Genomic DNA, 72,089 nt, shown 5'->3' with positions numbered 1-72,089 from the left:
CTACTCCACTTTATCATATGTTTGGATCATATCTAGCTTTAGTTCCATAAATCCCTTTTTACCAACTCATTTTTGTTTAAAAGAATGTAAAACCTCATATGCTGGGAGTACATTATCATAAATCAATCTCCCAAGCACAAAGGTACTTTGAGCACTATCAATGCAATCATCAAGCACTCTTTGAAACCTATTAACTATTACTTTTGCTATCAACTTGTAAATCACCGTAATAAACTAATAGGTTGAAAGTTTTTTAGATGCATTGTATGTGGGACTTTCGAGATTAAAACAACGAGGATAAATCCAATGTCATACCTTCATTTAGCGCCTTTAAATAGAGCCAAAAAATTGTCATTGCCTGAGGCTTTTGTTGGCTCCATCCCTTTCAACGCAACCACTATTTCATCAACAATATAACGTTTCATCAACACTAAATTGGATTCATCCAAAATACACCTTTTGACTCCCTTTAAAATATGATTTGTATCCCCTATTCCATTTGTCGTGAAAAGCTCTTGGAAATAAAAACGAGCAACTTCTTCCATCTCAATTACCTCTGCAATCATTCTTCCATCCTCACACTGTAATCCCCCAATTATGTTTGCTCTTCGATGTTGTGAAGCAAAATTATGAAAAGAATATCATGTTCTTATCACCCAGTCTTAAACAATTAGCTTTAGCGCTCTACTTCCAGAAAATTTCATCTTTGTCAATTTCTAAATTTAATTGGATTTTCGTATCAATTAGTTATTCAAGACTATTTTATTCGTCAATTCTCTCTTAATCCCAACCCTCTTCCTTTTGATTCACCCTACTCTACTAAACCTTCCTTCACTTGCTCCAACTTACTCCATGCATCTCCAAAACCTTTTGCCCATAAACTCTTGACCTCTTCAAATGATTCCTCTATTACCCACCAAGGTTCAAATTGGAGTCTTTTCGACTTATTATTCAACTCCTCTTACTCCATAAGAACAAAGAGAGGACAATGATCATAATACGAATATGGGAGATGTAGAACCCTCATATTAGGAAATAAAGTCATCATCCCATCATTTGCCATACCCCTATTCAACCGTTCTCTTATGTTCTTTTTTGGCAAATTCCCCCTCTCTCAAGTAAACCATAGTCCAGAATATCCTACATCCACCAATTGACATTCCTTTAGAACCTCTCGAAATAACTCCATTCGTCTCTCATCCCTCGATAATCCTCCTTTTTTCTCAAAAGAATACATAATTTCGTTAAAGTCGCCACACACCATCCATGGAAGATTCTGCGAACAACCCAAAGTTTTTAGAACACTCCAAGCATGAACTCTTCCACTAGTATAAGGAGCCCCATAAAACCTAGTAAATCTTCAATGTCTGTTATATTCTAACTCTTGAACTTCCACGTCAATATGATGAACTGAATAACTTTTGAGAGCAACCTTAATGTCCCCTCGCCAAGTCAGACTTAACCATCATCTAGATCCCTTAGTTGAAACCTCAATATCATATAAGAAACCACACCTCTTTTGAAAATACTTTATTCTTTTATTATTAAGCTTTGTCTCCATAAAGAAGATTATTTAGAGATTATATATTTTCAGCAAATGTTGAATTCTCCTCATAGCCCGTGGACTCCCCAACCCACGAACATTCCAACATAAAAGTTTCATTGCGACCGGTTGACTTGCCACTTGGTAGCCATCGATAAAATATGGGTTCTCCCTATTGGTCTTTCCTTTCTTACTACAATTGAGTTTTCCACTCCAGAAAATTCATAATTCCCGATCTCCTAACAAGGCCTTTTCTTGCCTTGTCCACTGTCAATCAGTGTCTTCCCCATCATAGTCCATATCATTTTGCCTCCAAAACGGGTATCAAGTCCAAAAACATTTTAAGTTCCCTTTGATCACCATACCTACTTCCATTCCCTAAATTTGACTGTTTATTATTACTCTCATTCCCCTTCCAAACCTCTTCCTCCACTAGCCAAACACTACTCATCACAGCAGCACGTTTTGATGGTGCTCTAAGAGAAAGATCCCAACCCATATCAACCAACTCCTCCCTTTTTGACATTCGAATATGACAGAAAGAATCATTATGACCAAGTTGGACACAATAGAAACAAAACAAAGTTAGTCTCTCATATTTAAAACTCACATAAGTATAATTTTCGAAATCAAACATAAGTCTTTTTTTTTCTCTTCAGAAGCTTCCTAACATCCAATTGGACTATGTTACGAAAAAGATTCCTCACTCCCCTATTTATGCTTGTCAAGTCATACTCCAAAAATTTTCCTATAAAATCCCCCAATTGCCTTGCAATCGTCATGGAGAAACACCTCACTGGTAGCTCGTGAACTTGAACCCAAAAGTTAACAAAAATTAAAGGGACCTTCGTTGGATCTTCCCCTTTCTCCAACTGATGAAACACTAAAAGATTGTTGAAAGTCCAAGGCGCTCCAAAAAAAACCCGTTCCAGATCTATCTTATGAAAAAACCTGAAAAGAAACTTTTTATCCCCTATATTCGAGATCTAAACCCCTCGAACTGGGTGCCACACTTTGGCCATAGTACTTTTCATCTCCAGAAAGTGAACAATACTAGATGTTAGGAAATAACTAACGAAACTATAGTCGTTCACCGCCAATTGAGATCCAAGATCTTTGCTCACCAAGATAACATCATCCTCCCCATCCTCCAATGATAAACTCACCAACTTACCATCCATAATGGAATACCCTAATCACAAACAGATCAATCGCACCACTAGCAAAACCTGTCGCCATTAACCTTAAAAAAGAAAACCCAAAAAATAAAACTAAAAAAAACCTTAAACGCAAGCGTGCTAGAGAAGCCGAAAGATACGTGCTAATAAAGTAGAATTTTTTAAATAGCACTAATATTAATTTTACTATTGAGTTTGAATTAGCACCAATTTTAAATTTATAATTGAGTTTGAATTAGCACCAATTTTAAATTTATAATTGAGTTTGAACCCAATTAATATAAATTATTATTTAATTTTAATTAAATATATAAAATATTAATATTAAATAATCTATATATATTATATAAAACCAATTCTTTTGAAGTCATTAGGAGTAAATAGAGGTAGTTTAAGTATTAGAAGTTAGGAGTAGGGGTAATTTAGGTATTAAAAGTTAAGGACAATTTAAATATTCTAACAGAAGGTAATTAATTATTTCTACTTTTGATTTTTTATTTGTTTTAATTCAGGTAATATTTATTTGTTTAAAATTTTAAAAATTTAAAGAATATAGTTTTGAAAAAAAATTAAAGTGAAAATAAAATTGTATCAATTTAAAACCTATCAATTTTTTTAATATTTTTTCATCAAAAGTAATTTTTTTCTCTTTTATTATATCTTTTCTTTTTTACATAATACCTAAAATTAGGCATGGTCTCTCCCAACTCATAAGTAGGAGAATAATGCACTTCAGCGCACTCGAATCCATGTTCTCCTATATTGACAACAATACTCATGCCAATCGAGCTAAAACTCAATTTATTTTTTTACATCTTCATTTTTCTTTTTTATTCTTATTATATATTTTCGACTCTAGATAGAGTCATTGGAGTTAATCATGGTATATTTATTAAATTTTTATATTTTATTATTTTCTTGAGCTTTTCATAAGCAAAATATTTTTTAACTCTATCAGCACTTATTTCATAACCCCTTTTTCTTTAGTTTATTTTCCTTTTCATCTTCCAAAACTTTACGTTTCATTCTTTCCATAAATATTAAATTCATTTACTTTTACTAATAATATCAATTTTGATTGTAAATATCTGGTAATATAAATTGTTAGCTTAGACAAACCAATTTTGATATGCCAAATTTATGCAAAAAGAAAACCTTTCATTTGTGTTAGCAAGACCTCTCTTGAAGTTTTTCTTATTTAGATCCATTGATTTACATCAAATATTATATATTATATCTTTTCTAATCTTTGTCTGACTTTGTTAATAAAACGACTAAAATTTAAAGATTATTGATTAGTTAGTTGGGAATGTTTTTTTGCTTGGGCTTTAACCAATGTCAATGCTTTCGGATTATTTTACTTGATTTGTTCATGGAAGACTCCAAAGATCAAGTACTATAGAAGAGTTGTATTTCTTTGAATATAAGGGCCGATGTTTGCTTACATATATGCGCACTTGATATTTATTATGTTTTTTTTTTACATTTTGATGTGTAATTTTTATACAACAACGGGTTGATCTGAATAAGTAATCACTATTTAGATTTTACGTTATAGTAAGGGTTCAAGATCTTAGCATTTCGTTTCAGGATATATTTCACCAAAGGCCTCCATTCTTTTACTTTTTAACGTATTAAACCAAAAAAATTACTTATAATATTTTTAAAATAATAATTTCTTTTCAGAAATATTTAATATAAAAAATAACAATAGTACAATACTTTGAAACGAAATATATATAGGTTAAAATTCTTAAATTTCATAAATTACAAAATTATTAAATAGTACCTAACCTATGTGTCCATGCTATAGGATAAGAGGGTCTTGGTTTGCAATTCTATAATAATTTTAAAATTGAAAAATATAAATATTTTTAAAAAGTAAATTCTACTGATGGTATAATAAAAAGGTGGTCGTTACATCGCAATCTGATTGGATATAGGGGTCAGTGCCTTAAAAGGACCTTTTATTGAAGAATCAAAACAGAAAACCTAAGAAAATAAAATGCAATCACAAACACAGCTGAAAAAACAAACAAATTTTCAAGCAGTAAAGAAACCCCCATCCCCAATTTGCAGAAAGACGAAACGGCCTGCAAGTTCTTCCATCCCCGCCTCTCATCAGTCGACCTTCCCACTTCAACAGAAGTTGTATTTGACGATTAATCTCAGTCCCCTTTCGGTTCGTCGTCATTGAAGTAAAAAAGAAACAAACAAATCCTCTAGCGACAAAACCTGTAACTCTCTAAATCTGACTTAGATGCTGTGACCGAATCTTAATATAATTACATTAGCCATGATGATGGCACGAAGAACGTTTAACTATTTTATTTAAAAACTGTCATCTCTTTCATTTCAAAACAGCATGTTGATTTGTTTTGAGAAAATCTAAAATAATCTCTTTGAACTTTCTTGAAAGAATATTATCAGAAACAAAATAGCTTTGGAAAGTCCAGAAAACATCTTAATTTGAAAATGTCGTAGCGGAAAATTGACAAAAATCATATTATTGATATAAAAATAGTTATTTGATACATTTCATAAAAACTAAATAATTGAGTAAATAGATTTGAGTTTTGCAAAAATGTATTCTTGAATTTGAAATAAAATCATTGGGTTGAAATTGTAATAATGTTGAAAATTTCAGTTTTTACCGATTTGATAAACCATTTTCAATAATTGTTTTGAAACCAAATCATGCAAAATTATCCAAAATCTGAAATCAACGTCCCATGCCATAGTCCGTAAATATGTCCGAGTACTCCTTTGTTAGTCGTGATACTTCGTAAATATGTTCGAGTACTCCTTTGTTAGTCGTGCTCATGTCCTAACCTCGAGGATTATCTGAAAAGTCAGAATTTAAATGAGGTGGACTTTTAAAGCCCAGTGTGAGAATTAACTTAAATAACAGTAGAGAATTAAGACATACATTTCATAAATATAGTAGTTTTCCATTCCAACATAATTTCACATATAGCCAAGTGCATGCGAATGTCAATGCAAAGCTTTACAGAAATCAATGCAAGTCTTTTAGAAAACATTCCTACCTATTTCTGTTACACACCAATAAAGACTTTCCCAAAATTCATCCATCCAATAACACACCACGTCATGGCCAAGCCTCTGAATTTTGTAGACAAGTGGCATGTTGTGGTCAAGCCACTGAATAATGTTGTAGTCAAGCCATTGAATATTGCAGTAAAACTATCAAAGTCTTCCTCCTAACAAAGCATCCAACCCAATGCATGTGATATGACATATAAAAAATATTTTTAATGGGCATGCTTAACATGCGAATTAGATTCATAATTAATACAGTGGGCATGCTTAACATACATATCATATATCTCAATTTCAATATCAATGGCATGATTTATTTATTATGAATATCATATAATGCCAATCACATATCATGAGTGTAGAGGCCCGTTTTTATTCGGCCCAAATAAACCAAACCAGAAATAAAACAAATAAATACATTACATAAAAAATCCATTTACAAGCCCAAATACAAAAGCCTAAAACCCAAACACTCGAAGCTCAATAGTCCAAATCCTAAAACCTAAACAAAAAAAAAGAAAACCCTAAGTCCCCCACTCCCTCGCCATGTCAGTAGGCGTGCCATCCGAGGTTGCCCCTTTTTTACCAAAATGGCAAAGCGTGGCTTCCTATCATCGTTGACTGCCACAGATACCTACAAAAAAGAGAAAAAAACAAGAACAAAGACAGAGGAAGGACAGAAACAAAGAAAAAAACAAAAAAAACTAATATCTTGTAATATATTTCGGCTATAAAAGCTTAAACCAATTGTAACACACACACACAAGAAGAAAATAGAATACAAGAAAAAAAAAGTTTAAAGGTATTTCATTTTTTATTTATCTTTTAAATTACAAAAATATAAAAAAGGAAAAAGAACCGAAAAAGTTGTGTTTTTACATGTTCCATCGCGCCGTTGTCGTGGGTGCCCCTTTCTGACTTCAGAGGTCTCCGAATCCTTTAGGATTCATCGAAGGTCTTGTCAAAAAAGGGAGAAATTGAAAGGTTTCTCTACCTTTGGTCGGGTTTTGGTCGAACTTTTTGGGATTCTAACCCTATATTTGTGTTCTACGCTTTTAAAGGGTTAAAAGGGCTGTTTTTTGATATCTCTGACCACTGGAGGCGGCGGCCTCCATTGCCGATGACCGGTGGCCACGGTGGAGACTCGCTAGCTCCAAGGTTGGATAGGGAGGCGCTTCGGAGAGAAAAAAAAAGAGAAAGAAAGTTTTTTAAAAAAAAACACTGATGCAAAAGAATTTTATGAAAAAATTTTAATTTATATATCCCATTCAAAACAGCGTCGTTTTGGGCTTGGATTTAGACGCCCAAAACGACGTCGTTTCAAGCCTAACTCGAATTTCTGACCTGACCCCCTCCAAGGATATGTGTGTTTTTAAAGGGAGGGGCTATTTGTTGTTTTGGCCCTTCCTCTTTTTTGCCCTTTTTTAATTTAGTCCAACATCTTTTATTTTATTTTTACCCCTTTTATTTTATTCTCATGCAATTTTGTCCCTTAGCTCACTATTGACCCACTGAGGGAATGACACATGTAATATGGTCGAGATAATTTCTCTTTTGGTCCCTGTTCATTTTCGTATTTTCTAATTTAATCCTTTATTTTGCTTTATGTTTTTTTATAATTCATACTTTAAATTTTGTTTAAACTTCAATTTAATCCTTCATTTATTTAATTTCACCCCTTTACTTACTTTTTTTTAACACTTGAAATTTATGTTAACATTTTCCTTTTTAACTACGCATTTTTATTTTTATTCTTAGGTGGTTATCTTTTTTCTATTTATTTATATCGGTATCATGGTAGTAATCATGTCATGACCATTGCTATTATCATTATGAATTAATGTTGTTATTACTATTATAGTTGTACTATTATTATTTACTAGCATGGTTTTTTTATTTTTATTTATTATTCTAATATCATCATTTCGTTTTTTTCACCCACATAGTTATTTTATTTTATTTTGCTATCCCCATACCATGTATCGTGTTTAAATATATTTATCGATTTTTATACTATGCCCATATCGCATTAAGTGTTATATTCGTTCTTACCCGACGCATAGAAAAAAATTAAAATTGAGGTAATGTTCTTTATTTAGGGAGTCGAGAAGTTGTGCCCTAACTTACAGGGTTCGACTTCCTTTTTGAACATCCTTTTAAAATTTAAAATGCAAATGATTTAGGTAATAATCAAATGACAAGCATTCTTGCTTTCAAGAATTCGAGGCATCGTGCCCTAACTCACGGGACATGATCTTTTCTTCTTGATTAACTCGAAATAAGAGAATCTCCTCCATAAAATTTAACTTAGATAGTGACATTTTCAATATCATCAAATAACATCATGTAAAAAGGGATCGTATTTTAAATTCTCTTCGAATTCTCAATTTTTAACTCTAAGACATTAAGTAATCAACTAGGTATCAATTTTGGGAGTTATGAGGGTGCTAATCCTTCCTCATACGTAATCGACTTCCGAACCCATTTCTTGGATTTTGTAGACCGAAAATTATCGTTTTAGTAAAGCTAACCTTTTATTTAAATGATCAAATTTCGAGGTAATCTAATCACACTTAATAAAAAGGATGGGTGGCGACTCCATCTTCGTTTTTAAATAAAAAGTCAATTTAAAAAAAAACTTCGACAATGAAAATTGGAATGTAAACATATTTTCTATATCAACTTGTATCACTTCAACATAATCACACGGTCACAAAATGATCTGTTCAGAGTACTTACTTGAGAATCGCCTTTTTTTATGAATTTTGCATCCCTTTTTGAATACATAGAGTATTCACATTATTTCACAATATGGAGACCTTAACAAAGTTTTATAATAAAATACATTTATTTTAGACAACAAATCTCATATATGTTTGCTATTAAGTTAAACCGTACCTTATTTTGTAAGTTCGACAACATCGATTCTGATTATAATTCCAACTCCAAAGGAAGAAATTCGATCTTGAATTTTTTTTATCAATAAAATAAATACCATATGTTAAAATGCTAAAACGTTGCATATAGGTCTCATATCAAAGATCAAGTAAGAGGACTTACTTATCAATCATTTAAATGAATACACTTTTTTTCCTAAAGTGAGAATACGGATCCAAACACTTCACGAGTGTGCAAAATTAGTGTTAGATTCGACCTTAAGAAATTGAAAGGAAAAGATTAATATTGGAACTTTAAATATCACTTACGATAATTCCAAGGAATAGGAGAGTCGTTGATCCCATGGTGATTCAATTATAGAGGAAGATTATTTAAGGAGAATCAACATCCAAAATTCAAAAGAATAGATTAGGACCATAAACGATCTATGAAAATAGGAGAGGAAGAATAATAGTTAAATTATAACCAAAGAATTGAAGAGGAAATGAAAATTGGCGAAGAACGGTGACTAACAGTAGTGGCAGTGCGGCGATATTACGGTGATGGCACGACGGTGGTATGATGGTGATGAGGTGTGAAGGAGGCGTGGAAGAGGGGGAGGTTTTAGTGGTGTTGTGGTAGTGATTTGGTGATAAAGTGGTGGCCAAATGTGGTGATATGGTGGCAAAATGTAAAATAAATGGTGGTTGAATGAGGAGGAAAAGAGAGAAAGGGGGGAGAAAGTTCAAATGAGAAGCAAATGGAATTTTATGGTGTCTAGGTGCATGGGACGACAATAGCATGGTAACGGAAGGAAAAATGGCAGCAAGGGGGACAAAGGCATAAAAAGTGGATCATGAGAGAACCAAGGGAGTGAAAAAGGGATTATTGAGGGAATGTTGACTAGCTAAACAAGAAAAGAATGTTCCCTTGCATGGTAACTACATGCGAACGACACAAGGGGGTTTGATTAAGGTTTAATGTGTCAAAAATTCTAAAAAAAAGTTGTAGGTGAAAGGAATTGACTTAGGATCTTAAGGAATTTAATTGAGGTCCTGACCACTAGGCTACTACTTGCTTGCACATAAACTGACGAAATTAAAAATAAAAATATGTGGCATGACAAAACCCATCTCATCTATTCCCTTGCATGGCTTCTCTATTCCCTTCTACCTCCACTTCCACCATCGCTGGAGCTTACTCTATCCAAATCATGGGACTCACATATATTATTCCCCCTTTAGCTAACAAGTGGGCTGTTTCATTTCCGTGGCGAGGTGCTAAATTAAACCAGTGACTTATCAAAATTAAATACTTGGCTTGAAACCCCTTCATATTCTAAAAAAATCATTTTCATTGCACTCGCGCCCTCTTTACTTACTTCACCGAAAAGAATATTATCATCAGCAAAAAACAAATGAATCATTATCAAACCCCTCCTCCCCACTCTTTCTCCCCTAATTAAACTTTCCCCTTTCGACAAATTAAGCAAGCTCGATAGTCCATTTGCACAAATGATAAATAAATAAGGGCTTAAGGGATCCCCTTGTCTCAACCCCCTAGTAGGCTGAAACACCTCCCCCTAATCCCATTAAAGATAATTGAATATGACACCGTTTTCACACACCTCATCACAAGTTCAATTCACCCATATTAAACCCTAAACATTCTATCATTCTTTGCAGAAAATTCCACTCTACCCTATCATAGGCCTTGCTCATATCCAGTTTTAATGCAAACAACTCCATCAAGCCATCCTAATTTTTTTTGAAAGCATGCAACATGCCATATACAATAATTATATTGTTTGAGATTTTCCTACTAAGAATGAACGCCCTTTGAGCTTCATCAATACATACATTCAGGTTCTTTCTTAATCTATTGACAATTGTCTTAGTTATAATCTTATAAAGCACATAACAAAGACTAATGGGCCTAAATTGTGACATTGTATTTGGGTTCCCAAATTTAGGCATGAGAACTATATTTGTGCAATTTATAACATTAACCTTCCTTACCCCATTTAGAATATCAATGCAATACTGAGATACCTCTTTGCCAACGACATGCCAATATTTCTAAAAAAATAGAGCTGGGAATCCATCCAAACCTACTGCCTTCAACGTCATCATACCTTTCACTGCTTCCCATACCTCTTCTTCCTTAAACGCCACCATTAACTCATTATTCATACTCTCTAAAATACTAGATTGTATATCCGGTAGTACGTGATCATAGTTTCTTATCGAGGAGGCCGTGAATAACTCCTTGAAGTAACTAGTCGCTATACCTGCCATCTCCTCATCTTCTGTTACCCACACTCCATTCTTATCTGTCAATCCTCTAATAACATTCTTTTTCTTACGAGAAGATTCACATCTATGAAAGTAAGTCGTATTCTTATATCCAAATTTGAGTCAGTTTGCTCTAGCCCATTGTTCCCAGAACAACTCTTATTTGTCTGCTTCCATATTCAATGCCAGTTTGACTTCAATTAACTCTATTGAATTTAACTATTCTAATCGGGAATTTAACTATTTAACATTTAGCTTCCTTTGTCGATGATTCTCTTTCGCCCACCTATTTAATTCCATTCCTAACTCCCTCAACTTTGTCGGCACAACCAACCTAGACGTCTCCCAAAATTTCCTTATTTTTTCCTTACATGTATCATCAAATATCCAATTGAAACTGAATCGAATTTGATTTTGTTCTCTTACAACCCATCTCCTATCATTACCTGTAGTATCAACTAACAAAGGATAATGATCAGAAAAATTGAGTAAGATGCTTAACATTATAACCCAGAAAAAGTCCCCACCATGCTGGATTTGCTATTTCCCTGTCCAAACGTTCCTGCACATTATTTTCTTTTAGACGTTTTCTTTCCTAAGTAAACCATTGACCTGAGAACTCCAAATCATTAAGGTCACACTCCTTAAGGGCCACTCGAAACCTTTTCATTCTCTATTCCTTCCTAATTCGTCCCCCTCTCTTCTCGAAAGAATACATGATCTCATTAAAATCTCCCAATACCAACCATGTCAACAAAGTGTCCCTTCCTAACATTCTTAACTGGCTCCATGATTCTTCTCTTCTCCTCTCATCTAAAGCCTCATAAAACCCAGTACACATTCATTTAACCTTCCTATTCCCTTCATCAAGCTCAATATCAGTATGCGAACCCGAGTAGCTTATTAGCAGAACCGTACACCCATTATTCCAACACAATGGCAGTCCACCTCTAGAACCCTCAACATCAAACTCTATACCATTCGGAAACCACACATTTCTCTACTCCTCTTTATTCTCTTTGCACTTAATTTTGTTTCATTTAGAAACAATATCTAGGGCACTTCTTCCGAAATATTTAAGTTGGTCATATTCTCCTCCATTATCCCCCTAGCAAAAGAATCACTAGATCCGAATATCCCCTACACATGGTAAAACTCTAGACAAAATTGAAATACATGCTAACCTTAGCAAACTGTCAATATTATTTAAATTCATATTAAATAAACTATCATTATTTTGTAGTTTTACTACTTATTTGAATAAATAAAGAAATTTTCAGTTAGGAAATATTTAAATATAAAGAATGTGTCTTTTATTAAATTTTAATTATTGTTAATTAATTTTCAATAAAAATTTAACCATAACTATTAATGTTATTATTGGGATAAGTGTTATATTTTATGAAATCAATAATTATAGTTTTTTAAGCTATATTTGATAAATTAATAAATTAAATTTTGAAAAAATAAATACTAGAAAATTAAGTGTTGAATTTAGGTTATAAACTTTTTCGATATATTAATTAAAATTAAATATAAATATAATTAAATTGTTTGACAAATGATAACATAATCTTAAATACAATATAATAAAATAAAATAAAAGTAATTTTTTCTCTATTAAGTTATAAGTAGGTTCCTATCTACTTATCATTTTTCACATTTTTCAGTAGAAAAATTCTATCTAACGACTTTCATTGTGGGTTATAAATGTGTTTAAAAAATTAAGTTGTTGAGTTGATTAAATTTTTTTTCATCACTCTATCAAACATGGCTTTAATTTTAGTTTATTTTGGGATTTCAATTGAGCTTTGTACAAATAAATAGAACGTTGGTAATGACAATGTATCGCAAAGAAAAAGAGAGAGAAAAATAAAAAACACACAGATTTTACATGGAAATCTTTTTGGGAAAAAAATCACGGGCAGAGGAAAAGATAATTCACTATGTTGAATTCGAATTATTACAAGAGGAGTAGACTATGTCTATTTAAAGGCTTGTAAAATCATATTCTAGTAGGGGTGTAGTAAGATTGAAACACCTTATTCTAATAAATATAAAATAGATGGAGTTTAATAAGGTTTAAAAAACCTTATTCTAAAATAAAAAAAAAGAAGTATAGTTCTATAGAGATTTTACTTTTATTTTATTTTACCACTGTATTTTATTTAAATAAGGGTTCGAGTCACTTAATTCTAACAATCTCCACCTTGACATGAATTCTCAATGAACAAATTCTTCATCGCGAACTCTTAACGAACAAGTTCTCCACCTTTTCATAAAACCCCTTAAAGGTTTAACTTCAACAATGAACACAAATCAAGTCTAACCAATGCTCAAACTTGGTTATAGGAAGTGACTTGGTCATTATATCTGCAGGATTTTCATGAGTACTAATTTTGCTCACAACAATATCACCATGAGCAATAATATCACGAACAAAATGATACCGAACATCAATGTGTTTTGTTCTCTCACGAAAGATTTGATCTTCTGTAAGGAATATGGCACTTTGACTGTCACAAAATACTGTATTGATTTGAATGTCTTCGTTGAGTTTACTAAAGAGTTCCTTCAACCAAATAGCTTCTTTACAAGCCTCAGTAATTGCCATGTACTCAACTTTAGTGGTAAACAAAGCAACTATAGTTTGCAAAGTGGCTTTCCAACTGATTGCACAACCTCTGATTGTAAAGACATAATCTGTTAGAGATCTTCTTCTATCAAGGTCTCCAGCTAAATCAGCATCAACATACCCAATGACTCCCTCTCTAGTTCTTTTAAACTGTAAGCAAACATTAGTAGTACTCGTAAGTATCTTAAAATTCACTGAAGTTCTTTTCAATGTTCTTTACCGAGATTCGCCATGTATCTTCTAACTGCACTGACTGCATATGATAAATCTGGACGTGAACAAACCATAGCATACATGAGAGGTCCCACTGCACTAAAGTATGGAACATGTGACATGTACTCAATCTCATCATCTGATTGTGGAGAAAAAGCCGATGAAAGTTTGAAATAGCTGCTAAAGGAGTACTAACAGGCTTAGCATTCTGCATATTGAATCTGCAAAGAACTTTCTCAATGTACCCCTTCTAACTTAGGTACAATTTACTTGTTTTTCTATCTCTAAGAATCTCCATACCAAGTATCTTCTTTGCTGGTCCCAAATCACTCATCTCAAATTCTTCACTTAGTTGAGCTTTGACCTTTCTTATCTCTTATTTATCTCACTGCTATCAACATGTCATCAACATAAAGGAGTAGAAATACAAAAGAACCATCACTATTTTTTTAAAGTAAACACAACTGTCAAAGCTACTTCTTTTGAAATCATGAGAAGTCATAAAGGAATCAAACCACTTGTACCATTGTCTTGGTGACTGTTTCAAATCGTAAAGAGACTTTTTCAGCAAGTAAACATAGTCCTCTTTTTCTGAGACTGTAAAACCCTCTGGTTGTTACATGTAAATATCCTCCTCATGTTTTCCATGTAAAAATATAGTTTTTACATCTAACTTCTTACACTCTAAATCATACATGGCCACAATACCAAGTAAAGCTCGAATCGAACTATGCTTCACAACTAAGGAGAACACATCTGTGAAGTCCACTCCTAAAATTTGATTGTAACCCTTTGCAACAAGCCTTGCTTTATATCTGGGTTCTTCAACTCCTAAAGTCTCCTATTTCTTTTTAAACACCCATTTACATCTAACAACCTCTTTACCTTTAGGAAGTTTCACAAGATCTCATGTTTTGTTTTTGTGAAGTGATTCCATCTCCTATTGCATAGCAAACATCCACTTTCTGAGTCTTCACAACTAACTACCTTAGAATAATTAGATGGCTCTTGGTTTGCATCTATATCTTCAGCCACATTTAAAGCATAAGCAACTAGACCAGCCTCGACATACTTCTTTGGAGGTTTAATTTCTCTTCTAGTTTTTTTTTGGCGATAGAGTATTGTGGTGAAGAAGCAACTCTATTTTGAATTTTTTTACTGACTTGAGGAGTCGACTCTGTTGTAGATTCTAGATTAATTTGATATTCCACCTGCTTTTGATTTTCTTTATTGGAAGAGTCTTTAAGAGATAAGTTAGGTCGCATAGCAGTTTCATAAAAAACAACATCTCTTCTAATCACAACTTTTCTATTTTTAGGACGTCATAACTTATACCCTTTTACACCAGCTTTATAACCAAGAAAAACACATTTAGTGGATCTCAGCTCTAATTTTCCATTATCAACATGAGCATACGCAGGACACTCAAAGATCTTTAAATTAGAATAGTCAGTAGGATTACCAAACCATACCTCTTGTGGAGTCTTTTTTTTCAATGGCAATGGATAGAGATCGGTTGATAAAAAAACATGCAGTAGAGGTTGCTTCGGCCCAAAATGACTTTGGTAAGTTGGCATTTGACAACATACATCGAACGTTCTCCATGATCATTCTGTCCATTTATTCTACAACGCCGTTTTGTTATGGAGTATGACGAACTGTCAAGTGTTTCACGATCCCTTTTGACTTACACAATTTATTAAACTCATAAGAACAAAAATCTAAGCCATTGTCTGTGCGGAGGTATTTTATTTGTTTTCCGGTCTATTTTTCAATCATAGTTTTCCAAGACTTAAATGCGAAAAGCACATCACTTTTCTGCTTCAGGAAGAACGCTTACACTTTTCTGCTTCAGGAAGAACGCTCACACTTTTCTAGAAAAATCATCAATAAAAGTTAGCATATAATTAGCTCTACCTCCCAAAGGCATTCTAGATGGTCCCCACAGATCATAATAAATATACTCCAACATTCCCTTCGTGTTATGAATTCCTCTAGTGAATTGAACTCTCTTTTGCTTCCCAAAAACGCAGTGCTCACAGAACTTCAGTTTGCAAATTCCTTGCTCATCAAGAAGTCCTTTTTTGCTCAATTCTGCCATGCCATTCTCACTTATATGCCCTAGGCGCATATGTCAAAGTTTAGTAATATTATCATCTGACAATAAAGAGGATGCGACAATTGCATCACCAGTAACAGTAAAACCCTGCAAAACATATAACTTGGCAGTCTTTCTCTACCTTTCATCACAACGAGGGAACCTTTGGAAATCTTCAAAACCCCATTTTCAGCCGTGTATTTGTACCCTTTTGAATCAATAGTACTCAACGAAATTAAATTTCTCTTCAATTCTGGAACATGTCGTACATCACTAAGTGTTCTTACAAGTCCATCAAACATCTTAACTTTAACTATTCCAACACCTGGAATTCTACATGAAGCATTATTTCCCATCAAAACAGCACCTTCAGACAATGTTTCGTCAGTTGTAAACCAATCGCGAATGAGAGTCATGTGGAAGGTACAGCCCGAATCAATGATCCACTTCTCGTTCACTTTAAAATTGTTGACAGAAGTGACTAGAAGTTCATCGGCGCTGTAGTCTTCTACAACATCAACTTTACCAAAATTTTTTGGTTGTTTTCCATTTTGATTCACAGCCTGCCTTTTGATCTTGTTCTGTAACTTATAGCACTCAGATTTAATATGCCCTTTCTTCTTGCAGAAGTTACAAGTTTTACTTCTGTTTGAAGACTTAGATTTACCCTTAAATTTACCGTTAGAATTTCGTTCCTGTGTCCTTCCACGATCATCATCAACATTTCAATCTCGTCTTTCATGAACAATGAGACCCTCTCCTTGAGAGTCGATTTTAACCACAAAATGTTTCATCTTATCATACGAGGTTAAAGAATCATAAATCTCATTAACAGTGAGAGACTCGCGGCTATATAAAATTGTATCTCTAAAGGTTGAATAAGACGGGGGCAACGAACAAAGTTAGAGAGAATTTCCTTATCATATTGAACCTCCATGGCCTCCAAATTTGAGAGAATTTCTTTAAACACTGTTAAGTATTCATGCACAGACGCACCTTCCTCCAAACGATGAGCATAAAGACACTACTTCATATGCAGCTTGCTAGTTAGAGTTTTCGACATGCATATTTGTTCCAACCTCTTCCATAATCCAGCAGCGGTCTTCTCCTTTATCACATCCTGTAAAATTTCGTTAGACAAATGCGGATGTAACTATGTTAACGCCTTTCAGTCATTGTGCTTCTTCTCTTCCTCCGTGAATGTTGAAGGCATCTTATCTACCACTAGCAGGGCTTCCTCTAAGTCCATCTGTACAAGAACTGTCTGCATCTTTATCTGTCACAACACGAATCTGATATTGCGATCCATCAGCGGAATTTCATGCTTCAAAGACGCCATTACCATGATTGAGATGAACAACCCGAAAACTCAGATACCAATTTGTAAAAAATAAATAGAACGTTGGTAATGACAATGTATTGCAAAGAAAAAGAGAGAGAAAAATAAAGAACACACAAATTTTACGTGGAAACCCTTTAGGAAAAAAATCACAGGTAGAGGAGAAGATAATTCATTATGTCGAATTTGCATTATTACAAGAGGAGTAGACTATGTCTATTTATAGGCTGGTAAAATCATATTCTAATAAGAGTGTAGTAAGATTGAAACACCTTATTCTAATCAATACCAAATAGATGGAGTTTAATAAGGTTTACAAAACCTTATTCTAAAATAAAATAAAATAAGTATAGTTCTATAGGGATTTTATTTTTATTTTATTTTACCACTGTATTTTATTTAAATAAGGATTCGAGTCACTTAATTTTAACAAGCTTTGTTTAGATTAATTTTATTTTATCAATTTTATTATGTATATAAATAATACTTGATGATTCTTTAATTTTTAGGGTCTCCAAAAATGCAAATTTCTTCCATTTGAGAAATTATGTTTAATTGAATCAAAATTATTTTTGTTCTCTATTTAAAATTTTAATTATGCTAGTATTGCATTTTACATTTTAAATTTTTTACAATATGAATTTATACTTCATATTTAATTATTTATGAAAATCACATCCTTGAAATCATATACATGTAAACGTACACTTTTTAGCTTACCAAGTCCCTTTATGTGCATTAATTGGTAGGACTTGAATTTATTCATTTATTTTTATTTAAATATTAACTATTTGTGTGGACCAATAATTGGGTTCAATTAAAATTTGATGGTGTTGTTAAAATTTATTCCGATAAAGCTGTTTCAGGAGTTGTTTTGCAATATCAGGGAGGTAAGTGGATTTATGGCTACAACAGATGTCTTGGTAAGTGTTTAGTCTTTGATGCTGAACTAGGAGGAATTTTGGATGGATTGAATATCATGCTGAGTAGGAACTTTGAGAATATGTTGATTCAACTTGACAATATGGAAGCAGCTAAAGCTATCCATGAACGTTCTATGTCATCTTAGAATTCTGCATTGATTAGGCGAATACGTCAAAAGTTGGAGGAGATTGGTAATTAGTTTTTGCAGTATATTCCCAGAGAAAATAATAAAGTTGATTGTTTAACTAAAATGACCTTTGATAGAGAAGAGAGATTGATAATCCTTGAAGATCCACCTAAGGGGGTTCCTAGAGTTTTAACTTAGTGTAATCTTTGTTTTCTTTTCACTTAAAATTTTTTTTAACTATTTGCTAAATCATTATAAAACTAAAAGAGTTATGTATAATTTAGACTTGCTCATGGGTCGGGTCACTCGGTCCGGCCCGAAAAGTAGGAGGGTTTGAGCAAAAATATAAGCCCAAAAAATGGGCTTGGGCAAAAAAATAAGGCCCGTTTAAAAAATAGATTGGGCCTTGAGTAAGCCATTTTTGGCCCAACCCGGCCCGAATTCACAAAATGACAAAAAAATTACTATTTTTTGTTGTTTTAATGATATTTTCTTGTTGTTTTCTCTCTATTTTACTACTATTTCACTATTATGTTATTACTATTTTGTTGTTATAGTTTGGATATTGTATAACACTTGTTTCATTGTTAATTTTGTTATTATTTTAAAGGCATTTGCTTGTTAAGTTGCACCTATCTTAGTGTTATTTAAGTATACATATTTTTAAAATTTATTTTTAATTTGTTGGAAAATATTTATTTTACTATTTTTAGCATTTTGATATATTATATATATTTAAAAGTTTTAAAAAATAAATACTGAATAGGGCTCAAATTTTAACATTTTATCTTCATCGGACTTAGGTAAAATTTTAGGCCCATCACCTCTAGTATAATTGAATAATATATTTATTTTTAAAATATTAAGAAGTTTACCTTCAATAACTTTTGCATTGTTTATATTAAGTTGGAGTATTTAGTATGTAATAACAATATACAAATATTTGTTATTTTTCAAAATAAAATATTTTTGTTTAAAAAGTAAACAATTAATTCAAACTAACATTTTACTATTTATTTAAATGATATTATTTACTTTTTAATAATTTAATTTATATTCAAATAAGTTTTAACATTTAATAAATTATATAAAAATAAAGTTTGACTTAAAATAATTTTTATCTCTTAAAATTAAATTTTAATAATTAACTAACACTTCTCTTAAAAACATATTTAAGTAACACTTTAATTGTTTATTAACTAAATTAACATTATAAACTTTCCTTCTTTTTGTTTGCAATGTGACATTTTTATTTTTGTTCCATTTTTCTTTTTGAAAATTGTTGAATTTTAATATATAACTAAAAATTCCAAAGAATTTATTTCTATTCAAGTAAAATAAAAATAAAAATACTTAAAATGAAAATCTCTAAATAATTTTTTTGATATTGTTATGAATATATTTTTATTAAGTAGATGTCCATCAAGATCAAGATAAGTTTTGATGTACTTTAAATTCTAATAGTAATTAGAAAGTAGAGTTCTATTTTATTTATACTTCTTATGTCTATAAATATAGACTTTGGAGAAGCATTATAAATATTTTGATTGATCAATAAAATACGCTATTTTTTTTGCTCTCTCATTCTCTTTTTTCTTTCCTTTCTGTTTATTTATTTTATAACACGTTATCAGCACGATGCTTTTTTAATTATTTTTCTCCATAAGTCACAAAAAATATCCTAACATTTGCTATTGTCGATTGCCTCCTAGAGCTGCTTCTATTTCAATTGAAGCTTGCGTACTATGGGTAATCATCAAAGCCTTTAATCACTCAAGTACACATAAATCTCTAAATTTTTTATGCCCTTTTATGCAAATTTTTTTTATATAATCCTTACATGCGTGATGACAATGATGTTAAAGATTTTCAGGTATATTTGACTATGATTTATTTATTATATCATGTTTATTATAATTGGAAACTAATCATGACAACATGAATAGATAAATTCTGATTTGAAATCCACGTATGTTTGCGATGGTGATTATGAAATAAAGAATCAATGGAGACATTTAGAAGTCTATCCTACTAGATTTGTTGCATTCCCCGAAGTGAATGCAAACATAAAGAAAATAAAAGATATAATTATGGACCACTAAAAGTGGGAACATAGTAATAAATAAGAGAATAATGTGAGTTCTCAAGATAACTCTTTAAGGGTTAAAGATAACTTATGTTATCAATGTGATGTGAAAGATTATTAACTACATATGTGGTGCATGCCCAAATATTTTGTTTCTGTTAATATTCTTTGAGAAAGGATATGAGAATGTAATGTAATTCTATCATTACAGATAGAAAATATTTATCTTATTTGGTATTGAAACAAACTAATATTGTTTCAATATTTGATACTAATTTTATTAAAAGATCAAAAATGTAAAACACAATATCGAGATAATTTTATGATATAAATTCAGTACTAAATAACACTTAATTTATCAAATAACACGGTTGAATGTTTCTCAAAAAAATATATCACCATTTATTTATTATTAAATGGAAAAAGGTTGCATAAGGAAAAAGGAAAAAAGGGGCATTTTACCAAAAAAAGCCTTTTTTTTTTAAATTATCGAAATGGGCCCATTATTTAATTATTTACCGGAATGATCCATTTTCCGAAAAATCACGTCCACGTCATGCATGATGTCGGTAGCGCACCAGAAATCATGACCACGTCGGTAGCGATTTGTTGGCCATGACTTGCCTCACAATGAACAAGGCTCAAAGGTCAAAAATTTGACCGTTGCCCCCCCTAACGGTAAAAAAAAACTATAAATACCCCCACCCCTTTTTTTTCACAAACTAATCCTCTATCAAATTTCCTCTCAATTTCCTTCAAAAATTCTCTTAAATCCATATTTAATTTCAATTTTCTCTCAAGTTCCTCTTAAGTTTCTCTTAACTCTTTTTTTAAATAATTTTAAAAATATTTTTTAAAATTTTTTTAAACCGTAAAAATTTGTACGATTTCAGCAATGGCCGGAGAATTGACTCTTCTTGATAAGCATCACATATCGGTGGAACAAATGAAATTGATAAGTATTAAATTTAATTTTTAAATATTATTTAAGAATTTTTTATTTATGCATTTTTAGATAATTATTAATTTTTTATTTGTTATAAAAGTCTGTAGATCGGGTATTGGAATGCAATATCCGGAATATGCATGCTCCTCCATCACCGTTGGTAGAGAACTACCTGCGGGAAGCGGGTTTTTGGCACGTGGCGACGGTAGGCCAGGGATGCAAGGTGGACCCGAAACTAATCAGTGCGTTGATCGAGAGGTGGAGACCCGAGACGCACACATTCCATCTTCCATGTGGAGAGTGCACTATTACTCTAGAAGATGTCAGTCTGCAATAGGGATTACCGGTGGACGGGTACTCAGTCACCGGGTTTACCCAATCTAGCGATTGGGGGGGCGGTGTGCTACAAGCTTTTGGGCGCTATTCCGGAGAAAATGGAGGGAGGTAAGATCGAGATGGGCTGGTTACGTGACACATTCCCTGATCCGGATGAAGATTCAACCGAAATTGAAAGAATCCGATATGCTGGGGCATACATTCTTCAATTAATTGGAGGTTATCGATGCGGACACGTCCGAGCAGCGTACATCTAAGATGGCTGCTGAAACTTGTTGATTTTAGAGCAGCCAGTGAATTGAGTTGGGGGTCTGCCGTCTTGGCAATGTTATATTAAGAGATGAGCGGGGCGACGTGACCGAGGAGAGCAAAAATCGGAGGTTGCCTGTCACTACTGCAGTCGTGGGCACGATTTCGCTTTCTATTTCTACGTCCTCGAGTGGACCACCCATATACATTCCTACTCATAACGAGGTAAATTTTATATTAGATTTTACAATTATTATGTAGATTTTTAAAAATAAAAGTATGCTAAAAATTTATTTAATTAGGTGGAACCATCCGGGAAGTCATGCTCGATAACCGTCCTCTCTTGAAGATATACGGCTTCCATTGGACCAACGGTCGGAAGCACAAGTAAGTATTAAATAAAATAGATATTTCCATACATTCGCTAGTCGATTGATATTTAGTATTTAGTATTATGTATATAACTAATATTTCTATCATGTTCATATAGTTTCAATGGACACCATACAATGATCCGGCAATTCGGGCAGTAATCCCGGAAGAGTTCTTACAAAATCCACAAGCTTGGCACGTGAAAGTCGTGTTGATCAACTACGCAATCGTGGAGCCGCACCAGACAAACAGAGTACTACGACAGTTTGGATGTAGACAACCGATTCCCGTGGATCCTGAGGCGTTTGACGATTAACACAAAGTCGACCTTCGGCAATTGAATACAGATTGGACGAGATACTGGTCCGAGTACATGGAAATGTAGGAAGATCGGTATGAATATATACCTACTCAGGAACCAATCATCATTCTGGAGTTCGCGTGCATTCCAAAATACATGCCATGGTTTAGGATTCATGGCAAGCCGTATTTACTGACGCTAGAGGAGAGGCAGCAGCAAATACGTGTCGAAAGGGAAAGGCGCGGGCCTCTAAATCCAAGAGCAAGACGACGAAGGCAGCCCCTCAACGAGGCCCAGACTCTGTCACAAGTCCTATTTCGCAAGTCTTATTTCGCAAGTGTACACGATATTGCCCGCCAACAACACCTTGGTACGGTCTATCAAAGTCTGTCACGCGAAACCATAAATTGTCTCGATCGTGACACACTGTGTGCATAGTGTTTGCCCTCGCCTTGGCTTTGTTAATTTCTTGAACTACCTTACTGTACCATACATGTCCTCCCTGCATCTGGCTTGCATAATTTGCTGCTCGCTTTGGAAATAGCGCCGCCAAACGAAAATATGTCTTTCGCACAACCGATGTTATCGGTAGATGGCGCGTTCCTTTAAGAACAGAATTTATGCATTCAGCCAGGTTCGACGTCATATGACCATATCGTAGGCCACCGTCCTATGCTTGTGCCCACTGTTCGAAACATATGTTATAAAGGTAGTCCGCCCCTTCTCCGTTAATTGAACATAAAATTGCCAACATCTCGTGAAAACGATCTTTATTTATTTCATACCCTGCCAATATAAGATTATAGCGAATAATTTATACCACTTCTACCAATAAAACTAATTCAAATTGACAAACGAAATAACACAGATATAGACTAAATGCCCATGTTGGTCACTTGTCGTCATTCGCTCTTAGATGGATATTGCCTGTAGTAGTTCGAAGCAACGTGTCTTAGGCAATATCTATGGTGTGTGCGCTGCCATAAGCTTCCTTGTCGATCAAATGCAACTAGTATACCGGCGCCCCGATCTGAAATAACACAGATATCAGGTTGGGGGCACACATGCCTCCTTAACCTAGAGAGAAAGAAATCCCAATCATCAGACGACTCCCCCGGTGTTATTGCAAATACAATTGGAGGAATTCTTCCACCGCCATCCTGTACCACTGTAAGCAATAGCCGATGAGTATACCTACCGAACATAAATGTACCGTCAATTTGTACCAACGGCTTGCAGTATGGAAATACGTCTCGGCATTGCTTAAAGGTCTAAAACAGGCGTTTGAACACTTGACATCCACGTAGCAATCGGCCATAGTAGTACGTATGTTCCGTTTCAAGGTCTGTGATGGCACTTGGGACGTATCTCTCTAGCACCTGACACCACTGCCATATTTCATTATATGAGGCGTCCCACCCACTATGCATATTCTCCAACGCCTTTTTCTTAGCTATCCAAGCCTTGCGGTAAGAGGGCGTGTACCCCATTTGGCTACGGATATTGGCAATTAACACCGACACTGAAGTCCTGGGATCTACTTTTACCGTGGGCAGTATCAAGCTAGCTAACATAGCTGAATCCATCTTGGGATGATCTTGTGAAACACCTATAAACCGAGTACATTAAATAATGCAACATTGCATAATAAAATTATTATTCAGAAACCGTCAATACTATTCCTGCAGCACATGTATGTGGACCTTTGTACTTTTTAATCTCCCACAACCCTGTCCTTCTTCTTTAACGAGGCGTAGATTTTCCATGAACATGTGCCGTCTTGGACCACACACTTCACCTCAAACTTATCAGATTTGGATTTAACGACGTGGTAGTTAACGCCGTTTTTGATGCTATGTTATTTCAAAGTACCAATAAAACTATCCTTGTTGGTAAACTGATTACCAACTTCAAATTCACCGGAATCTACCCCCGAACTTGTACGATCACGCAACCGTTGTGGTAGATCTGGAAACTCTAACGCATCATCTGCAGACAGATCGACATTATGCATGTGGGCTTGAGGTGAGTATGCTTTGAATCGTGGATTTTCTTCATCATCTGAACTCCTTTTAGCATCTTCAGGTTTTGTTGGAATAGGCTCCGGTTTAGAAAATAAGCCAAATTCTGCACCATCCGGCCCAGGCTCTCGAGGTGGATCCACATCGGAGTTATCTTCTAACCCACAATCATCTGCAGCATACGAGGTCCCCTCACCGGTTGACGTCGTAGGGAGTACGTCATCCCTTCTTCTGGGCATTTGATAACGTCCCCAATTGGATGTAGATTGCCACCCAATAGAACTTGATGCCGTTCCCCAGTACATATTTCCAGCATCAAACATCGAGCCACCGACGTACATGTCTCATCCACCGACAGAGTGTCTTACAGGGGATATGCATTCGACACCGCTACCGAACATGGGCGGTTCCGTATTTTGTAACCCGCTAACCGAGTGTCGGTCAGGGGTCGTATATACATCTCAAACACCGGTCGCAAGTACATCAGTTGGCGATGTAAATTGTATATATAACTCAATATAAGGTGCTCCACTAGCAAGATGAGTCTGCACCATTGCCTCCAAGCTACGAGCACCTTTTATGTCGAACGAGTCATATTTCACTGGATCAATAGAAGAACAAAATCGATACGTGATAGACAGAACTTTCATTGGCGTCGTTTCGGAAATTTTACGCCTAATTCTTTTACGAAGTTCTGTCAAATCTATGTTCTGGTTAAAAACCAGTCGCACCGTATTCTCCGACAAAAAAAAACACCATTCTCGGTGTGGCAAACCTCACATCGTAGTAAATAACAACACTAATACGTTCACTCATATTTGAAACTCTAACCTTCTTAGCCTCTCTAAATTGTTTCTGCTGTGACTTATGCATTCTGAGAACATTTTCTGCCTAATTTATAACATCAGCCCAAACATGCTACTGTAGCAAAAACGCGTCTACGAGGGCGCGATTTTCACAAATTCTTCTCAAATAGCATCCTGCTAGAAGCGATTTTATAGTATTTGCTCAGAAACGTCAAAAAAAATTATTTCTTCCATGACCTACTGTAGCAAAAGCACGTCCACGAGGGTGCGATTTTACAAATTCTTCTCAGAATAGCATCCTGCTAGAAGCGATTTTATACTATTTGCTCAGAAACGTCAAAAAAATTTATTTCTTCCATGACCTACTGTAGCAAAAGCGAGTCCACGAGGGTGCGATTTCACAAATTCTTCTCAAATAACATCCTGCTAGAAGCGATTTTATACTGTTTGATTAGAAACGTCAACTCGAAATTATTTCTTCCAGGACCTAAAAACCCTAAAAAGCTTGAACCCTAAGCCCTAAAAGCCGAAAAAACCTAACGTGAGAAAAACGGCAAAATCGCGTCCCCCGAAACGCCCTGTGGCATGAAATCGCGCTGACGTGGCCGCGATTTCCTAGCGCGTCCCCTGACATCACGCTGACGTGGACGCGATTTGTCGGAAAATGGACCATTCCAGTAAATAATTAAATAATGGGCCCATTTTAGTAACTTTTTAAAAAAAGGGCTTTTTTTAGTAAAATCCCTGGAAAAAAGGAAAAAAGTAATCCTGTAATTTTATTTTTATCCATTTTAATTGTGCTTTGCTTCTATCGGGAAAGAAAAATCTTTACAATAAAATCAAAATGAAATATGGGTCGGGTCATTATTACCCGAATTTGTCGTCCATATAAATCCCCAAGGGCCAGCAAATACGCCACCAGTAAGGCACATTTTTTACACGTTCTGCTTCTTAAGTGCCTTAGATTGGATCGCTCTTCTTCTTCTTCTTTCTTCGTCTTTCGCTTCCCTCTTTGCAACTGTTTTAATTATCTGCTTCAGATCTGTTAGCAAATATTCAATCTCAGCCATAGATCTGCCCCTGATTTTTGAATCTTCATCCTTCGATCTGAATCACCATGGCGGCCGCAAACGCTCCCATCGCCATGAAGGAGGTCTTAACTGTAAGTCTTCTCGTTTTCGCTCTTATCCCTCTCAGTCGTTTCGATTTATGTTGCTTTTTATGGAAAATTCAGCTGAATTATCGTTTATAAACGATTGTTAAGCTTAATCTAGTGCTTTGTAAACCTTGTCAGATGTAATATCTGTAAAATCTGCTTAGATCTGTTTGAAAATTCCTTTATACGTTTTGTTATAGTAACGATTTTGAGGGATCTGAAATGGTATCTTTGGTTGCAGTTGCCAAGCATTGGCATTAGTCCTCAATTTATCACATTCACGAACGTAACTATGGAATCTGATAAGTATATTTGTGTGAGAGAAACCGCGCCGCAAAACAGTGTTGTGATTATCGATATGAACATGCCGATGCAGCCGTTGAGACGGCCTATTACAGCGGACTCCGCTCTTATGAATCCGAATTCTAGAATCCTTGCTTTGAAAGGTTAGTTACTATAACTACGAGAAATTGTTTATTTGTTTTGGGTCAGGTTAATCATCTCTCTAATTGACTGTGTTGTTAAAAAATAAACAAATTAATGTGATACCAGTTAATTGCAAGGACCCTGCTTATGCGATCATGTTGTACGTGAACTACAGTGTCTGTTGTAGTTAATACTTTCTTCTGTACTGTTTTATTGGTATAATTATCAGGTTCTGTATTTTCAATCTGTTTTTTAGTTTACTAGGAAAAATGTCAGCACTTCTAATTGCTTTTTGGTTGTTTCCTGTAGGCAATTTTGCTTATATTTGTGTCTAAGACAAGAAAATACGCTTCAAATTCATGCCATAAAGTGCTTGACATTCATGTAAATTGCTCCTATTTTATGGAGAAGGAAATTCAATATCCTTAGCATTGCTTGTATGTCACCATTGATTTTTTTTGTTCGCTTATGCTTTATATGCTGACTTTGACATTGCTTTTGTAGCTCAACTACCGGGAACAACTCAAGATCATTTGCAAATATTTAACATAGAGATGAAAGCAAAAATGAAATCCCATCAGATGCCTGAACAGGTGAAACACATTTATTGTCTCATTTTATTTATTTATTTCTTGTAATGGTTCCACTATTCCGTCCATTAGCTACCTGCCTCTCTACATTTATATTTTTTCTTGAGAGTGAGCTTGATTGCATGAGCCTAATAACCTGTCCTTGGTCAATGTACAGGTTGTATTTTGGAAATGGATTAGCCCAAAATTGCTTGGCCTGGTAACACAGACCTCTGTGTATCATTGGTCAATTGAAGGTTAGATTTTATTCAGTTAGCTTTATCCAGCATGACAGGCTCTGTTCATCTCTTAATATATATATATATATTTTCTTCTTTTAACTATAGTTTAAGTTTCTTTGGTGTTATCTGTCTCATTGTGTCTTACTCCTGGTAGGTGATTCTGAACCAGTTAAGATGTTTGAGAGAACAGCTAATTTAGTGAACAATCAGATCATAAACTATAAGTGTGACCCTTCGGAGAAGTGGTTGGTTTTGATCGGAATTGCCCCCGGTGCACCTGAGGTATGTGGTTTTGCTAATAAATGCTTTCTAAAGGTTTCTTTTTCTCTGTGAAGAAGTTACTGTGTCATCTGTATTTAGTTTTGAGAATTTGAGAAGTATGACTTGTGAGGTAAATTTCATTATATGCATCCTCCTCCCCCCCAAAGAAGAAAGAAAATGAAGTAATATATTCAAAATATTTTCCTAAGCAAACTGGCGGAAAAAGGTTCTTCCAGCTGGTATGGTTGTCATGTGCCCATGATTCAAATTGCTGAAATTAACTTTGTGAGTTAATTTATTAACCCCTTCTGAGTAATTTATTGTCTCCAGTTGTGTTATTTTGGATTTGCATCCCTCTAACCCACATTTCATTTTTTCTTTCCATTCTGTCTCTGTATTGATAGTATAGTTCCTTGCATAATTATTATTAATTATGAAGTTCTATCCCTCAAAAAATCACTTTTGCTGCCAGTATGCAGTTCTGAATTTGATCCATGTTTTTTGCATCTTTTAGAAGCCACAATTGGTTAAGGGGAACATGCAACTTTTCTCTGTTGATCAGCAGCGTAGTCAAGCTCTTGAAGCACATGCTGCTTCATTTGCTCAGTTTAAGGTAAAAAGATTTCTTGTTCTTCACTCAATTTCTGTATGTATGATCTATCAAGCAGCTTATCGTATATGCTTGTTTGTAATGAGCAGGTTCCAGGAAATGAGAATCCTTCTATTCTTATTTCATTTGCCACTAAGAGTTTTAATGCCGGTCAGATTACATCAAAGTTGCATGTAATTGAGCTTGGTGCCCAACCAGGTTTGTTTATGTTATCTGTTATACTTTTGCCATCCCCTTGTTATATACGAGTGGAAACTGAAGGTTTTTTTGTTTTTTTTTGTTTTTAAATGTGTACAAAATCTGAAAAATAAAATAAGAAATGAGATTGTTGATGCAGCACTTTCAAGTGATGGAATAATGATAGTACGATAGGGAAGTACTTTGATGTGTTGGCATGTTCAGTTGTTGAGACACTACTTCAGAATTTTTGTGTGATTTTAAATTAGAAATCCTACTTAATTTTAGATCTATTGCTAGCTCTAAATCATTATCAAAGACTTTTCTAAGTTAGAAATTTTTATGTGATCATGTTTAAGTATTTGGATTTAGATTACCTATTCGTTCTTATCAATTGTGTAGCTATGCTATTCTGTGGGTTACTTCGGGCTATCATGTATCCAATCTTTTAAAATAATATATATTGGCAGGTAAGCCATCGTTTTCAAAGAAACAAGCAGATCTATTTTTCCCGCCAGATTTTCAAGATGATTTTCCAGTTGCAATGCAGGTAACATGATATTTCCTAGATTATCTTTTAAATTGTTTATCGTGTGCCAATATAAGACAATTTTCTGTTTGTTGGCAGATATCCCACAAATATGGTTTGATCTTTGTTATCACCAAGCTTGGGCTGCTGTTTGTTTATGATTTAGAGACAGCATCTGCTGTATACAGAAATAGAATCAGTCCAGATCCAATATTTTTAACATCTGAAGCTTCAGCAGCTGGAGGGTTTTATGCCATAAATAGGCGAGGTCAGGTGTTGTTGGCTACTGTAAATGAAGCAACAATAGTGCCATTTGTTAGTGGTCAAGTATGTTATATGCCTTTTCTTTTTGTTTTCTGGTATCAATAAAGAGACATGCTAGCTTACTACTTCTGGTTGTCTTCTGTTTCAGTTGAACAATTTGGAGCTTGCTGTCAATCTGGCTAAAAGAGGAAACCTTCCGGGTGCAGAGAACTTGGTAAGTAGATTAATTTGTATATTCCTATGCTTTATGGTTTGTGAATCTTTGCATTGGATCATAATTGTGTAAGAGCCTGATATTGTCAACTATATATTTTAGTTGCTGGGCAATAATATCTAAAGGAATAATTTATTTTTACTGGGAGGATGCTTTCGTTTGTACGTCCATCATGGAACTATCTGTTGATGATCTCAATGCAATTCTTCAATCTTGCAGCAATGCTGAGAATGAAGACGGCATGTCTTGATTTACTTTAAGGCCACTTTTTTATTATGTTTTTTTATTATGTATTGCATGACTAGATTTGGTGTTGACATATTTGATGTTGCAGGTTGTTAATATTACTATCTAATATTAGTTATTCAATTTTCTTGTGTTATTTTATTCTTCTCTGGGCATTACTAGGATGTTGACTGTGATTTTATATATATCAGGTTGTCCAACGTTTTCAAGAATTGTTTGCTCAGACAAAGTATAAAGAAGCTGCTGAGCTTGCTGCAGAGTCTCCACAAGGGATACTTCGCACACCTGATACAGTTGCCAAGTTTCAGGTCTCATTTTGCTTTCTTGATCATGCAGATACTTAGTTTCTGTTTGGTTTCTGAAAATATTTTCTATTTTCATTTTCATTTTCATTTTTAGAAAATAGTTTTCGTTTTTTTAAGAAAAAATTGAGAAAGTGTTTGGTAAATAGAAATAAAAATTTGTTTTCAATAATGAAAGCATGTTTGGTAACTATTTTCTATAATAGAAAATGAGAAATAAAATAAATGTTTTTACGTTAATATAGGTTTAAACCAGGGTATCAGATTTCATATTTGAAAAATTATTGAAAATAGAATATTTCTGTGTTTATATGGGTTTGAATCAGGGCCAATTCATTTAAAGTTAACCATTGTTTTCATCATTTTCACTTTTACAAAGCATTTTTAGTGAAAAAAATGAAAACAAATTTTTATCATTTTCTAATTCACTCTCATTTTCTAAAAATCATTTTCAAAATTTTCAACCAAACACGTTTTCTTCAATGTTCATTTTTCAAGGAAACAAAAACAAAAATGACCTTTGTTTCCTGAAACCAAACGGAGCTTTTTTTTTTGTTTGTGTTGATTTTATCTGAGGCAGAATCACTTACCCTATTGCTGTAGAGTGTCCCTGTGCAAGCTGGGCAGACTCCGCCACTGTTGCAGTACTTTGGTACCCTTTTAACAAGGGGAAAGCTCAATGCATTTGAGTCATTGGAATTATCTCGGCTTGTGGTGAACCAAAACAAGAAGAACCTTCTGGAGAATTGGTTGGCTGAAGATAAATTGGAATGTAGTGAGGAACTTGGAGACCTTGTGAAGGTATGATTTGTACACTCTAGAATAGAAATCTATCGGTATCTTATTCAATTTTACCTAAATTTCTGCTTCAAGGAAGTGGGACTGATTTGACTGCCTTCTTTTCTTTTTTGCCTTTTCCTAATTTTCACATTGCTTTTGCTGTAGACTGTGGATAATGATCTTGCGCTGAAAATATATATTAAAGCTAGGGCAACTCCAAAAGTAGTTGCAGCTTTTGCTGAACGTAGGGAGTTTGACAAGATCTTGATTTACTCAAAGCAGGTGATTGCTGTCTCCTTTGTATTGACATTTTCTATTGTGATGATATATGATCTCCTTGTTTACAACCTACGAAGTTGAGAGATTATTTCTTCATCTTGTTCTTTACATTAGTGAATGCATGCATCAAGATTCATGACTAAATTGTTTCCTCAGGTTGGGTACACTCCTGACTACTTGTTCCTTCTGCAAACAATTCTCCGTACAGATCCACAGGTTTGTTTCCGTTTTCTGTGCTCTTCAGGGTTTAAGGCATTGTGTTGAAGCTTGTCAAATCATACTAGCTATTAATAAATGATTAAATGTGTTAAATCTCTTCATGACTTTTTAAGTTAAATTTTATGAATATTCTGATCAAGTTAAAATCATACTAGCAATTGATAAATGTTTAAATGATTGCTGACTGGTAGATGATAGCTTTATGGACTTTTTGATGGAATTGGATCTGTGTAATTTTTGAGGAGAAACTACCATTTTAGAGGGAGCTAATTTATCACTTGTTTCACTTGTAGGGAGCTGTTAACTTTGCATTGATGATGTCTCAAATGGAGGGAGGTTGTCCAGTTGATTACAACACCATCACCGATCTTTTTCTTCAGGTCTGCTGCTTATTGAATTATTTGTGAATTTAATGTAATTTTTTTCTATAAAATATATGTAAGATTGTTTTCCTATCCTTTTTGTATTCAGAGGAATTTGATACGGGAGGCTACTGCATTTCTATTAGATGTTTTGAAGCCAAATCTGCCAGAGCATGCTTTTCTACAAACGAAGGTTATATCTTTCATGTGCTGGTTAAGCTAATCTATTTCTATTATTTCTTTTTTATTTCCTAAAAAGAATATACTCAGTTTAATAATATTCTTTTCCATGCAGGTCTTGGAAATCAATCTAGTAACTTTTCCAAATGTAGCTGATGCCATCTTAGCAAATGGAATGTTCACTCACTACGATCGTCCCCGAATTGCACAACTATGTGAAAAAGCTGGTCTCTTTGTGCGAGCTCTTCAGGTAATTTCTTTTTAAAATTATTGTGTTTCATTGTCTGCCGTTTTCTAGACTGAATTAATAATTTCTCCTTGATTAAATATTTAAAAATAATACCTTTTTTGCAGCATTACACTGAGTTGCCCGATATTAAACGTGTCATCGTGAATACACATGCTATCGAGCCACAGGTAAAAACATTACCTACCAACTTTATCTCTTGGTAAAATTGGACAGGACCTTCTAACATTTTTTTTTTGCTCATCCTTCTGTTTTTAGTCACTTGTTGAATTTTTTGGAACTCTTTCACGAGAATGGGCTTTGGAGTGCATGAAGGACCTTTTGTTGGTTAATCTAAGAGGCAATCTTCAAATAATCGTTCAGGTAAAGTATTATTGTATATGGTATTTTAATAATGTTTAGTAAATTCCCAAAGGCTAAGTTGTGTGCGTGTGCAGGTTGCCAAGGAGTACTGTGAGCAGTTGGGTGTTGATGCTTGCATAAAACTTTTTGAGCAATTTAAGTCATATGAAGGATTGTACTTTTTCCTGGGCTCCTATTTGAGCTCAAGGTAAGCTATTTAGCAAACAAGAAATTTACTTTGTTCTCAAATCACTGCTATATCTAAGATTTTACTTACTATTATGTTTACTTTTGATTATGGGACAGTGAGGATCCTGATATACACTTTAAGTACATTGAGGCAGCTGCTAAAACTGGTCAAATCAAGGAGGTTGAGCGTGTAACCAGGGAATCAAATTTTTATGATGCTGAAAAGACAAAGAACTTCCTAATGGAGGCCAAGCTTCCTGATGCAAGGCCCCTAATTAATGTTTGTGATCGATTTGGGTTTGTTCCTGATCTCACTCACTACCTCTACACAAATAACATGCTCCGGTACATTGAAGGGTATGTTCAGAAGGTATGCTTGATATTCTCTGCTATTTTTGTATACTGGAATATTCTATGAAGTAAATTTAAATTTTTGATTAATTGCGAACCTTTTTGCTTCTTTTGATAGGTGAACCCAGGGAATGCTCCTTTGGTAGTGGGGCAATTGCTAGATGATGAATGCCCTGAAGATTTTATAAAGGGTCTCATTCTCTCAGTCCGTTCTCTGCTTCCAGTTGAGCCCCTTGTGGAGGAATGTGAGAAAAGGTTATCTTCTTTTTCTGTCTCCTTCCATTCATCGTTTATTATGCCATCACTATTTGTTTCTTATTTTTCTGTATATGGTTTCCAGAAATCGCCTTCGTTTGCTTACACAGTTTTTGGAGCATCTTGTGAGTGAGGGAAGCCAAGATGTGCATGTCCACAATGCTCTGGGAAAAATCATCATTGACAGCAATAACAATCCAGAGCACTTCCTCACAACCAATCCTTACTATGATTCTAGGGTGGTTGGTAAGTACTGTGAGAAGCGTGATCCCACTCTGGCAGTTGTGGCCTACAGAAGAGGACAATGTGATGATGAACTTATAAATGTCACTAATAAGAACTCATTGTTCAAATTGCAGGCTAGGTATGTAACTATTTAGTTGATTTATGATAATGTATTGGGTCTTCGTTTTAAAGTGGCTTATCTGTGCATTGTCCTGTGGTCACAGGTATGTTGTCGAGAGGATGGATGGTGATCTTTGGGAGAAGGTTCTAAATCCTGAAAATGAATATAGAAGACAGCTAATTGATCAGGTTGTGTCAACTGCTTTGCCAGAAAGCAAGAGTCCAGAACAAGTTTCTGCAACTGTTAAAGCTTTCATGACAGCTGACCTGCCCCATGAACTGATTGAGCTTCTTGAGAAGATTGTGCTCCAAAACTCTGCATTCAGTGGGAACTTCAATCTGCAAAATCTACTTATTTTGACAGCTATTAAGGCAGATCCATCTAGAGTCATGGATTATATCAATAGGCTAGATAATTTTGATGGACCTGCAGTTGGAGAAGTGGCTGTGGAAGCCCAACTATATGAAGAAGCTTTTGCGATTTTCAAAAAGTTCAACTTAAATGTTCAGGCTGTCAATGTTTTATTGGATAACATTAGAAGCATTGATCGGGCAGTGGAATTTGCATTTAGAGTCGAAGAAGATGCTGTTTGGAGTCAGGTGGCGAAGGCACAACTGAGGGAGGGGCTGGTTAGTGATGCAATTGAATCATTTATTCGTGCAGATGATGCTACTCAGTTCCTTGATGTTATCAGAGCTTCTGAGGATGCAGATGTCTACTCTGATCTGGTGAGGTACCTTCTGATGGTTAGGCAGAAGGTCAAGGAGCCCAAGGTGGACAGTGAACTCATTTACGCCTATGCTAAGACTGATAGACTGGGAGAAATTGAAGAATTCATTCTCATGCCAAATGTTGCTAATCTTCAAAATGTTGGTGATCGCTTGTTTGATGAAGCCCTATATGAGGCCGCAAAAATAATATTTGCTTTTATATCAAACTGGGCCAAGTTGGCTGTTACACTGGTGAGGCTTAAACAATTCCAGGGTGCTGTTGATGCAGCACGAAAAGCAAACAGTGCCAAGACATGGAAAGAGGTTTGCTTTGCTTGTGTTGATGCAGAGGAATTCCGATTGGCACAGATATGTGGTCTGAACGTTATTATACAGGTGAGTTTCATGAACAATTAAGTTGCTACGTATGTCTCCACATTCAGTTCCCCTCTTTTTTCTGCTCATGTTTGTCTATGGAAGATTGTTTGTCTGTGGTTTTGATCATTGAGTTTGTTGATCTTGTAGGTGGATGACTTGGAAGAAGTCAGTGAATACTATCAGAATAGAGGATGCTTCAATGAGTTAATCTCTCTCATGGAGAGTGGTTTAGGATTGGAACGTGCACACATGGGGATCTTTACTGAGTTGGGAGTTCTGTATGCCAGATATCGTGCAGAGAAGCTTATGGAGCACATTAAGTTGTTCTCTACTCGTCTCAATATTCCCAAGCTGATAAGAGCATGTGATGAGCAGCAGCACTGGAAGGAACTTACCTACTTATATATCCAATATGATGAGTTTGATAATGCTGCAACTACTGTGATGAACCACTCTCCTGAGGCATGGGATCATATGCAGTTCAAAGATATCATAGTCAAAGTTGCTAGTGTTGAGCTATATTACAAGGCTGTCCACTTTTACTTGCAAGAGCATCCTGATCTCATCAATGATATGCTGAATGTGCTTGCGCTTCGTGTGGATCATACTCGTGTTGTTGACATTATGAGAAAGGTTCAATTTTGGTGGAAATGATTTACTATTGAAATAAATACTAATGGATTGCTTTAGTGGTACTTTTATTCATTTTGGGTTGACAATTAACGTTCTGGAATTTCAGGCCGGTCATCTGCGTCTGGTGAAGCCATATATGGTTGCTGTTCAGAGCAACAATGTATCAGCAGTAAATGAAGCGTTGAATGAGATTTATGTAGAGGAAGAAGATTATGATAGATTGAGAGAATCTATTGACTTGCATGATAACTTTGATCAGATTGGCCTTGCTCAAAAGGTAAAGTATTGTTGTTCTTGCCTTTTTATATGCTAGTAAGTCGGTTTTGATATTATTTCTGAATTGCTTGAGTAGATTGAGAAACATGAGCTGCTTGAGATGAGACGTGTTGCTGCATACATATACAAAAAGGCGGGCAGATGGAAGCAGTCCATTGCCTTGTCAAAGAAAGACAACCTTTACAAAGATGCTATGGAAACTGCTTCACAGTCTGGTGACCGTGAACTTGCTGAGGAGTTGCTTGTTTACTTCATTGAGCAGGTACTGACTCAATCCTAAATACGCCTTTACACCTTGGTCAAGCAGTATATGCAACTATGTTAGGTTGCTTGGTTCCATTTGTCCCTCTAGGGTGCAAGTATAAAATAAGAGCTTCCTGGTACATTTAGAGTGAAGGTTTTTAACATAGGCATTTTTTTTTTTTTGTTATATGGCAATTTTACTTCTCGAATTGTTACAGGAATGTTGGTTATTATTTGAAGTGGATATAATTCTGGTGGTATGTTATCTGTACAGGGCAAGAAGGAATGTTTCGCAGCGTGCCTCTTTGTCTGTTATGACTTAATTCGACCAGATGTTGCTCTTGAAATGGCCTGGGTTAACAATATGATAGACTTCACATTCCCGTTCCTGTTGCAGGTGATTTCTTTGCTGCATCTTCAGTACTATTGTATATTTGGGGATTTATTAGCGACCATAACCCTTTTGGTTTCATGATCATTCTTAATTTCAAGATGTCGTGTTAGAATCCTATTTGACTCTCCTTATATTTCCAGTTTATCCGTGAATATACCGGCAAAGTTGATGAACTTATCAAGGATAAGATCGAGGCTCAAAAGGATGTAAAGGCTAAAGAGCAAGAAGAGAAGGAGGTCATTGCACAACAGGTATAGTTACTTTACCAATTCTCTATGGCTGTGGAGTTGCTAGATCTTCAAAGGGTTGGATGATTTTCTAACTTAATTGAAATGCATTGTATTGCAGAACATGTATGCGCAGTTGCTACCTCTTGCCTTGCCAGCACCTCCGATGCCAGGCATGGGAGGAGGTTTTGCTCCTCCACCACCTATGGGAGGAGGAATGGGAATGCCTCCGATGCCACCATACGGCATGCCACAAATGGGCAGCTATTAAGTCCTAACCAAGTCTGTTTTGTCAAAAAGGTTTTATTAGTAGCGGGGAATCCCATGGTGCATTGAGGTTAAAAGGCTGACGTAGTTCTATTAGTGGCAAATTTTCACGCTTCGACGCTGTCATTTTATTTTTCTTGTCCGTCTCTGGTAGGGTGTGTGATATGTCTTGTAATATTCATTTTTTTTTTATGTAGCAAGAGGCATTTTTTGGCTGCTGATAGGGGGCAAGCCGAGGATTTAATGCATATTTGTAATTTTCCTTTTTGTAGTATTATTTTCTTCCGGTCTTTGGAAGCGACTTACGAGTATATACGAAAATACTTGCACATTACGCCCGTCATTGTTTCGAAATTTGATATTTTTCGGTTACTCTGTTTCCCCCCTTACACCTAAAATATTCGGTCCCTTTTTCTTTTTAAATTTTTTCTATGTACTTCTTTTTACAACAGTATATATATTAACAAAGTTTATGTTTTGAGTTAATCAAATATTAATTCAGTAAATGTTAAAATGTTAATCGATTTTCTCAATGTATTTTTTGCATAATTTAAACCTAAAATAAATTTATGAGTAGTTAAATTTTATAGGTTTTGATACCACTTGTTTTAAAAGAGTGTTAAAATAATTTAAAATTCTTGACTTTTTTTTTAATTTCCGCATGTGAAGTTTTTTATTTATTTCATTGACAGTAGAGTTTAAAAGTTGGGGTTAAAAGTTAATAAATATATTATAAGAGTATAGTAAAATATATAACAAATTTTTAATATTACTTATAAAATAAAGAAAAACATACTGTTATTATACCAAATATCCACCTTAAAATTTTTTTTATGTACTTCGATTTTTTAAATGAAACCCTCGAAATGTTGATTCGGCCCACCTCCGAGTATTTTGATTTTTGTTTATGAAAATATATTAATAAATTGCACATATAGGGGCTCACTTTCAAATTTTATACTGCTTGTAATTGTAACTTGTACAAATTAATATGGGCTTCACAATCTCCACATGGTCACTTTTAAATTTGTTAAGGTCTTCCCCATTACTCGCTATTTGTTTTTAAAGCCCCAATTTATGATATTTAGAGGGCGTTTGGTTCAGTGTATTACCTAATACAATACAGGTCAAATACGCGCGTATTACATGACGCCTCTAATCCGGCGTTTGGTTCGCTGTAATAGGCATTACGGGCGTAAACCAATCCCGACCTAATCCCCTTTTTCGCTACTTTTGTAATCCCTTCCCAAATCCCTGTAATACCTATTACGTCCGCCTTCCGTCCCCTGCTCTCTATTTTACCCTCCCTCCCTACCCGACCCTCTCCTATTCTGTCCTCAAAATTTCTCCTTCCATCTCCCACCGTTTTTGTTTATTATTCATCCTCATCGTTTCTTGATCTCTGTCTCCTCCCATTTCCTCCCAACCCTATCTGCAACTCTCTCTGTTCTTCAATATTTTCACAAAATTGGAAATACGATAGTGAATCCATTGAAAAAAAGTGAAGCGTTTTTGGTCATCACCTCTAATCCAAGATCGGGTGAGTTTTAATTACGACCCAAATTAATCGCCAATTCTTTTGTTCGACAATCTTTTATCAAATATTTTTGCATGGTTATGAATCTTTAGTCTTGATGGTTTCTTGAAATTGCTATTTTATTTTATGAAATTGTTCTTGATTTCATTGGAATTATTGTATAATTGCACTTGTGGCTTTTTATTCTTGATGAGTTTAATGTCGATTTCATGGTTATGAATCTTTTACTCTTCTGCAGTTTTAGTTAACGAAAGTTTTTCGGGTTTAATATCCCTTGCTTTACGATGGTGATTTCATATAAATTATGTGCGGTGTAATTTATAAATCTGATTTATTCAAAGAGCAACATCAAAAGTTTAAAGCATATACTTCTTCAAGAAATCATATTTCCATTTTCGTATGACAAATTTTGCATTCATGAGTTGAGTTTCTATTTTCCTCATTGCGACCAAAGATGGCACATTATTCCGTGCAATATTTTTATGTTTTGTTAAAGTTCGATAATTCATAATATGATTTAGAGAGTAGATATCTTGTTTATATTTGTCAAATTCACAAACACTCTGCAAGCGATATGTGAAAACTGGTGAAGTCCATGAAAATCAAAGAGAAGCTTTTGTTGTATTAGTGAAAATTCGTGTGGTTTTCTTTGTTGTTTAATTGTTTATGGTGCGTTGTTTTTTTTTTAATTTCTTGTATATCAGTTTAATATTATGGTTAATAGTTTCGGTTGTGGTAAGGTTGTAAAACGTTATTAATTTACTCGTAAGTGATTATACATTTTAGTGTCGCCTTTGTCATTTACTTGGTTTTGAACGCTCTTTTGATTTTGTTCTTAAATTTTGGAAGCTTACTTTGTTCGATGCTAAGCTTTGTCTTAACTATGAACCTCTAGAATCTAGATAATTGCATGCTATTGCTCATGCTATGAACTAGAAATTTTTGGTCATGTTTGATGATTGCATATCTAAAGCAAATGATGTTTCTCCTACATTCTTGACCAAATCATTGGCTAAATTAGCTTATCAATTGTTGTTGTCTCCTTTTGAAATTAGGTTTGATGGATAAATTATGAGCATCAAATCACTTTTGAAGTTAGTTTGAATCTTTTTGCTCGTTGATGATACATATGCTGCATTGTGTTGTTTGCTAATGGGGATGAATGTGGGGAATTAGAGGCCGGTGGTTTGTTATGTATTAACGAGTGCAACTTACTACATGTAGGATGTTAGGCACTGAATTTACTTAATATGGTTGGTTTTATGGTTGTGCCATGACTGCTTCCAGCATTCTTGAAAAACAAAAGAAAAATTATTATCTAGTCTTCTCATATTGTAATGAAAAGAGGACACTTCTGGTTCGGCCTTTTATTAGGAAGAAAAGGGAGGTGAGAACTAATTACAAATAATGAGGGAAATGAGGAGGCGATTCGGTGTAGGTTATTGAACTTGGAATTGGGTTTAATGGTTTGTCGCTTTGGTATCATACGAACAAAGAAAATCCAGTGAATCCTTTGAAAGCTATGCAATTGGATTTAATAGTTTCATAGTTCCCTCTTTTGTGTTCCTCGCTTATCGATTCTCTGCTATAAGCCTATAACCGATGGCTAAATGTTTTATTTTTCTTATGTTTTTGCAGAAGAGAGAGGTTAATAAGAAAGTTCTCAAAGTTCTGGAATAGAGCGAAGGTAAGACTACTCTAGAAAGTTAACGGTCCATTTAAGTACTTAAAAGGTGATTGTTGCATAATTGTAAGTATTGATGATTGGTAGGCAAGGGATTTAATAAACTATCTAGATACTATTTTGATCGATATCATATTTAAAATATGGCTCATGGATGATGATTGGTGTATGGTTGTTCGTGCTTTGATATACTATATTTAGCTATAGCATAAATATTTTCCCCAAAAAAAGGTTGATCCGAGCACTTTTCTCATTACAGGTAACATTTTTCCAACACTTCCACATCGCAATGTCCCAGATTTGAGCATTACAGTTAGTATTGATGTAGCGAGTTCATTGTTTCCCAAATGAATATGGTTTTGTTTGTATGTTTGTAATGCTCATTAAAGCTTTTGTTTGTATGGTTATGGTTATTGTTGCATGACCATTGTTCTTTTGAATTTATCACCAAGTTATATGTTTTTACTATTAGGTAACATTTTTTAAAGAGCATTATGCCTACAAATAATGGGCTTCAAATCACAATTATTTGTACATGTAAATACAATCTTTTTAATAATAAATTTGTACATGTAAATGAGATAAAAGTTATATATTTTTATGAAATTATATTACCATTTAAAATGTTATTATCTAGTTTTAAAACTTCAATTTCATTATTAAACTAAATCTTCATTCTTCATTTTATTTATTTTGAAATTAGAAAACCTTAACTAAACTAATCATCAATAAAAAAATTTTCAATGATCAAACTTTGAACATGCTTTAAGTAACTAATCAATATATTTATACGATATCATTTTAGGTCAATTAATTTGGGTGATTTTAATTAACTAATCAATATATTTAAATGTCCAAATTATAATGAGTTTAGTTATAATCTAACAAATACCAACCTTCAAATTTTACCTCAATTAATTTTACCTCAATTATACATAATATATTAAAATTTAATATAAGTTTTTGAAGAAATTAAATGCTCATGGATTATAATTAACCTTTTATGCACGCAATACATGTTATTTAAAACAAATGTTAATTGATTCAAACATTATTTTTCCCTATAATGGAAATAATGTTATCTTAATTATAAAAATGGATAAATGGACTGAAATTTATTATTGTCTAATTCTATCTTAGATTTTAAGTCAATTACATTATACATAAAATATTCCTCATTCATAATATGATTTCCTATAATACATAAATTATAATTGTGAAAGTGTAAGGAAGTTTTAAAATTAACGTATATATAATATGATAAATAAAATTATACAAATTTTACTTAAAAGTCAAATTTGGTCATTAAATTAATAAATTCTATAGAATTCGAAATTTTAATAATAATAATTTTTGATGAAAAATGCTAAACATGTATTTTAAACTTGATACTAGAAAGATAAGTAACAATTCTTGTAAAAAATAAGTCCTCTTCAAAGTTATATATATTTTTACAAAATGAAATTACCATTTAAAATGTTATAAAAGTTATAAAACTTCAATTTCATTATTAAACCAAATCCTCATTCTTCATTTTACTTATTTTGAAATAAGAAAACCTTAATTAAACTAATCATCAGTAATTAAATATACTCTTTCATTATTATTTGGGTGATTGATAAAGAAATGAAATTAAAGTTGCAACGATATCATTTAGTAGATAATTTTTTGCTTCGTGTGTTCTAAATTTGTGCTGTTTATTTTTATTTGATAATGTGTAATTGCAACTTCAATTCTTTGATAGTGTGTTCTAATTTTAAAATGTTGCAGTAATGGCTCGTCTGCCTTTAATTGCACAAAGTGTGAGGCGTAAAAGAATTAGTATTGCTGTGACAATATGGTTGGAAATCTGTAGAATCGCGATTTGGTTCTTATTTAGAATGGGTGCCAGCCTTAGCCTACATAGACCAAGGATTAGGTCCTATACCGTAGATTTTTATGCAAAACGGGATTATGTGAATAGGCTTGTATATGCTAGTGACGAGACCTGTATTGAACAAGTTAGGATGAATAGAGCTGCCTTTTTTAAATTATGTGAGATGTTAGAATCGATAGGGGGATTGAAGTCGACAAGGTTCATGCTTGTTGACGAGCAAGTAGCAATGTTTTTACATATCATCTCCCATCACCTGAAAAATCGAGTTATCAAGCATCACTTTAGAAGGTCCGGGGAAACTGTTAGCAGAGCATTTCATAGTGTTTTAAATGCTGTCATACGCTTGCAAGATGTGTTATTTAAAAACCCGGAGCCAATTACCAACCGATTCTTCTGACACAAAGTGGAAATGGTTTAAGGTATAGGACTAAGTTTTATATATAGCTTCAACAACATTTACTTGATTTAGATTTAAATTAGTATTCTAACTCAAGGTTTTATATCATGTGATATAGAATTGCTTAGGTGCTCTTGATGGAACCCACATCAAGATTAGGGTTCCAACAGTTGATAAACCTAGATATCGGACGCGAAAAGGTGACATAGCAACAAATATGCTAGGTGTTTGTACACCGAGATGCAATTTGTTTATGTTCTTCTGGTTGGGAAGGTTCGATTCTTGATGGACGGGTTCTTGAGATGCCATTAGTGGAAGACATGGATTAAAAGTTCCTCATGGTAAAGTGTATAGTTAGAGGACTTTGATTTATTCATTAAGATCACACTTTGTGTGTGAATTAATCATTTTTAATATGAAACTTATTTTATAGGTTGTTATTATCTAGTTGATCTTGGATACACAAATTGTGAGGATTTCTTGCACCATTTAGAGGACAACGATATCATTTGAACGAGTGGCGTCGGGGTTATCACCAAGTTCTCCGCAAGAGTTTTTAATATGAAACATGCCTCAAGACGTAATGTCATTGAAAGATGCTTTGGCTTATTAAAACTTAGATGGGGAATACTTAGGAGTCCATCGTTCTATCCTGTAAGGGTGCACAATAGAATTATTATTGCATGTTGTTTGCTCCATAATTTTATTCGAACCCATATGAGTAGTGATCCCATTGAAGCGGAGGTGGGAGAAGGATTACCTACAATTAATGTGGTGGATGACGATGAACCGAATATCACAAATATTCATCCATCGGATGCTTGGGCTACTTGGAGGATGGAACTAGCCAACCAAATGTTCGATGAATGGCAAGCATCTAGAAATTAGTTTGTGAAACTTTTGTGAAACTTTTGTATTGATTTTGTATTGTACTAAACTACGAAATTATAATATAATTTCTTCTAATTCACATGTGTTATAATTTTAAATTTTTGTGCTATGGAACTTTTGATTCATGATATTCAACTTAATTACTTAGATTTTATAAAGTGTTGACCTTTTGAATCATGATATTAAAATAGTAATTAATATAATTTGTTTTTTTTTTGTTCTTAAGATCATTATGTCAGGTGTTCCAGAATCAAATGCTCAAGCTTCTCGAGGAAGCAAAAGAAAATGGGTTCGAGGAAGATGCGACATTAGTTTCAACATGGTGGACTGCACAATGTTGGAACATTTAATGTCGATACCGGGTTCAAAGCCGGTTATTTGAACGAGTTGGAAAGAATGCTACAAACGGTTTTACCAAATGCAATGTTGAAGGCGAAACCTAATATTGAATCAAGGATTAGGTTACTTAAAAGGGAGTGGACATGCTTAATGGCCAAAACAATAACGGTTTTGGTTGGGACGAGCATAGGCAGCTCGTTGTTGCTGAAGATGCGGTTTGGGAGTCCTATTTAAAGGTAAGATTATTTCAAGTCTTTATTATATTATTTTTACCAAACTTACGACTAATATGATTTCCTCATTTTTTTAGAGTCACAAAGAAGCCGCCCAATTCAGATTTCGTACTTTCCCTTACTATGACCAGCTTACTACCATATACGCAAGAGATCGAGCAACTGGGAGAGATGCTCAAACAGCTGCTGATGTTCTTGAAGAAATACATGCTGATGATGAACGTACTACAGATATGAATGAAGAGAGAAACACATTCTATGACTGCGAAGCTGACGTCTCTTTAGATGACATGGATGTTTCTGGTACGGATCCGCGAGGAGATCGAGACCAAGGGGGTTCCTCATCTTCAAACAAGAGAAAGAAGAAATCTGATGCTCGTGATAATGTGTTTTCTTCATTTAATGAGGCTGCCACTTTGTTCGGGGAGAAAATCCAGGCCGTTGGCGATCAAATCAGTAGGAGTTTTGCCTCCGAGGTGGTAGTTCAGCAGAAGTCAGAACAACATATGGAAGAGAGAGCTTCAAATTTATATTCAGCCTTATGGTCAATTGAAGGTTTAACCGACGATCAGCGGTATGATGCATTGAGTAAAATTCTCGACCATCCAACTCAAATGATCGTTTTCTTTAGTTTACCTTCAGTTGCCCGATTGGAATGGGTTAGAGATTTCTTTCTTACCATTAAATATCAATGTTCAAACTTTTGATGTTGTAAAACTATATAACATATGGATTTTAATGTACAATTTCATTTTCATCTAACCTTTTCTTAATATAAGTTAATTATGTTTATGCATAATATAATTCTCAAGTTATATATTGATTTTAGTAAATTCATATAAGAACATTTTATTATTAAGAATTTTATGAAATTATATATCACTATATAATTATATTTAATATTAATTATTTTAAATTGTATAAATTCATATAAGAAAATTTTTATTATCAAGAATTTTATGAAATTATATATTATTATTAAATTATATGTAATAATTATTATTTTAAATTATACAAATTCATAAACTATAATCATATTAGTTATAATAATTTTAAATTTTATTAAATCATATATTTAATTAAATCATATTTAATATTAATTATTTGAAATTTTCTTTTATAGTATCATATATTATGATTTGAGTAAATTCATAGAAGAATTTTATTTATTAAGAATTTTATTAAATTACATATTTTAATTATAATATATTTAATAATAATTATATTAATTTATATTTTACAGTATCATATATTATGATTTGAGTAAATTCATATTAAATTATATATTTTAATTATAATATATTTAATAATAATTATGTTTAAATATGATTAAATTATTTATTATTGATATTAATCTTATTAAAATTTAAATAACAATAACAATAATAATTTACCAAAACAAATTTATGCTAATTATTAAGAATTTTATTAAATTATATATTTTAATTAAAATATATTTAATAATAATTATGTTTAAATATGATTAAATTATTTATTATTGATAATAATAATCTTATTAAAATTTAAATAACAATAACAATAATCATTTACCAAAACAAATTTTTGCTAAGGGTATTCTAGTCATTTTAGTTTTTTCATTATGCTATTACACCTCTATTACACTCAACCAAACACAGGATTACTATTACGCCTCTATTCCATTACATTCAACCAAACAGTTGATTTGCTATTACACAGCTTTTCCATTACACCTCTATTCCATTACACCTCTAATCCAATACACCTCTAATCCAATACAGCGAACCAAACGTGCTGTAAGTTTTTGCTCATTGGCGATGAGCAAGACAACAATTGAACTTCGAGAAAGGTTGAAGGCAATGAGCTGTTACTAGCTGCGTTGGATTTACTGGTTAAATTCTAGCTTGTTTAAATTAGGCAGGTGAAAGAGTAAGAAAGAAAAGAAATTATGTTTTATTTTAAATTTTATTTTTTAGATGAATTAAATTTGTTTTGGGTTTTAATTTTTAGAAATTGATTTGGATTTAATTTTATTGTTTGGGTAGGAGTAATTTTATTATAATTTATGTATAGTCTAAAATACAATGATATTAATAAAAAAACTAATTTTGTTATAAAATAAAGAGATGGGAGAATAAAGAACAAAGAAAATATGAAAGCAAAGGGATGATTTACAATGTTTCATCGAGTCTCTATTTATAGGCATAAGAAGTATAAAAGAAGTAGATATCTAATTCTAATAACTATTAGAATTTAATGTACATCAAAACTTTATTTTGGTCATGATGGACATCCACTTAATAAGATATTCATAACACTCCCCATTGGATGTCCATTGGTAGATAATGTGCCTCATTAAAACCTTATTAGGAAAAACACTGTGGGATAAAAAATCTAATGAAGAAAAAAGAGTACACAATATTCTATTACAAGCTGCCTCGTTAAAAACCTTTATCAGGAAAACCCAATGGGACAAAACCTTGATTAAAGGAAAAGAGTACAACTTGTTTTTAGACTCCCTCTGATGGCAACATTACATTACATCTTTGAGTCGACGCATTCCAATCTTGTGTAGTAGTCTTTCAAATGTTGAAGTTGGCAATGCCTTAGTAAAAAGATCTGCTAAATTATCACTTGAATGAATATGTTGAACATTTATATCACCTCTTTTCTCAAGATCATGGGTGAATAATAAATTTGGTGAAATATGTTTTGTTCTATCACCTTTGATGTAACCACCCTTTAATTGAGCTATACATGCTGCATTATCTTCATATAAGATAGTTGACATCTTTTCCTGTAAAGGCAAATTACATATCTTTTAGATATGTTGGGTCAATAACCTTAGCCAAACACACTCTCGACTTGCCTCATGCATTGCAATTATTTCTGCATGATTGAAGAAGCAGCAAGTAATGTTTGCTTTGTTGAACGACGTGATATGGCAGTACCCCCACATGTAAATAAATATCTTGTTTGAGATCGACCTTTATGTGGATCTAATAAGTATCCAACATCAACGTAGCCAACTGATAGGGATTTTGAATCATTTGAATAAAATAACCCCATATCAATGGTCCCTCTGAAATATCTAAATACATGTTTAATTCCATTCCAATGTCTACATATTGGAGGAGAACTAAATCTTGCTAACAAGTTTATAGTGAAAGCTATATCAAGTCTTGTGTTCTTTGCAAGATACATCAATGCCCCTAAAGCACATAGATATGACACTTCAAGACCAAGAAACTCTTCATCATTCTCGCAATCAGAAAATTGATCTTTATTCACATCTAACGTTCGTACAACCATTGGAGTACTTAATGGGTATGCTTTATCCATGTATAATTTCTTTAATATCTTTTCCATATAAGTTGATTAATAAACATGAATTTCATCTTTTAAATGTTCGATTTGTAATCCAAGATAAAACTTTATTTTTCTAATATCTTTCATCTTAAATTCTTTCTTTAAACAATATTTAGATCATCAACATAAACAATAATTATCACAAAATCGGATCTAAATTATTTTATAAAGACACATAGACAAATTGGATCGTTTTTGTAACCTTCCTTTAACAAGTATTCATTAAGATGATTGTACCACATATGTCTAGATTGTTTTATTTCATATAAACTTTTCTTTAATCTGGTCGAGAAATTTTCTCAAGAAACTCTATATCTTTTTGGGATTTTAAATCCTTCAGAGATTTTCATATAAATTTCACTATCAAGTATACCATATAAATAAGATGTAACAACATCCATTAGATGCATGTCAAGTTTTTCACGTACTGCCAGACCAATAAGATATCTAAATGTGATTGCATCAACAATAGGAGAATATGTCTCTTTATAATCAATGCCGGGCCTTTGCAAAAATTCTTATGCTACAAGGCGAGCTTTATATCTTACGACTTCATCAATTTCATTTCCTTTTCACACAAATACCTATTTATATCCTACCGGCTTTACACCTTTAGGTGTTTGGACTACAGGTCCAAAAACTTTACGTTTAGAAAATGAACTCAATTTTGCTTGAATTGCATCTTTCCATTTTGGCCAATCTTTTCTATTTTTACATTCCTTAGTAGATTTAGGCTCAAGATCTTCATTTTCTTTTATTATTTCAATAGCAATATTATAAGCAAAATTGTTGTCGGCAACTACATTTTATTTTTCAATTCCATCTTTTTCTCGTATTGACATAACTTATCAAGATCTCTTTATTTTTGTCATTTCCATTTTCACTTTTAGGTATCTGAATCTCTTCTTGAGTTTTATAATTAGTTATGTCATGGGTCTCTTCAGGAACCCCCGCCTCCACTATATGACCATCTTGTATATTTTCTCCTTTACTTTTACGAGAATTTTTATCTTTGGAACCGACCAGTTTTCTACGCTTCATGCATGGATTACTTTCTTTTGCATTAACAGTTTTCCTTATTAGGACATCAATTTGTATTGGAGCATTTTTAGCAATGAATCTGACAGTTGATTTGTAAAATGAATTATCTGTTGAACTTCTGGTTCACATTGCTTTGTACAAGGATCTTAGACATTGATAGTTCATTTCAAGTACTTTATTAATCCAGCTTTTTATCCTCTCCCCTTAATGTTGAGAAAACTTACAATTCATGTCATAATTAAATCTCGAATTAATAGCTCAAAAATATTATAAAGAGACCCAATCTCTTATTATGACTCATCTTTGTGTGTTGTGGTGGAGCAGTTGAAACATATACCGCACATCAAAAAATTGTAAGATGGGAAATATTTGGCTCTTAACCAAAAATCAATTGTAATGGGGAGTATATTGACTTGATGCGTACAACATGTAAATCAATACAATCTCATGCTGAAATAGAAAGTTTTGTTCTCATAAGTAATGATTTAGCTATTAGTTGGAGGCATTTGATAAACAATTCAGTTAAATCATTTTGTGTATGAACATGAGCTACAAGATGTTCAACTTTTATCCCAGTTGACATACAATAATCATTGAAAATTTGGGATGTAGACTCACCAACATTAGCAAGATGAATTGTTTTAATTGCATAATCTGAAATTAATCATTTAAACAAGTAATCTCACAAACGACATGTTGCGAGTTGATAGCGCATGTGATTATTTTGTAGATGCATCTACCAAAATCATATAATATCAAAACCATCCACATGGTGGATGAATGTGCCCATATTCATTTCAGAAATGTAAGACATTAAATCTCAACTTTAGCTAGTGAGTTTCTAAGAACCAATTTTTATTGAGAACAAGCAACAAATGAAAATTCTTTAAATTAAAGAATCTTCCGGTTCTTTAATTGATGTCCATATGAATTCCCAATTAATTTTCACATCATATACGATCCAGGATGGTCGAATTGGTCACGCCAAATAGTAACCACATTTGTATTAGTAAACTTCTAGTTTACTTTAAAATGTGTTTCAATTGTACTAAATTGTAACAAATTGATAATTTTATTGTCATTCTTTTTATTTTGTATCCACATATAAATACTATTGTGACATTTACTACTGGAAATGTCTAAATCAATGTGAAGTTTATAATGCCACCAAGTTAATAAATATAATTTCCAAACAATTATATGCAGTATTCGCTTCAAGGAGTATGCCAAAATCTTCAAATGCCCAAAAATCTATTAATAGCAAACTTTGAGAGTGGATCTTATTTTCTAGGTGTACAATAGGTACATAACCAATGACTTTTCACACATAAGTTTTCTCTCTTGTAAGTTTTCATCAGTAATATTTTAATTTTACCACATAATTTTAATTGAGAACTTATCCTGAATATTATAGAGTTATACTCACAGTTTTTAAAAAAAAACTTGCAACTTTAGGTGCATCCAACCATAATAAGCTTTAGATAGAATTATCACGATATGAGATTCATTACAAATAAATTTTAAAAGTAATGCATTAACCATCACAAATTTTGTGCTTTTTAGATATTGATATATTAGCTCTTACGGAGATTTCAACTAATTTTGTACTATCAAATATTGGGATAATATTTGTTTTTCATTAGCAAATAAGATAAATATTTTCTATCTGTAATGATAGAATTCCTCAAAGAATATTAATGAAACAAAATATTTGGGTATACGCCACATATGTGGTCAATAATATTTCATATCAAATTGATAACATGAGTTATCTTTACCCTTTGAAGAGTTATCTTGAGAACTCTCATTGTTCTCTTATTTATTACTATGTTCCCACTTTTAGTGGTCCATGAGTATATCTTTTATTTTCTTTATGTTTACATTCACTTCGAGGAATGAAACAAATCTAGTAGGATGGACTTATAAACATCCTAATAGATTCTTTATTTCATAATCACCATCGCAAACATGTGTGAGATTTCAAATCAAAATCTATCTAGTTATGTTGTCATGATTAGTCTCCAATTATAATAAACATGATATAATAAATAAAACATAGTAAAATATACCTGAAGATCTTTAACATCATTGTCATCACCTTGACTATTATCACGAGTATCCATTCTGAGATTGAAATCTTTCAACATCCTGAAGATGAAGTTGTAAGGGTGGAAGTTTAAGGTGAAAAGGAATTTGATTTGTGGGACGACTTCGAAAGATTTTGAAAAAATAGAGAATCATCGTGTTGATAACATGTTATAAAATAAAGAGAGATGGGGAGAATAAAGAACAAAGAAAATATGAAAGCAATAGAGAATGTGATTTATTAATCAAAGGGATGGTTTACAATACTTCATCAGAGTCTCCATTTATAGGCATAAGAAGTATAAAAGAAGTAGATATTTAATTCTAATAACTATTAGAATTTAAAGTATATCAAACCTTTATATTGATCATGATGGACATCCACTTAATAAGATATTCATAAAAATTTTATTTCTTTTACTTCTCAAATATTTTTTAAAAGAAAGAAAAGGATGAGGAAAATAAAATAATACAAGGAAAAGGAAAAGAATAAAGAAAGTTAAAAAGAAAACAAAATTAAATAGCTAAAAAAAGTATAGGGATTAGATGTGCAATTTGATCTAGAGTTTTCCTTCAAAATGATGATTTAACATAGCGGTTGATGACTAATAAGTGACAAAAAAAAGTTACAAATCAATAACCTTAGCGACCATTTCATAACAAATTTAAATTTGGTGACCAAAACGTAATTTAAACAAAATATAAGTGACGATTTCTGTAGTTTACCCTTAAAAGAAAAAACGCCAAAGATCAGGGCGTGTCATTCACGCTCATTGAGAGGCGGTGGTGCTAGAATCAAACAGCTGATCTCTTTCGATTTCGTTACTTCACTTCATCGCCACATAATAAACACAGCGCGCCCTTCATCTGTAGATTTTTCTCTGATTTCTCAATTCTCAATTCTCTTCTATGGTGGTAGCCACCAAACCAAAGCATGGCTATCTCTCTAAGTTCAGTCTTCGGGTTTAATTTAAAGGTGAGCAACTCATATCTATCTCTTGTTTCTTTATTATTCTTACTACTTTTGCTCTTAATGGGATTGGTTTCTTTTGTTTCCATAAAAGCTTTTTATGCCATATTTGGTTGTTTTTTTAAACTGGATTCTCATGTTTTCAGTAGTTCTAGCGATAAGCCAAAAAACCAAAAGTGGATTAATGCAAGAACCTGTTTTCTTAGCCTGATTTCCTTTTCCTTTATTTAATCTTAATGGTGGTTTGGATGAATGATTGTTGATTTTAGCCTGTTTCATTTTCATATGTAAAAACTTGTCAAACTTTGTTGCCTTATATATTATATTATGCTACACATTATAACATTATTCTGGTTACACTGCATATTCTGGCTTTGTATTTTCCTGCTGATAACATTCCATAATAGTGTTTTGATGGGTTTGAACTTTTTTTAATTTAGTTTTATGTCTATATATTTGCAATTCTGAATAGCAGTATGTCTCGAGATCCTGTATTGGAGGAGCTTCGGTACTTAAGGCCAACCCCAGTGTATCTCCCTTTCAACTGTATGGCTCCGGGGGACTTGTACACCAAAAAAGAAGGGGATTATGTCTTTCAGTTGAAGACAGAGACCGACTAGTCGCGAATAGCAGCATAAAGGATTCTGGTGATGCTGAGAAGCTGGTTTCTGATGATCGAATTTCAGCCCTGAATCCCCCATCATTGGATAATGAATCGCGCTCCCCTACCTCTGAGCCTAGTAATGGTTCAATGGTTTCTTCAACTCCGATGCAGGAGGCCTCATCACCTCCAAATATACAGTCCACAACAAAAAAAGTATCTCTAACGGCTAAAGAAAGATTAAGGGCAGCTCGGGTTCTAAGCCGTTACGCAGAGTCAAAGCTATCTAAATCAGAGATGGGAAGTAATGTACTGGATGCTATGAGGGAAAGTGATAAGGGGAAAAAGAGATCTCGGCTTCCCGAAGCGCCTACAAATTTGTTTGATGACAGCAAACGAGGAATGCCAAAGCAAGGCCTTACTTTTCAGTTTCCAGGGGGAAATGATCTCCTTGTAATCATCTTTTCGGTCGTTTTTATCAGCACGGTAATGTTCACGACAACTTACATAGTATGGAAAGTTGGAGCCATACATTTTAATGAGTATTAAGATGAAGGGCAAGAATGAGGTACAAGGTCAAAAGTATTGTTGAAGATCACATGGCATCTTTGATTTCAGGTACTATCGATGTCCAAGCATTATGCAGCCGAGTTTAACTTTTCGATAAGCCATCTATACATGAATGTATAAAAAAATTGTGTGAATGATGTTTTATTATCAATGCTGAACCTCTCTGGCCTAATATATTAACTGGCTTGTTACAACTTAGAGTGACTTCTGGAATAGTTTAGGTATCGTTAATGCCCGAACTTAGAGATTACGATTTACAGGAGCTGTTGAAAGTGCTGCTGGCCAGATTGAATTTACTGCCTAGTTTTGGTAGGCTTTAGAGTCACATTGCTCGGTTTAGTGTATCTGGTTTTGCATTTCAGAAATGAAATCTAAGTTTACTGCATATGCTTTGTTATGGATTTGTTCTATCTTCTATAATGAATGAAGCATGATTTTTCATTAAACTTGTTGTATTCAACCGTTGCCTGGATACTTGAATTGACTCATTTAATAGCTCAAACACTTGTTTGAGTCAAACTCGAGTATTTACAAGTACAAGTGTCTGAGTCTTGGAGAGAACTTGAAGATGACAAGCGGTTGATAGAAGGCCGTCTAAATCTTTAATACTTGTTTAGGGTGAGTTGCTAATTGAGTGTCCATTGAAGTTCCTACATCATGACTAACTGTTGAATGGTAATTTAGGCGGCCTTGTTTTGCGCTTGTAGGATGCCATAGGCATAACTACGTTTAAAACTTACAGAAAAGCAACCAGAATTTTGCAATGTCGGGGATTAAAACCTAAAATAATCGATTTGTTGATGCAAATATTGTCGGATTGTATTCACCGTGAGAACTACCTCGGGTCGGGTGCAATCAACTAGCATTTAAATCAATGTTGCTAATTGAAGTGGTTAAAGTAAATGAACCCGAGTTAATTCCATCCATATAACTATCCTTAAGATTTGCAGTCCTTTCTATTTTATACTTATAGTAATATCTTTAGATCAATACATTAACAATATTAAAAGTAGGGTTAATTGCATTAATTATTTTAACATCCAAGTTAATGGATGCACTAACAGAAAAACTTGATTGATAGATTTTTTACTAGGACATCCGGTAGAAATAACCCAATGTAGGAAATGGGTGATTTGGTGTGGATTTAAAAAAGGAGAAACAGTTGATGGAGAAAGAAGATGCTGTTTCTAGATAATGTGCTTAAAACACAGTGTAAAAAACAGTTCATCCATGACTTCCCTTGCCAACTCTCATTTTCTCCACATTTATATCCCCACATTACACTTTAATGCTTTGACGTACCATCGTAGCGATGATAATGTAGCAAGTAAATATTACTAAATCCATTATCGTTTCACACTTGGAACGTTTTACTCCACCACTCGCTCCATTTCACTATAGATTTATAATTTTTAAATCCATTATTACTTCCATGAATGTTGGACATATCCATCTTTGTCTTATCCCACTTCATCACGCTCTACTTTAATTTAATTTTTATTATTTATCTTTAATATTTTCAATCTTTTAAAATTAAAGTAAATATTTAAATATTATTCTTTAAAAAATATTTAAACATAAAATATACTATTATTTTTCTATATTACATTATTACATTATTATCTTTTTAATAGTTTATATATATAAAATAATAAAATGATAATTTCATTTACTAGAACGAATTACTACTTTAAAAAAATTACCTCACTCTACGTCTACTTTTCGGAAAAAAATTCACTCAAAAAATTATTCGATTCATCATCCTAATCCCAACATGTTCTTTAGCCATAAAAATCATCGAAATTAACCACTTTAATTGAAATGACAGGCAAATAAGGCCAAACATGATTTTAATTTGAAAGTTACGCACCATCGGAATATGAAGATCACACATTATTTGCTCAGGAAACAGTACCCTTTACCAATTCCCTAATAAAACCCTGGTGGATTGGGGTTCCAGATTAGCTTTTGATCATGGAGAATTATTACCAATCTTCTAGCTGGACTGATTTCAGTGATAAAGTAAGCAATGATTCTTCTTTCATAGTCCCATGGACGATACCAGTTGAAGAAATTGCAGAAGATACAGCTACAACAGTTTACACAAGTCATAGTCAAGCTGAGAAACGTCGCAGGGATCGGATTAATGCACAGCTTTCAGCTCTCAGAGAACTCATCCCCATGTCTCACAAGGTACTCACTTCCTATCAAAATTGTTCTCTTCAGCTACAGTTTAATTCGCTCAAAACCTAACTTGGGTTTTCTTTACAGATGGATAAGGCAGCTTTGCTGAAAAGTGCAGTGGAACAAGTGAAGGATCTAAAGCGAAAAGCGGCAGAAATCAGCAAAGCTTTCAATATTCCGACAGAAATGGATGAAGTAGATTGGGATCGTCCCCAAGACATAAATCCCAACGGTTCAAGACAAGGTAACGACAGCAAAGACAAGATCTTCATCAGGGCTTCGGTATGTTGGGATGACCGACCTGAAGTGTTCACTGAACTCATCAAAATCCTCAAAGGGTTAAAGGCTAAACACCATTAAAGCTGACATTTCAAGTGTTGGTGGAAGAATGAAATGCAACTTCATCCTTTGCTACAATAGCATTGATGAAGAAGAAGAAGGTGGTGAAGGAGTTTCACCAACCACTCTAAAACAGTCATTGGATGTGGTTTTAAGTAGGATTGCTTCATCATCTGATGTTTCCGATTGTCGTATTCGAAGCAAAAGGCAAAGGTTGTTCTTTCTTTCTCAGTTTACACAATCAAAGTTAATTTATATATAAAAATACACTCCATTTCCAAATAACATAAATGCAAGTATGCAACCTTTCTTCGTTTCTTTTTAGTTTTACATTAGAGTATTTGATTCAGACGATTGATACGCGATCATATCCTCGAAAAGATTCTTCATTTTCCAAAAATGTAATCGGAGAACATTCTTTGATGAATAGAGGAACCGTTACAAATTAATGAAACAAAATATACCGAAAGATGGCGAGAAAAAGATAGGAGTAGAACTGTAACACTAAGTGCAATGACATGTGGTGGTTAAAATTGCTAAAATATCCAAGTCCCTTTACAAATTGTGAAGAGGTTATGTAACACCCCAAACCCGGTCTAGACGTTATGGTCGAATCTGGTGATTTCACATGGTAGTGTGTTTGAAAACTGTAGCTTGTGTTGGATAAACCGTAACTTCGCTTAATTCATTTTTCGTTTAGAGTTTATCTTTTATTAATTCTAAAATTGTGATTTTTAGTTAATTGTTAGTTTTCAGGACATTATACGTTGCGGAAGTTTTTCTTTTAAATATAAAATCCAAATTTTAAGCGAAAATCCATAGAGGCCTTTATTACAGTAAAATACCCCAAATAAAAGTTTAAAAACCTAATTAAATACAAAATAGTAAAAAGAGGTCGTGTGGCCACCGTTGAGTCCTCCGTCGCTCTAATCCGCCTAAGTCTGGAGATCACCTGTACAGATAAAACAGAAGGGTGAGTTTACGAAAACTCAGTGTGTAATCTCCATATAAACAAGCAGTTAGAATGCAATCATAGTCTGGGCCTAAACCCATTTTAGTAACAGTTTCAATTTCAGTTAGGGCCTTAACCCATTACAATATCAATATTCAGTATAGTAACAGTTATGCAGTATCAATTCCTACCCAGCCAGCCTCTACACTCCAACTCCGTCCAACCCTACACTCCATGTGGGGATATAATCAACCCACCCATCCCTACACTCCAAAAAGTACCGGATGCAGCACTAGACAGTAGTTTGCAACTGAGCTGCCAGTAAATTAGGCTCAAGGCCTTTCAGTACACTTCCTCCGAACATTATAATCCCTAACCCAATGCAATGCAATATACAAATATGACATGCTATACATAATATCATCCATGTAAACCTGGCATACAGTATCAAATCAGTGAGACATCATCATGCTTAATCATATCAGTCATATAGTCATTTTAGTCAACTAGGGGTCTAGGTAAGCTTACCGACCCTATAGTAGGTCCACAGTTGACTCAGGCGACCCGTGCAACCTTAGTAATAAAACAGTGAAAATGGGCCTACAAGCCCATGATGTTCGCCTGTGTGGGCCCACACGCTCGTGTGGCCCACATGACCCAAATTTGTCTTGCCCGTGTAGATCACATGGCTTGGCCCAAAAATCCCACACGTCCGTGTGGTTCACCCGTGTGGGCCTACACGCCTGTGTGGCCCACACGATCCAATTCGGTCCGGCCTGTGTATCGCACGCGGCTAGCCTCGTCGATGACACACTCGTGTTCAATCATACGGCCTACCACACAGACGGCCACATGCCTGTGCGGCGTTGACAGCCTCACTTTTCAGCTTTTTGTTGTTTCCCGTTTATAGTGTTACGGTTACACACCTGAACCGTTTTCGAAGCGATTGCACTCCTGAGCACTCCAATACCTATCAATTGATCGATAAACACTAGATCCATCCCTTGAAACGCATTCAAACAGAATTTAATTGAAGATTTCATCTTATTACGCAACCTCTCAAACTTACCCTCGACGTTTCGAACGATTCGACTAAGGTTCCACTCGCAATGAGTCTCTTTCTCCAAAATCCACTGTTGCCCAACAAGATAACAGAATACTAATTAGAACCCTAACAAATACAATTTTACCAAACACCAGCAACTTGCTTACCAAAACCACGCAAAGAATCGCCAAGGAAGAGGCCGAAAGTACTATTGCCATGGGATGGGGAGATAAATTCGAAAGGGGGAGAAGATAAAGAATAAAAGGGGAGATTTTGGCACTCAGTAGTACAGAACAATATCTCGACAACACTTCAGGAAGGGGCGTCCAAGTAGAGAACAGAAATAGCAGCCAAAATTTGGGAAGAAAAACAAACGAGATTCGGCAATTGGAATTCGGCAGCAACAAATGGGAGTTGATGGAGGAAAAATGACGGTAAGTGGGGAAGAAAAGCAAAAGAAAATAGTGGAAATGATTTGGAAAAAGAAGAAATAAGAAAAAAATAAAACACTCAGTAGAGAAACAAGGAAGCAGAAGGGAAAAACTGATAGAAAGTTGAGAGTGTGAGAGGAGGAGTGCCGAAACTTGCCAGTACCCAATTTGTGATAATTTGAAACTCTTTCATCCCTTATTTTTCTCCCCAAATCACTCCAACACCTTTCCCCAACAATCGAATTCAAAACCCACTCAAACACTACAGAATTTAGGTCAAACTACAACACCCACACAACACTAGCAGTAAAAATAAATCTCATTTGCAAAAGTTAGGGTTTGAACTTCAAACCTCTTATTCCTTTACTCTCCACTTAACCACCAAACCAGCAGGCCCATTCTAACATATTTTACCAAAATTTAATTATAAGCCTATTGACTAGTGATAGGGCTTTGTTTAGAAAATTACAAAAATTTTCCCAAGACAAGGCTTGAACTTAAGACCTTACACACACGCCCAGAGCACTTATCCACTAAAGTAGACAGATATTTGTGTCATAAATATACGAAAAAAATATACAAACTTTGGGGCATTACAGGTTAAGGGTGATTGAAAAAAACGTCAAGTAAAGGAAAAGGTTGAGATAGCTATGAAGAGGGTTTAGGAGTTAGAATTGCTAAAATGTCCAAAAGCCATTAATGAGTTGTGAAGAGCTCTTATTTATAAATTTCAAAATTAGGAGGTACAAAGTTAGGTGTTAAATAAGAATAATGAGAGAGATTTTCCAGTTCAAAAAGACATTAATTTTTTTCATTAATAAAGGGTTAAAATTATGGATAATGACAACTAGTAAATAAGAGTTCATTATATTTTGAAAGAAAAGTGACAATCACTTAATATTGTAGGAAAAAGATAAGAGGAAACCTCTTAACTTTCTCTTCATATGATCCATCATGTCAAGTTCTTTGGAACATCTAAGAGTGAACATAACTAAAAAACTTGATATATTTTAGGGTTATTTCCACTTCTTCTACTTTGGTAAAGTAGTGATATAAGAAATAAATTATGTGGAACGTCTTTCGAACATGAGTTGTTATTAATTAAGGGTTGTTCTAATATGTTTTGAACTTGATTTGTTTTCAATATATATATTTTTATAAAGGTTGTTCCATAGCTATTGTCAACATAATTGTTCTTGGTAAATGTTGTTCGAATAAGAGTTGTTCTTAGTAGAAATTCTTTCGAGTAAGAGTAATTTCGATTAGGAGTTGTTCTAAATAGGGTATTTTCTTAACATGATTATTGATCTGTTGTAATTTGATATGTCAAATTAGACACTCTTGAATACTTAATGAGTTTGTTCTCAAGTAGTGTATGAGTCTTTTTAATGCTTTTTAGTGATTCTTAGCTTTTAGTGTTAATAATAAATTTTCTAATGTTTTACTTCTTTTGAGACCCAAAATAAAAAAATTATGCAAACTCAAATCAAGTCACATCATTCGTTTTAAGGGATTTTTTTGTCAATATTAGGGTTAGGGAATATGATGTATTTAAGGCATATTTATACCACAACAAAAGGGGGGATGTTTTTATCATTTTTTTCAACATCTTTTATTCCCTCACCATTTTTAGTTTTCTAGGTTTTCCTTTCTTAGCTTAGTAGTTAGTTGTTGATGTTTTCTTCTTTATTTTTACTACTCATTTAATTTTCTTTCAAATATGCACTAGACTCTTCGTTGTTATTTTGGGATTTTCCTTAAAGCATTCAATAGATTTACTTCTTGTTGGTTAGCAAAAGTGCAAAAATATTAACTTGGCCTGTGGATTTTTCATCATTTTTGCTGTCATCATATTCACCAAAAACTCCTTCAAGAGTCACTAAGCATTTCTAGACTTTGCCCTTTTTATTGTGGTTACTTGATGAATCATTTAAACATGAAATTGGTTGGTCTTTGTATTTTGATGATGAGTAAGAACTAAGTTTTGTAGTGGTTGGTTAATTGAAATGCTGCATGATTAAATTTAAGGTAAGAGACTAAATTGTAAAAATTAGACTAAATCGAATAGACTTCAGAACTTAGAATTGACACCTCTAGGGGAACATTTAGATAGGTGAGACTGAGAGGATTGACACCTAATTTGATTATTCTTGATTTAGTTTAGTGATGTCGAGAGATAAACCAAGCTAAATCATCTAATTGGGTAAAATAGTGATCGAGAGGTAAAGTTGGACCAATTAGGAGTTTGTGCAATTTAGATCCCTAATTCAAGAATTAATTAGCAACATGAATATCAATCAACCACTTTATCTCATTGAATTAATATTTGTTATACTTTTGATTGCTATTCAATTTTAGACCTCCTAGGTATAGTTAAGTGTAATTAACCTTGAATTATGACTTTATGTAATATAACACTTAGTTATTAGCTAGCTAGACTTATAACAGCCCGAAAGTTAATGGTGCCAGAAACAGTGGTTTCAGAATCTTGTTTTTTGATAATCGAGTAAGTAAATATTATTTATTAATATGTATTGTTTTATTATTTTTTATATTGAATTTTGGTTCTGGAATTTTAGTGATTTGATAGTTAGTCAAAGTACAAGTGTTTTGACCCAAAAGTCAGTGATTTTGAAAAATAAGGTATCGGGACCTCATTTCCGTAAATCAAGCCTGTAAATATTTTTATTAAATATTTACAGAGTTTTTATATAGATTAATTGAATTTTTTATAGGTAATTTTTTCGAATTTGTGGTTAACTAAGGTATAGGGACTAAATCGTAAAAGTTTTTAAAATCAATCGCTACAGATTTTTATTTGCTAAAAGGCCTATTTAGCAAATAAATTAAGCAATAAATAAAAATTAGAACATTTTTGGAATATGAGTGCACAGTTGGTGGTTCATTATGCTTATAATATTGTTAATTTATGTTATAATTTAAAAATTAAGAAAAATAAAGTAATAAAATATAACAAAACATGAAAAGAAAGAGAAATGCCTTCTCATCTTCTTTTTCTTTCACGAAAGTCACCTTTTTTTCAAGGGGTGAATTAGTCTTAGGGCTTAAAACTTTAAGTCCTTGGTTGATCAAGATTTGAACCAATTGGTAGATAATCAAGGAAAATAAAAAAATTGTAGATTAGTCTCTGACACTTCTATTGTTGCTGTTTGCACCCGATAAGTTCATAAAAAAACTTAAATTTATTAATTCATGTTATGTTTGTGTGATGTTTTTTTACTTTTTAGTTCGAAATGTTAGGTAAATAATGTCTTTTGACATCAAAGGGACTAAATCGTAAACATGAAATGAATGACTAATATGAATAGATACATGATAATGATTATATGTGAAATTGGTATATGATTTCTGTATGTATATGATGATGTTACATGGTTAAAAATAAATATAGATTGTTATTCAAAAGGTGAAAAGTGAGTATACATTTTCAAAGTTTGTAATGACATAAAAATGGCAACGATGCTAGTTGAACTTAGTAAATGATTGGAAAATGAATGGCATGCCATTAAGGTTAAAAAAGAAATCAAGTGTTGGTCAGGGATTTCTTTATCGATGGCTGAGATCTAACATGTGTTGCGGATTATCGACAGCTCAAGTGAGTAGTATCGAATAAAGTTGCAAAAGTAAACATAACCTATAGCTTGTATGAGTAGCCAAAATATACCAGCTTGTGTGAGCAAATCAAATTATTCTTTATCGATGGCTAAGATCCGACACATGTTGTAAATTATCGACAACTTGAGTGAGCAACATCGAATAAAGCTAGTATTAGTAAACCGACTTTACAGTTAGTGGAAGTAAATTAGTCCCATGTAATCAAATTTAAATTGTTATAGTTCTCCAGACAAAAAAAAAGTGGTAATGAAATGATTGAATGTGAATTCTATTGACATGTTCTAATATTGAATGAGGTTGAATAGTATGACGTAAAGCAATTTGGTTGTACAAATATATAAATTTAAATCCTATGATCTTATCATGTGAGGTACTAACCTATAGGTTGTCTTGTGGGATGATTTATGAATACATATAAAAAAGGATGCAAAAAAGAAATGACATGCTCTACCTTTATGTTTCAATTACTTGAATTGTTATACTGACAAGGTAAGTTAAGTTATTTTATTATGAACTTACTAAGTATTCGAAATGCTCACTTGGTTACGTTACTATTTTGTAGTTGTCTTTACGGAGTGTGGCGATTGGATCACACCAGAATTCACATTATCAAGCTTTCGATTTGGTAGTATTTAATTTTTCTAGATCCCGTTATACGACGTGTATATAGGCTTTGACATGAATAAGTGTTTATTTTGGTTGATGATAAAATGGTCTATATGTAATGTTAATTTTGAATGTTCTTATGATATGCATATAAAACTTAAAAGGTATAAATGTTTACTTGGATGTGTTTACGACTTGTGCCAAGTATGTGGTCGGTTTTGTATGCCTTGCTTGAATGCTTTAAGTAAGTAAAATAGCATTATGGTACACAATAGTTGAAGGTCTCAAATGTTCAAAATTAAGTGTTTAAATGGTTGGGTTAATGTGATAAGATTGGAATAGATTTGTGCTAATTGACTTGAATGGTTTGCAATACTTATATAATCTTATTGTGATATGGTGTCATTGAGGCATATTGGTTAGATGATTAGAGATTATTATATCATTTGTTTTAGTTTAATTGGAAATGAGAAAACCGATTGAAAGATTAATATGTCGTCTATCAAGTCCAATTAGGGAGATTCTTTATCTTAGGCATCAGAACGGAGGACTCCCAGAAGATAGAGACATAGATGTGATTGATTGGATTGAGAGTAAATCAGACTAGAACCAAGGAGAATAGATTTTGAATTTGTTTATGGATTTATTCACTTGTGATGCTAATAGTGTGGCATACCTAAATCCTCAGTAGATGACAGGCTATATATGCGTGACTACTTCTACAGCATGTAGCGTCATTCAAAACAGTGGAATTCATAGCCCGAGACATGAGTAAATGATATCCTCTCATTTTCATTACATGGTTGATGAAAAGTAAACATTGTCACGGGTTGTTCATCTTTGTGATGAATGACTTGATTACGATTTGATGGTAATTGAATTTTCAAGAAGGAAGATGTAATGGTTACCATGAGATAAAATATGATTATATTGGGAGAACGGATATTATCCCAAAGAGATGAAGGATTTCCTATGAGGGTAACACATTTATGAAAAGGTCATCGGACGAGCATTGATCGAGTTGCTTTTGTAATGGTATGCCGTTTGGGAGAGCTCAGTCATGATACAATAGTGGAATGATTTTGTAACAACCCATTTTTTAGTGGTGTCAGAAACAGTGATTTCGGGGCCACAAATCAGAGAAGAGAGTTCGTAAATATTATTGCTTAATAATTATGAGTCAAATATAATATTATATTAAATTTTGATTTGATAATTTTGGTAATTGAATAAATATTTAAGTACAACTGGTTTGTCCCTAAAGTTATGTGGTTTTAGAAAATAAGGTATCGGGACCTCGTTTCTATTAACTGAGGCCGTAAATGTTTTTATTAAATATTTACAGAGTGATTATATAGGTATATTGAAATTTCATCTAGAAATTTTGGTGATTAGATAGTTATAAAGAAAAGGACTAAATCGTAAAAGCTAAAAATTTTAATCCCTATTGATTTATTTGTATTAAATGGTTATAAAGGTATGAATTGAAGGATTAAAAATACAATTAGGCTTTATTTATAGATAGTGGTTGGCTAGTGGGTGTTAAATATGTAATTTTATATGTGTTTAAATGTTTATATTAAAAAGGAATATATGTTAAAATATTAAGAAAAGAATAAAACAAAAACCATTAACATCATCTTCTTTCTTTTCGTTGGCTTTAACTGAAAACACCATTAGAGCATTAAGGGAGGTTGGTCCGAAGCCTATTTCAATTGCATGTCAAGAAATGGATTGGTTGATAATCGTGGGAAAGGAAAAGTTGTTGAATTATCGTTGAAGTGTTCGTAGCTATTGAGATTAGGTAAGTTCATAATTTGGTTTAACTAATTAGTTATTATTTTTTGATTTAATAATTATCTATATATGTTGTGATTGAGTTCATTTTTTTAATAATTGATAAGTGACGAATTGGATTAATTGATATAAAGCAATTAATGAAATGACTTGAATTACCATGTTAGCTAAGTTAATGATTATGATCGTAAATGGGAACTATATGGATATATTCTTGTAATGGTACGATATGTAGAAAGTTAAACGAATTGGAATGGATATTGGCTCGTATGAACCGCTTGAATACTTAGGATACAAATAACATGTCATTAAGGATATTACAGTTCGGGTGCTGGTCTTGGATGTCCAACCGATGGCTGAGGTCCTACCTTTGTTGTGAATTCTCCACAGCTCTTGTGAGCAGCATCATGTAGCCTACCATCCTGACCTATAGCTCGTGTGAGCATTTATAGTTACGATTATAGTTACAGGCACACTTTGTGTGAGCATTGTTTTCGTGTATCTGACGTTATTTCATTTGGTTCATCGGGTGTTAAATGTTTAAAATGAAATGGAATATACAAAATGGTTATATGGAATTAGACATGTGAAATGAGACATTTGAAATGAATACTTGAAATGAATATGTGATGGTTGGTTTATGTACGAAATATCTTTTTCATGCATATGTTTTATATATATACTCACAACCTTGTGAGACTTGTGATGTGTATAGGTAATTAATGAACTCATGACCATATTATTGAATTATCTTGTAAAATGTTTAAAATTTCATCATTTATGGTAAGTTAAAGTTAAAGTTAAAGTTTATTATGAACTTACTAAGCTTTACGTAAACTTACCCTGTGTTGATTTTTCTTCCTTATAGATCACCGAATTTGAACTGCCAATTGGATTGCTTTGGAGAATCACACTATCCGAAAACTTATTCGATAACTAATTTTTTATTTTGATTCGGTTATAAGTGACATGTAAATAGGGTTTTTGTAACACCCCTAACCTGTATCCGTCACCGAAACAGGATTACGGAGCATTACCGAGATAAACAGATCAAATACAGACATATCATATTATTTAACATTCGTGTCAGATTTTATTCATAATGTCTCATATATGAGTCCTCGAGACCCAAAACATGTATTAGAAACAAGTCAGGACTAAATCAGGTACTTAGAGAATGTAACACCCCAAACCTGGCCCAAACGTTATGGCCGGATCTAGTGATGTCACATGATAGGGTGTTTGAAAACCATGTCGTCGCGTTCAAACCATTTCCATTGAATTCCTTATCTTAATATCTTATTAGTTCCAAAATTGTGTTGCTCATTTAATTGATAGTTTGAAAACGTTACTCGTTTGCAGAAGCTTTTAAAATAGATTAAACAATCGTGCGTTTAGAAAAAATATTTGTTTCTTTTGAAAACCGAGGTTTCCTACTACTAGCAGTTGTAATCTATAAGGTAAAGATAATTAAAACCCAAAACCAAATTCTGAAAGTCCAATTACAACCCAAAAACTTAGCTAGTAAAAATAGAATAGATATAAAACCAATTATCATAAATATGGGTTAAAAACCATGAAAGTCCAAAACCATGGTCACCGCCGAGTCCTCTGCCGCACCGATCCGTGTAGATCTGGGGATTACCTGTGCAGATTTAAACAAAAGGGGGTGAGTTTACGAAAACTCAGTGTGTAATCCCACAGAAAACAAACAATAGCAAATCACAGTGCACAGTTAAAGCAGTCCTAGGTCTAAGCCCTTTTTCAGTATCAGTAACAGTTTGGGCCTTAGCCCATCTCAGTACAGTATCAAATATGCAGTAGGGCCTTAGCCCATCACGGTATCAGTAGCAGTCATGTAGTATTCAGTAACAAAGTCCTACCCAACCAGCCTCTACATACCATCTCTGTCCAACCCTACACTCCATGTGGGGATCAAATCAACCCACCCATCTCTGCACTCTAGGTAGTACCGAATGCGGCACAAAATAGTAATTTGCAGCTAAGCTGTCAGTATTTTAGGCTTAAGAACCTTTGAGTAGACCTCCAAATATAATTAACCTAACCCTATACAACGGAACATACAAGTCATGACATGCTATCTCAGGACATCAGTACATATAACGAGTTCAGTATACCAGCAAACTACACGCCCGTGTGGCCCACTCAGCCCAAATTGGCCTTGGTCGTGTGGTTCATTTTTAATGTAACCCGTGCTCGCTAAATATTCATATATATTTTCACTATTTACTTATATGTTCCTTCAACTATGTCTACTTGAGTCACTGTTCCTAAATTATTAATATCTTGAGCTACAGAATTCCAAATTAAGGTCTGCTTGATGTCTTTAAAACTACACTCAAATAGCTTTCTACCATAAAATTTTTAAAATTTTTGGTTTAGCCCATAAGTATAGTAAAATCTTCAATCTTACCCTTGTTCTATTGTTTGACAGCTTCGACCCTTCTTTGCTAAAAATTCATTATCTCTTAGTACAAAATTTGGATGATGTTATCATTTGTTTCTATTGAAAATAGACTCATTATTATTTTAAACATGTAAATTTTAACCCCCAATCATTTTTATCCAATTTTTGATGATTTTCCAAATTCAGAACAAGGGAACCCGAATTCATTCTGACCTTATCTCACAAAACTTATTATATCTCATGATTTACAACTCCATTACTTACACCGTTTCTTCTATGAAAAACTAGACTCAATAATATTTAATTAAATATTTTTCATCCTCTAATTCGATTTCCACAATTTATGGTGATTTGTCAAATTTATCCTACTGCTGCTATCTAAACATCAAGCAATTTTAGCTTTTCGCAGAATCTCATTTTCTGCGTTCGGGTACACACCTGGTTTCGATTTGACGTGTAGACACTCCCAAGACACTCATAACCTAGAATTGACATTCCCAAACACAGATTCAGATTTTAAACGAGTTTTTAAAATGTAAATATGAACGACCATAGCACTAATCAAGCGACCAATGCTTACCCCACACCCTTAGTGATTTCAATTACGAGGTGACACGAGGAAGACTCCGTTATTCTCAATTGTCTGCTGTCCAAAATAGAAAATCACAACCTTAAGTCGGTAATTGAATGCCAAACTACAATAAGTTAAGCCACTTACCAAATGGGGAAAACGCAGTGATCAAATAGAATCCCGAACAAAGAGACACGTCTTGGTCAAAACAATAAAAAGAAGAAAAATGGATTTTCTAACACAAAAAGAAAGAACAACGGTAAAGGAGAATTCGGCAGGGAGAATGGAAGGGAAAATGTACAAATTTTTTTTTTGGAAAAAAATAAAAAGAAAAGACTGATAGAATATTTGATAACCACCACCCTTAATCCCTTATTTTTCTCCTAAAAATAGTCAACCACACTCCCACAACAACCGAATTCAAACTTCATTCAAACACTTCAGTATTTTACTTCTCTTCAAACTCCCACACGACACAGATAACAAAACAAATAACTCTCTTGAATGCACAGAGATTCAAACTCAAGAGCACCAGCATATTAGCACTCCACCTAACCACCAGACCAGCAGGCCCATTCTGTTATATTCTTACAACCAAACAAATACAAGCCTACTGAACAAGAGTGAGGTTTTACTCAGAAAAATTCAAAAATTTCGCTAAAGGCATGGCTTGAACTTGGGACCTCATACACATACTTAAAACACTTAACCACTGAAGCAGACAGATATTTGTGTCATATTTTTACAAAAATAAAATATACATTTTTGGGGCGTTGCTCTACCCCTTAAAAAATTTTTAGTCTCGAAATTTACCTAATAAGAACAAATAAGGATATTATGACGCATCGTATCCTCAGGCTCCCCCGTGGCCTCCTCAGTGCTATGATTACGCCATAGAACCTTCAACAAAAGAATATACTTCCTCCTCAGAAGCTTTACATCACGATCCAGAATCTGGACAGGCTCCTCTTCAAAGGTCAAGTCTGGCCTAACCTCAATCTCCTTAACAGGGACAATATGAGTAGGATCAGAGCGGCAACGCCTCAACAGAGAGACATAGAACACATCATGGATACGATCCAATGCCGGAGGTAGCTCCAACTGATAAACAACTGGTCCCACTCACTTTAGAATACGGTAAGGTCCAATAAACCTAGGGCTCAACTTGCCCTTACGACCAAACCTCAGTACTTTCTTCCATGGTGAGACCTTGAGAAAAATGAAATCCCCTACAGAATACTCGATCCCATGCCTCTTCAAATCTGCATAAGATTTCTGCTTGTTAGAAGCCACTTTCAAATGATCCTGAATCAATCTAACCTTATCCTCTGTCTTAGAGACCAACTTAGGACCCAGAACATGTTGCTCGTCCAACTCAGTCCAACATAAAGGAGTACGACACTTATGACCGTAAAATGCCTCGTAAGGTGCCATCTGGATGCTAGACTGGAAGTTATTCTTGTAGGCAAACTCTGCTAACGGCAAGTACTCCTCCCAACTGCCAGTAATAGTATCGCAGCAAAGCTGCCACTAACAATATATGTGGCAAAACACTAATAGGTCCACAGTCGTCTTGGACGACCCGTGCGACCTTATCAGTATAGTATACTTCCTCCAAATACAACATCCCAACGCCATGCAACATGTCGTGACATAATATCATACGTGTATGCAAAATGTCATGCTCAATCATAGTCATACATATCATAGAGCAATTCAGTCATACATAACATAAGGCCATAACAGTCATTTTATCTCCTAGGGGTATAACACTCATTTTACCCTATGGGGGTATTTCGGTCATTTTACCCTATCGGGGTATTTTGGTCATTCTACCCTATTGGGGTATTTTGGTCATTTTACCCTATAGGGGTATTTCGGTCATTTTACCTTATGGGGGTATCTCGGTCATTTTACCCTATGGGGGTATTCCGGTCATTTTACCCTATAAGGGTATTCTGATCATTCTACCCTATGAGGGTATTTCAGTCATTTCACCCTATGGGGGTATTTCAATCATTTTACCCTATGGGGGTATTTCGGTTATTTTACCCTATAGAGGTATTTCTGTTATTTTATCTTATAGGGGTATTTCGGTCATTTTACCCTACGAGGGTATTTCAATCATTCTACCCTATGAGGGTATTTTGGTCATTTTACTCGATGGAGTTATTTTGGTCATAACAGTATAAATGGGCCCAAGGCCCATTACTCGGCCCAAGTGGGTCCATATGCTCATGTGGCCCGTTCAGCCCAGATTTTGCCACGGCTATGAGATCTACATAGACCAGTCCAATATTAGCCACAGTTCGTGGATTTCATCCGAGTAGGGCCCATTAGCCCGCACAGCCCATTTCGGCCTAACGTGGCCCATTTCGGCCTAAGCCCATGAGAATGCTCATGGCGGCCTCTACTGTCAAGCACCATGTTTCGTGGGCTCGGATTACCCCACGAGCGTTCGTACGCTCATGTGGCCACGAACGCTATCATTTTTGGCTTTTCAATTTTTTCCAATTTACAGTTAAGGGGGCGTGATTACACACAGTTCTTGGTATTTCACTGATATCGTTTATAGAGTTTTCTTACACACCTGATGCGGTTTGATGCCGAAACACTCCCGAGACCAACAGAACCTTCGACTAAACATTGGCGATTCCACACACGAAGACTCCGGTAGGCAAGAACTCCAGTCACTTAATCTTCTCCTAACACAAGACAAACCCTTTAGTAACGATTACCAGAGCCTAAATTTCAATCACGTTAACTAAACTTACCAGAACACACACTAAGAACACCAACAGCAATCGAGCCACACCGAACCGAAAAGTGCCAAAGACGAAAGAAAGGAAAATAGAAAGGAAAATCAGTAAAAAGAAAATCGGCATGGGATTGGGAGAATTCAAACCTCTAAAATTTTGGAAAAGAACAGAAAAATAATTGAAAAGAAAATAAAAAATCCCAATTATTAACCCCCAAATCCTTTAATTTTCTACTATTATAACTCCACAGTAACAACCTCCCCAAATCCAAATATTCTCTCCTCAAATTTCTCCAAATATCCCTCCTCAATTCTCTCTATGACCAGTTCAAACTCCATTTAGCAGTAGTTTAATCCAACTCTACTACCTACACAGTTCAAGCAGCAAAATAAATACTCCATTACGCAACCCAAGACTTGAACCTCAGACCTCACAGTTACACAACACGCCACCTTGCCACTATACTACAGGCTCTCTTTGTGTCATATTTTAACCACAATAATTCAAGAACCTACTATCTAGATCCAAGGATTTTATTCACTTAAAATAAAAATTTTGCATAAGCTAAGGCTTGAACCCCTGACTTCTCAGACACTTCCAAACTCTCCTAAATCACTTAACCACTGAAGTAGACATTCACTTATGTCACTTCCTTGCACAACTAAATATTTATGTGCAGTTCCTAACTGTTCCCTTGCTCAAAACCTATTTCTTCTAGGCCCAAAATTTGGGGTGTTATAATTCACCCCTCCTTAAAGAAATTTCGTCCTCAAAATTTCCAATTATCAGATCAGTTGCATAACACAGACTCCACCACTACGTTTTTGATGCACAATCTAGTTACAATTTAAGTATATTGCCAAACGAAAATGACCCAACTCGAACAAGTCTACGGCCTCTACTATGGCCTATTGTACCTCTTCCGTGTGTACCTCTTGTGCTCATATCAAATAACATATTATCTGTTTAAGAAGTTTTATGTATCAATTTGTAATTTCAGTAATTATTAACAGATGTCTTATGAAAAGTAGTAATCAGAGTTTTGTTTTCGCAAATCAAGGTCTCCCTACAGTTTCTAGTTTCCTATAGTCACAGTTTACTCTAACTAATGAGTTTCAGTATAGTCTACTATCTATAGTAGTCTCTCAGTGTATTTCAGTTTAAGCAGTCTACAGTATAAAGAAAACTTACGGATTCGGCGCTAGAGACTCGGTGTGCCACACTTGTAAACCTTCCAAAACACTTCAAGAACAGTTTTCTAAAAATTCTAAATATTTTCAAAACCTATTCCACTGTCGAGTTTTGCAACTTGGCTCTGATACCACTAAATGTAACACCCAAACCCGATCTAGATGTTATGGTTGAATCTGGTGTGTCACATTGAAGTGTCGTTTGCAAATTTATCTTGTTGGAAAAAAAACAATTCTAAGCTTTAAACCACTTTAGTATTATTTAACAATCATCTAGTTAAAACGTTTGCCTTATTATCTGCTACTATTATAATAGTTGTTTTTAAAACGCAGAAGCATTTGAAAACTCTAATCGTTTAAAGTTCGTGACTTTGAAAACAGTTATTATTTTGAAAATTCGTCTTCCCTAGACTAGTAATTTAAAGTAAATAAGCAAAAGCCCAATTAAAAACCTAAAAAAACTTAAAAGGCCTTTATTACATGAACAAACCCAACACAAACTTTAAATTTAAATAAAAAACTAGTAATAAACAGCTGCAGTAGTGTGGCCACCTCCGAGTCCCTCACAGCACCAAATCGCCTATGGCCTAGGATTTCCTGTAAGTAAATAAAAGAAAGGGTGACTTTACGAAAACTCAGTGCGTAATCCTCTATCACATTCAAGAAATGAAGATGAAGTAACAAATTGGTTTGATCCTTATTCAATGACAAGATGCAGTGTGGGCTTTAGCCCAATACAATAACAGTGTGGGACTTAGCCCAATACAGAATCAGTGTGGGCCTTAGCCCAATACAGTAACAATGCAGTGCAATAATGCAACCCATCCCAATCTAGCCAATACACCACTCCATACCACCAACACACCATGTGGGGATAAAATCAACCCACCCAGCCAACACACCAATATAGCAGCAAAGCTGTCAGTAATAGTATCACAACAAAGCTGCCAGTAACAATATATGTGGCAAAGACACCAGTAGGTCCACAGTCGTCTTGGGTGACCCGTGCGACCTTATCAGTACAATACACTTCCTCCAAATATAACAACCCAACCCTATGCAACATGTCGTGACATAATATCATACGTGTATGCAAAATGTCATGCTCAATCATAGTCATACATATATTAGAATAATTCAGTCATACATAACATAAGGTCATAACAGTCATTTTATCTCCTAAGGGTATAACAATCATTTTACCCTATGGAGGTATCTCAGTCATTTTACCCAATGGGGGTATTTCGGTTATTCTACCCAATGGGGGTATTTCGGTCATTTCATCCTATGAGGGTATCTTAGTCATTTTACCCTATAGAGATATTTCGATCATTTTACCCTATGGGGGTATTTTAGTTATTTTACTCAATGGGGGGTATTCTGGTTATTCTACCCTATGAGGGTATTTCGATCATTTTACCCTATGAGGGTATTTCGATCATTTTACCCTATGGGGGTATTTCGGTCATTCTATCCTGTGGAGGTATTTTGGTCATTTTA

The 72,089-nt window shown here is 33.9% G+C and overlaps 3 protein-coding genes and 1 pseudogene across 3 annotated transcripts; all 4 read left to right on the top strand.

The window, feature by feature from the left end:
• Window positions 1–26,330: 26,330 nt before the first annotated feature.
• Window positions 26,331–37,451, top strand: LOC105779595 (clathrin heavy chain 1). Its single transcript, XM_012603411.2, has 30 exons — window positions 26,331–26,567; window positions 26,803–27,007; window positions 27,492–27,580; window positions 27,735–27,813; window positions 27,953–28,080; window positions 28,574–28,672; window positions 28,759–28,867; window positions 29,317–29,396; window positions 29,475–29,702; window positions 29,788–29,853; window positions 30,291–30,407; window positions 31,005–31,202; window positions 31,347–31,463; window positions 31,617–31,676; window positions 31,973–32,059; window positions 32,151–32,234; window positions 32,337–32,471; window positions 32,576–32,638; window positions 32,727–32,831; window positions 32,906–33,018; window positions 33,117–33,369; window positions 33,469–33,605; window positions 33,691–33,969; window positions 34,055–35,057; window positions 35,187–35,672; window positions 35,779–35,949; window positions 36,025–36,210; window positions 36,466–36,588; window positions 36,726–36,836; window positions 36,934–37,451. Exons 1-30 carry the CDS (start codon window positions 26,523–26,525, stop codon window positions 37,081–37,083), a joined length of 5,106 nt encoding a protein of 1,701 aa, XP_012458865.1. The 5' UTR covers window positions 26,331–26,522; the 3' UTR covers window positions 37,084–37,451.
• Window positions 37,452–43,946: 6,495 nt separating this feature from the next.
• Window positions 43,947–45,889, top strand: LOC128040489 (uncharacterized protein At2g29880-like). The gene is made up of 3 exons (XM_052629255.1): window positions 43,947–44,039; window positions 44,114–44,695; window positions 45,797–45,889. The coding sequence occupies exons 1-3, from the start codon at window positions 43,947–43,949 to the stop codon at window positions 45,887–45,889; spliced, it is 768 nt and encodes a 255-aa protein (XP_052485215.1).
• Window positions 45,890–51,321: 5,432 nt separating this feature from the next.
• On the top strand, window positions 51,322–53,036 carry LOC105780334 (uncharacterized). Its single transcript, XM_012604594.2, has 2 exons — window positions 51,322–51,486; window positions 51,956–53,036. Exons 1-2 carry the CDS (start codon window positions 51,445–51,447, stop codon window positions 52,628–52,630), a joined length of 717 nt encoding a protein of 238 aa, XP_012460048.1. The 5' UTR covers window positions 51,322–51,444; the 3' UTR covers window positions 52,631–53,036.
• Window positions 53,037–54,392: 1,356 nt separating this feature from the next.
• Window positions 54,393–55,492, top strand: LOC105780333 (transcription factor bHLH51-like; annotated as a pseudogene).
• Window positions 55,493–72,089: the final 16,597 nt, after the last annotated feature.

The sequence above is a fragment of the Gossypium raimondii genome, chromosome 4, assembly GCF_025698545.1.
Source record: "Gossypium raimondii isolate GPD5lz chromosome 4, ASM2569854v1, whole genome shotgun sequence".
NCBI classification, from domain to species: Eukaryota; Viridiplantae; Streptophyta; class Magnoliopsida; order Malvales; family Malvaceae; genus Gossypium; species Gossypium raimondii.
The sequence above is the reverse complement of the archived record's forward strand: the minus strand, read 5'-3'. Positions and strand labels throughout refer to the sequence as shown.

Bases quoted from the DNA above. Each gene is read 5' to 3' on its own strand.
- LOC105780334 (XM_012604594.2), top strand. From the start codon at position 51,445: ATGGCTATCTCTCTAAGTTCAGTCTTCGGGTTTAATTTAAAG. The intron at 51,487-51,955 runs GTGAGCAACTCA...TCTGAATAGCAG, and splicing joins TCTTCGGGTTTAATTTAAAG to TATGTCTCGAGATCCTGTAT.
- LOC128040489 (XM_052629255.1), top strand. From the start codon at position 43,947: ATGCTTAATGGCCAAAACAATAACGGTTTTGGTTGGGACGAGCATAGG. The intron at 44,040-44,113 runs GTAAGATTATTT...TCATTTTTTTAG, and splicing joins TTTGGGAGTCCTATTTAAAG to AGTCACAAAGAAGCCGCCCA. The intron at 44,696-45,796 runs GTTAGAGATTTC...AATCCAATACAG, and splicing joins CAGTTGCCCGATTGGAATGG to CGAACCAAACGTGCTGTAAG.
- LOC105779595 (XM_012603411.2), top strand. From the start codon at position 26,523: ATGGCGGCCGCAAACGCTCCCATCGCCATGAAGGAGGTCTTAACT. The intron at 30,408-31,004 runs GTCTCATTTTGC...CTATTGCTGTAG, and splicing joins ATACAGTTGCCAAGTTTCAG to AGTGTCCCTGTGCAAGCTGG. The intron at 33,370-33,468 runs GTATGCTTGATA...TTCTTTTGATAG, and splicing joins TTGAAGGGTATGTTCAGAAG to GTGAACCCAGGGAATGCTCC.